Raw genomic sequence first — 72,089 nt, forward strand, 5'->3', positions numbered from 1 at the left:
TCTAAGGGATCTAGACTCCTTAGGCCCACCTCAGGGCCACTCCAGCAGCTACCAAGGAGACGGAAGTGGAGCAGGGGTCTTTATGCCTGATGGGAACTGCCCAAACGTTCCACTTTCCAGTTTAAAGAAATTTCTCCTTTCTCTCATGCTTCCCTCAAACCTTTCTCCTTTCCCCTCTCAGTTGAAGGCGCCAGACATAGCTTCTCAAACGATCTTAGGTTTTCCCAGGGTTAAAAAGAGATCTTGCCTTCAATCAAGCAGCTTTTGATTGTAGTCCTGAAAGCACATCTGAGACAAGGGAAATCAGTTCTTGACAAGGTCAGGAGAAACTATAAAACAGAAAATGTAATTTTACATCTCAGTATATTATCCTATGACATATGTTCTCTATAGAACTATATGTACATATTCTTTTGTAGACACCGTGTTAAGTATATTTATGCATGTATTGTTCTATAGATATATATAATTACAGGTACCAAGTTATGAAGATTTATATATATTTATATAAAATGTGCAATATACACTCGTTCCTTTTTAAATAGAGACTGTTCTAATCCCTCAGTATAAATGAGTACAGTTGTCCTCAGTATCTGAAGGTGATTGTTTCCTGGGACTCCCTGCAGATACCAAAATCCACGGACTATCAAGTCCCTTGTATAAAATAGTGTAGTATATATATACATTTGCTCTTACAACCTTGACAACAGGGCCCTGGGAGAGATGAAAAACAGAGCAGTGTGGGGGACTTGAGGGGCTTCGGTGACCTCAGGCTGAGCCCCAAGGCCAGGGAAGAAAACAGCCCTGTGCTCGCGTTATGTAGCTTTTAGGGTTGATCCTTCTAAGGAGCTCTGGTTTTTTTCTTTGGAGGATATTTCTCTAAAAACCCTTATGCCCCATTCGTTCTGTCTGTACACATTCTCCTGCTTCTTTGTGGCCGGGGAACCTGGTAGTCCCAACACCACGGAGGGAAACTGGCTTGTGCCTAAGGGGAAGACACTGTCTTTAGTGAGCTTCCATGTGACATCCATGCCAGGCCCAGGCCCCCGCAGAATCTGGTTGGAAGTGACAGGCTATGGCTGTGGCTATCTCCGTACTTTACCTTACATTGGATTTAACGGGTAGAGGACAAATAGTAATAAAAACAATAAAGCTAAGTCTTCCTTATCACTCTCTGTACCAGAAAATGTTCTAGTTGTATGTGATTTATTTGGTGAATGAACGAATGAAGAGAGAAAGAGAGAAAGAGAGAGAGAAAGAAAGAAAGAAAGAAAGAAAGAAAGAGGGAGGGAGGGAGGGAGGAAGGAGCCTAAGTAACACTCACGTTTTGGTGTGCAAAATGGCTTGAGAGCCCTTCACTTTCATCAGCTCCCAGGAGCCAGCAGAAGACCCGCTAAGGAGGGCTTATTGAAAGATACTCCAGCCAGCTGTCCAGGCACATACCTCCGTTAAGTCCCTTTCCACTCACCTCTCCAACAAGGCCAAAGGATGTTCCTTATGCCAATATGACAAGATCTGTTGCCAGTACTAACAGGTACCAGAACTAAAAGAAGCATGCTTATATGAGTAGCAAAAAAAGACTTTGATTTAATTTGTTTTAGCCATTAATAGATTTCAGGGTAAATAGACTGGAAAGTACATACATGTTTTGAATCTTATTTTTCCTTTTGTCTTCCATAACACTCTTGGACACATTGTTCAAATGTTCATTGGTATAATATAAATTACACCTAAGATTTTAACAGCTACTTGAAGAAATTGTAATTTATACAATATCGGGCTGCATCCATTTCATGAGAGAATTAACTCCCAGAGCAAAATTGATGACTGATTATTTTTTGCAATTCCTAGCATGTAGCCTGATGCCTTGTATACTGTACCTGTTAAGTAAACGGGAATAAGTTGTCTATATGTATTCAATTTTTTATACAAAAGTCAGGGTAAGAGTTAATGAACATGTTCTTGTCCACATAAACAATAGCAAGCAGATAATTATAATTTGGGGTAATTGACTCCTTTGGTTTAACCATTTCAGCCCTTTTAGTGACTATGATTCCTTTTAGGCTTGCCCATTGAAAGAACTCTTTCTGAAGGAAGAAACACTCTCAAAAACGTTAATGTGCCACTTTTTCTATTCTATTGAACTTAACCTATGATTTTCCATATCAAGCAAATTTGTATAAATCCGGTAAGCCCAGGGACATAAACACAGGTAAAACACCAACCCTCCTTTTGACAAATTACCTTCTATTAAAAGAGTGAAGTCAAGATAAGGAAAATATGAAAAGTGTTTTAAGAAAATGTAATTGTTCTATGAAAATTCAGAGTTGAACCATCTCACTGAGGGAGGAAAGAGAAAACTTTCCTTGAAGAAAACATTTAAATGTGAATGAAGAAACATTTAAACTGGACTTTGAAGAATAGGTAGAATTGTATTGGGTAGAAATAGAGGGAAATAAAATGTATGACAAGGTGCAAGGCACATTTGGGAAATAATGTAATTCATTTTGTTTAGAAAAGTGGGAAGTGAAGCTTGGAAGTCATTTTTAGTCATTTTTAAACATAGAAGGTCTTCAGTGCTACAATTGGTTTGTATTTGCTTTAGTAGATAATGTAAACCACTGAAGAATTTTATTCATGAAATTAATTACACATCTTTGTGTGCTCACCATTTTCCAGTCATTATACTAATGTATTGTACATGGATTATCTCATTTCAGTCTCAGAAAAACCATCTAAGGATGTGCTATTATTATTTCCATTTTTTCAGATGAGAAAATCAAGATATAGAAAGATTGAGTAATAGGTCATTTAGCTATTAGTTGGCAGAGCAGGTATTTGAACTGAGTCTGTGTTTTAAGAAGCTCTGTGCTAGATGGGAAGTAGGGAGAAATAGAAGTCCTGGTTAAAAGAAAATGATACCAGATATGTCCAAGTGGAGATGCCCTGCTGATGGTTGAAACTGAGATAGGAGTTTAAGAAAAACTAGGGCCAGAGGTCAGGGTGGATGGGGTTATTGGCTAAAGTCATAGAAGTAGATGAAACTGCCCTGGAAAAAAAGTGGCCAGAGATTAAAGATGAGGACTCAGAATGGGACCTTGGTGAATGGCTAGATTCAGGAGGCAGGAAAAGTAAGAGATACCAACAAGGGAGAGGAAGTAATCAGAAAAGTACAAGGAGAAAAAGCAAACTGCAGAAGCTCCCAAGCCAGGGAAAGAAAGATTTCCAAGACTGAACGTCAAATACCAAAAAGGATCAGTGAGAATGTGAACTGAGAAAAAGCCATTTGACTTGGTGGTGGGAGTTAGTAGTAACCATTGAGAGTGCAGTGCATGGGTTATAAGTCAAAGTTAAGCTTAGCAATAAGATTAATGGTAAAGAGAAGAGTAGCAGATTGAAATAATAGTTATCACTGTGGTCAATCTATTTTGGGGCAGACATGTTCACAGGAGAAGGAAAAAGATCTGTACCAAAGGAGACACACATGTGGAAGAGAGTAGGACTGAACTCACAAGGGAGAGATGTTAGCTTAAGCAAAAAGGGACTGTGGTGTCTCATTGGCTGTTTCAACAAAAAATTTCTACTAGAACTAAAAAAAGGTCAAGTATATAAAGATGCTCACATGGTTTAATGTTTTGTATCAAGAGCTGAGTCACCTGATTTTGTAAAGACCTCATTTCAAGATTCTTTCTCTAGAATTGCCAAAGCAATCTTGAGGAAAAAGAGTAAAACTGGAGGCATAACCCTCCCAGACTTCAGACAATACTACAAAGCTACAATAATCAAAACAACATTGTATTGGCACAAAAACAGACATATGAATCAATGGAAGAGAATAGAGAGCCCAGAAATAAACCCACACACCTACAGTCAATTAATCTTCAACAAAGGAGGTAAGAATATTCAATGGAGAAGTCTCTTCAATAAGTGGTGTTGGGAAAACTGGACAGCTGAATGTAAATCAATGAAGTTAGAACACTCCCTGACATTATACACAAAAATAAACTCAAAATGGCTTAAGTCTTTAAGACAAGACACCATAAAACTCCTAGAAGAGAACATTCTCTGACAAAAATCCTAGCAAGAAAATCCTAGTTTTCTTAGGTCAGTCTCCCAAGGCAATAGAATAGGAGCAAAAATAAACAAATGGGACCTAATCAAAGTTATAAGCTTTTGCATAGCAAAGGAAATCATAAATAAAATGAAAAGACAACCTATGGACTGGGAGAAAATATTTGCAAATGGTGCAACCAATAAGGGCTTAATTTCCAAAAAATATAAATAGCTCATACAATCCAATAACAACAACAACAAAAAAAAAACAACCCAATTAAAAAAATGGGCAGAAGATCTAAATAGACATTTCTCCAAAGACATACAAATGGCCAATAGGCACATGAAAAGATGCTCAACATTGTTAATTATTAGAGAAATGCAAATCAAAACTAGTGAGATATCAAACTCACACCGGTCAGAATGGCCATCATTTAAAAGTCTATAAATAATAAATGTTAAAGTGGGTGTGAAGGAAAGGGAACCCTCCTACACTGTTGGTGGGAATGTAAATTGGTGCAGCCTCTATGGAAAACAGTATGGAAGTTCCTTAAAAAACTAAAAATAGAGTTGCCATATGATCCAGCAATCCCACTCCTGGGCATAAATCCAGAGAAAACTGTAAATTGAAAAGATACATGCACCTCAATGTTCATTGCAGCACTATTTACAACAGCCAAGACATGGTAGCAACCTAAATATCCATCAGCAGATGAATGGATAAGGAAGAGATATATACAATGGAAAATTACTCAGTCATAAAAAAGAATGAAATAATGCCATTTGCAGCAACATGGATGGACCTAGAGATTATCATACTAAGTGAAATGTCAGAAAGAGAAAGACAAATATCACATGATATCACTTTGACGTAGAATTTAAAATAAAATACAAATGAAGTTTTTAAAAAATTTTTTATTTATTTTTGGCTGCATTGGGTCTTCATTGCTGCTCGAGAGCTTTCTCTAGCTGTGGCGAGTGGGGGCTACTCTTCGTTGTGGTGCATGGGCTTCTCATTGTGGTGGCTTCTCTTGTTGCAGAGCACTGGCTCTAGGGCACATGGGCTTCAGTAGTTGTGGCTCATGGGCTTAGTTGCTCCGTGGCAACAAAGGTCTTCCCAGACCAGGGATTGAACCCATGTGCCCTGCATTGGCAGGCACATTCTTTTTTTTTTTTTTTTTACACTCTAAATACATGCAGTTTATTGTATGTTAACGGCTATGTCGGGCTCCCCGCAGCCCTTTCTGGTGTCCGAGGCCGTCTGCTGGTGTTCAGCTGGTTCTCTGTGGGAATGACTGCGTCCTTCCGTGCGTTCCCAATGCATCTGTGGAGAGGGATGCACTCCACGTCTCTCTACTTCGCCGCCATCTTTTCCTCCTCCCTTGCCATATTCTAGTTGATATTTTTTTCAAAAACTGTCATTTCAAAATTAGATGCCTGGCTTCTCCTCTTTCTTCCTCCTCCTCCTCCCCCTCCCCCCTCCTTCCCCTCCGGCAGGCACATTCTTAACCAAAATGAACTTTTTTACAAAACAGAAACAGACTCACAGACATAGAAAACAACCTTATGCTTACCAAAGGTGGGGAGGAGGATAAATTAGGAGTCTGGGGTTAGCAGATGCAAATTACTATATATAAAATAAACAAGAACCTACTGTATAACACAGGGAACTATATTCAATATCTTATAATAACTTATAATGGAAAAGTATATGAAAAGAATATACACATATATATGTATAACTGAATCACTTTACTGTACACCAGAAACTAACACAAAATTGTAAATCAACTATACTTCAACAACAACGACAAAAAAAAAAACAAACAAAAAAAATCCTGCAAAGATTCTATCTCTACCACTTGCTAGTGGGACAATCTGACTTAATCATGGCAAGTTGCCAGTTTCTTAATCTGTGCAGTAGACATAATAGTATCTGCCCTAACTATTCCACAGGATTATTGTGAGGTTAAAATAGTCATGTATGTTAAAGCTGTGGAGGGCTCACTAATTGTTAAATGCTATTTATTTTGCTCAGCACTTGTAAGTGTTGACTGACTCAAAAAACCAGCTGTCATTGCAATGAATTATAGTGGGGGCATGAGTAGTTGAGAGAAATGAAAAAACTGGATAAAAGGCTAGTGGGCTTACTAAACATTCCACTTTTAAAAAAAAAAAAAAGAAAAAGAAAAATAGAAAAAAGTTCTGCAGGCAGCAAAGGTATATACATCAGAGATTCCCAAACAAGCAAGCAAGTCATAGTCTGGGCATTGCCTCATTATCAAAATCTCATATGGATATCCTGAGCTCACTCACATTTCCCAAATCCACATCACAGACTTGAGGGCTGGGAGAGAATGGTTCCAACATGTCTGGGCTGAGCCGTGCTACAAGCAGCACTTATCCCCTCCAGGGCCCTTGGTTTGAACTTCCTTAGCGGAGAGCTACAGCTGCAAAAGTCTGTAGGCTACTCTCAGGGATGTGCTCCTGATAAGCGTTTTCCTGAATGTCTAATAAAATATTTAGATGGAGAAGAATTATTGGCAAACAAATTAAAATGCTAAAAATAATCAGGAAATAAATGGTTATAGTATGACATGCAAATAGCCAAAACTAAATGTACAGTGCTTCATTCAAAATCTTCACTCAATGGATATGTCCAGATTTTTGCCTATGATATTTCAAATAATTTTAATCTTAGGAGAGTGAAATACATAAAAATCTAACTATGGGTGTGAGACTTTTTGCAGACAATTGAGCCTAGCAAGAAATGGCCCTTTTATACCTATCACGTATATCTATTCATTCATTTATTCATTCATTAGTTCATTCAACAATCATTCGCAGAACTTCCCTGGTGGCACAGTGGTTAAGAATCCGCCTGCCAATGCAGGGGACGCAGGTTCGAGCCCTGGTCCAGGAAGATCCCACATGCCGCAGAGCAGCTAAGCCCGTGCGCCACAACCACTGAGCCCACATGCCGCAACTACTGAAGCCTGCCCACCTAGAGCTTGTGCTCCACAGCAGGAGAAGCCACCACAATGAGAAGCCCATGTACCACAACGGAAAGTAGCCCCTGTTCACCACAACTAGAGAAAGCCCATGCAGCAATGAAGACCCAACACAGCCAATAACAAATAAATGAATAAATTTATTTTATAAAAGTCATTTTAAAACACCTACTGAGTTGAGGTAGTAACCATAAGCTGCAATTTTATTAATTTTGGTAAAGGAAATAAAAGTTATTGAGCGGTAGCTTTAGGGGGAAGATTCTTTCAGGCCTGAGGGGCAGGGTGGTGGCATAGAGATATTATTGTAGACATGACATGACATTAGACAGCCTAGCATCTCACAACATGATCTCTCTGTTAGGGAGACAAAGTTTCTGTGTCCGGAGTGTGTGTGTCATACCTGTTGACAAGAGCACCATGAAGACTGCTAGGAGGTGGACTGCAGTTCCATAGATACATGTCAGTAAGTCACTTGGGGCTAATGTGTCAATCATTTCTACCTGGAGGGTAACCAGGAGGACTGAAGTAACGAAAGGCGCAAAGTGTCTGTGAATCACCTGGCACAGGGTGATTTTCCATAAAGCCAGCATGCGGCCATATGTAGGGAAAATATATGAGGTGGGACAAATTTTTCTTTTGTGTTACTCCCAAAACAAAACAGCATTAAACATGTAAAGTTTCTGGCTAAAGGCCATTTCAAGACTTGTAGGACCAAAAAGAAAAAAAAGAGAAAAAGAAAAGAAAAAATACCTGACACTAAAATTGAACGATAAAATTTAAAAACGGAATCTACTTTGCTATACACCTAAAACTAACACAACATTGTTAATCAACTAAAATTCCAATAAAAAATAAAAAGTTTAAAAAAGGGCTGAATTTCCAAGCCTCAAAAATATGAAGCAAGATTGAAACTCCAAGATTGAATCTAATATGGAAAAATACAAACACATTTGAGTCTTTCCCCAGAGCAGCCAGCGTGGAAATAATTTGCCTATTTGGAAATAGGAGTCAGTTGACACAGCCACACTTCTGAGAGCCCTCTTAAGCTGTCATTCTCTCAGGGGAAAAAGGGCAGCATGATAATTTCCACAAAATTACATCCAAAAGGGGATTATGGGGAAAAAAGAAGCTCCTAGAGAAAAAACATTTGGATGTGTAGAGCAATACAATTTTAATGTTTTGAGTTTCTTGGAAACTATGCTAGGTACAAACATTGGTAGGATTTTGGAAGGATTTAATCACCATCTTTTTGTTTTAAATTTTTGTGTTTTCTCTTTCACTCTCAAATAGATCACTCACTAGCAAGAGCCTGGGAGTTACGTGCTCTGGTATAAATACCTAACTAGAAATTTCAAGATTCAGGACCATGTGAATCTTTGAGGCTTGTTGATTAAACAAAACTTAAGTTAAAATTCTTTGTTATTTTAGGAAGAAGTTTAACAAAAAGCTACTTTAGGTATCCAGTCTCCAATCCATGTCAGCATCCTTGAAGGTGTAACAAAACACTTAGAGCTTTTAAGTCGTGCTCTGGACTCAGACCAGAAGAAAAAGGTGTTAGTCCAGGCTCTTTCTTCTCTTTCCCCCATTCTTGTCCTCCCATCCCTGCAGAGGTGTGACCCCAGGCTGATAGGCAACCACTCTGTCCTTTAGTTTCAGTTGGAAAATCAAGGTCCTGGACTAGCTCCATGGTTTTTGAGCTTCACTGCAGGGAACTCTCATTGTTTCCTAGAAATTGAGGACTTTTCTAAAGAAAGGGGGATGGGGGCAAAGTGGGAGTGATGTAGATGGGACTCCTGGCCCACTTGCCCTTTCATTAGACCACTTCTACTATCGTCTGGTTTACATATTGGTCTTCAAAAGACATTTTGTTTAAAGGATACAGTAGTTTACAAAGTTTGAAAACTTCTAGATCATAAGATAAAGACTCTTGCCAGACTGAACAGTTTATGAGACTCTTCTAGGATGATGCTTATTTAATTTCTGGCCCCATCCCAGACAGTCACAATGCTGTTGGAGTTAATCTAGGGACCCTTGTTTCCCAGGCCCCAGTGGAGTTGGGGGCAACTTCACACTGACCAGATTCCCTACCAGTCAAGGTGTGCCCACCAACCTTTGCCTTTGAAAGCACAGCCTGCGTTCAACCTCTAATATAAAGAGCTCCTTTCAGTATATTCCTCACCTGTGGTGGAGTGTCTTTAATTGTCAGTGTTCTTTGGTCCCCACCCTCCATCTAACGCCCTTGAGAAGGAGAGGATTTCATCTTCCTGAGAGCTTCTTCCAATTCTTGTCACTGCCACGAGCTCCATGTTACTCCACTTAGATGAGGAACTTGTGGTTAAGTGAGTAGAGAGGAAATAAGCTCTTTGACATCAATTCAACAACTATTGAAGCAAGATTTTATGCGTAAGATAGTGTTGCGAGGAAAATAGAAATTGGTAACGTGGAAATAGAAATTGGTAACGTAAGAAAAGTCCTGAGAAAGCAAATCTGACATGGTGGGAAAGATGGACAGCACCGTTAGGTGCTTATGTGGAAGAACACAGGCAAGTGTTTCTCAACTTTATGTCGCATTTAAACTCTTTCAAAGAAGGAGGGTGGAGCATGAGTAAAGGAAGCTACAGATTTAGACCAGCTTGCCTCACCAAAAGTGGAACAGATACCACTGGCGGCCCCAAGACACTTTAATGTGGAACCTGAAGAATGAATATACATTTTTCATTACATAGTCATGTATTTATCTTAATATGCAGACAAAAATAATAACCCATAGAGCTATGATTTTACAGATCTACTAACCTATAATGAGGCAAAACTTTTAGAGTAAATTTAAGGAAAAATACAAAAATAATATGAGAGGTGGCACTAAGATTTGGCAAAAAATCATGATGGAGGTAGAAGGATTAATGAAGGTCAGGAAACTCGGGGCAAGACCAGGTCCAGAGTCATTCCTATCCCAGTGCTTTCCAGTAAAACTAATCTGCGCAACTTTATACAGAATTCTGTTAAAGCCATCTTAAGGTGTCCCATAAGATGTTTCTTTATTAATTTACCACATCCCATTGTAATTGGTGCACAGAAGATGCTAAATGAGATCTTTGGAATGGATGAATGCATAAATACATGAATGAATGCACACATGAAAGAATAAATAATTGCTGTCTAGTCCCAGGGAGCAGAAATGTGCTCCCATTGAGGGGAATGAGGATGACTAAAAATAAGACCTCAGGCTCACACTTGGTCTTTTGCTAGCCCCTGGCTCACCGGGTACATTCTGACACGTTTCAGAGAAAGACCCTACTTGTCCCGTGACGCCGCTGGGCAGCGTCTACACAGGTTGGGGAGTTGCCTCATACCCCACTTGTAGACAGGGATCTTCTCAGCCAAGGTTCTCAAATCTTGGGTCTGAATGAAGATCAAGGGAAACTATGGTGCTATGAAAATAGCGTACAAGGCAGCTTAGCAAAGGTAGAAGGGAGTTCCACTGAACCTGGGAGAGCCACCTCCAAATGAATGCCTGCCAATAGGTGCTGAACAGCCATAGGGCATCCAGCTCAGCAATTCTGCCCTCTGCTCGGGGAACAAGGTGTGTCTATAACCGGGAGCACTTTATCACCAGCAGGATCAAGTAGCAAAGCCTATTTTTTTAAAAAGTCCGTGGTGTACTCCGTGATCTGCGTGTGTAATAAAGTCTTTCTCAAACAGGATAGAAATTGGAGAAAACAACTGTTTACATGTTGGATGCGTCTCCCTTGCGCATGTCCTGTTTGATATTAATCATAAGATTGCAACACCAACGACCCCAAAGAATCTGCTTGAAGTCACCATTTGTGATGATTGCTCAGGCTATTCATTGCTAATCAAGAGGATGTTATGAAATGTGAGTCAGCCAGCCTCTGGCTTTCTGGAAGTGCCAGCACACTATATATAAAGAAGGAGCTTCCTAGCTGAGACGTTGGAGCCGCAGAGAGGTGAGAGGCATCAGATTCCTTAAGCTGAGAAGGAAGACAGAGGCCAGCATGCCCAGCCTGCCTCTGCTGCTGCTGCTGCTGCTCTGGGGCGCGGGGTCTCACGGCTTCCCAGCAGCGACTTCAGAAACACACGAGCAAGATGTGGAGACAGTGCAGGTAAACGCTGAATTTCACAGGCGCAAAATGCAAAAGCCTTTATTTGCATTTTCCATAGTATAACAGTGTAGCATGAGTATAATAGAGTTTATTTAAGGATGGATTTCCTTCAAAGAGAAATGTTTGTCAGAAAGGGCACGCTCCCCAAAAGTGCATCTAGCCATGCATAGACTCTTCTTTCCAGTTAGAAGTGATAGGGAACTAAAGGGATGATAGGCACATTTGTCTCTACAAATTGTAATTCTGCCTTCACAGTAACTAATGGCAGGGAGAGTTCTACTCCAAAATTACAGTTTCCAAAAATAATAAGGATAATCAGGACCACGCAATCTAAACAAGATCTTTAAAAGTAGTTTTCTGTTTCAACTGTAACTTTATACTGTCAGTATTTAGAAAAATTAGAAAGATTTCCCATCCAATGTTTCAATAATTTTATCTTTCATCAGAAATACCTGGAAAACTACTACGACCTGAAGAGTGACGGGGAGCAAGTTGAAAGGAAGAGAAGCAGTGGCTCAGCAGTTGAAAAACTAAAGCAAATGCAAAAATTCTTTGGGCTGAAAGTGACTGGGAAACCAGATGTTGAAACCCTCAATGTGATGAAGCAGCCCAGGTGTGGAGTGCCCGATGTGGCTCAGTTTGTTCTCACTCAGGGGAACCCTCGGTGGGAGGACACAAACCTGACTTACAGGTAATTAGACTGAGCACCAGAGTGGGAATGCTACTTTCCCATCAGAGCCATAAGAAATGAAATTGATGTGCCTTTTTTAAATTTCATTTGAAGGATTGAAAATTACACACCAGATCTGTCAAGAGCAGATGTGGAGCATGCCATTGAGAAAGCCTTTCAACTCTGGAGCAATGTCTCACCCTTGACCTTCACAAAGGTCTCTGAGGGTCAAGCTGACATAATGATCTCCTTCGTCAGGGGAGGTGAGCTCTTCCTGTAGCATGAAAGTATTCTCACCTTAACATCTTCTTGCCCCTGAATCTCTTCAGCTCTGGAGCTAGATTTCCTTGTTTAAGAAAACTGTTGATTTTGTGGACTTAAGAAGGAACACTATATCGCATTTGCTGCACATCTGTTGACCTCTTAGCAAAGTTAATGCTTGCTCTCCTGAGTTAACCTTAAGAAGAACCAAGAGGAACATTTCTTGAATTCTATTTCTTGCAGATCATCGTGACAATTCTCCCTTTGATGGACCTGGTGGAAACCTCGCTCATGCTTTTCAACCAGGCCCAGGCATCGGAGGGGACGCTCATTTTGATGAAGATGAAAGGTGGACCAGCAATTTCAGAAGTAAGTCAGCTCATCTTGCCTCTCTCAACCCTTTCCCCCACCCCATGTTCTTGGTTCATTGTAATAGTGGTTGATTTAACTGAAACAATGCTTTAATAGAAGGGTGTATTTTTCTGCTACCACTTAGAAAATTATGATACATTTAGAAAATGTAAGAAGAATTATTTCTGTTAGTAAGAACATCTTATTGGCTACAAGTAGGCTACTCTGAAATTTCTATTAAGAAAATGTTGAAAATTTTAATGTTTTCCTTGTGGCATCTGTGTAGAATCTTTTTTACTGGAAGAACTCACTAAAGTATAACTATGTTAGTAATATATCTGGAAATTACGGAAGGAGAGGCTGTATGTATTTTCCAAAATTTCCAGCCCTAGGCATGTATCAATCTGTAAATGGGAACAAAAATGTAATTAATAGAAGACTATTGCTTCTCTGTGAAATAATACATGCCTTCTAACCACTGATAAGATTGACTAAGCTGGGCCAGGCTCTTGGTTGGCTGAATTTGCTTTTTAATTGAAATCGTATAAGTTAGGCCTTATCTATTCGTTATTCATAAGTACATTCTTCTCACCTTCAGAAAAAAATTTTATATATTTCAAAAAGCTATCAAGAAAATACGAACATGAATCCTTGTAGAGTTGTAGATTACTTCTTAATTAACTGTCTCAAAACTGAAAACATTTCAAATAATTGCAAATGGGTTTATTGTCCGTTTTAGATTATAACTTGTATCGCGTGGCAGCTCATGAACTGGGCCATTCCCTTGGACTCTCTCATTCTATGGACATTGGGGCTTTGATGTACCCCAACTACATCTTCAGTGGTGATGTTCAGCTCTCTCAGGATGACATCGATGGGATCCAGGCCATCTATGGTAAGTACAAAGAAAAACATGATAGACAAGGGGTCACTAGAACAGCTATTGGCTATATCCTTTAAGAAGTTTTCATTGGTTATGTAGTTTTCCAAAGGCAGGTGGAACTAACTCCAGATCTCTTGTTCCTTTAGGACCTTCCCAAAATCCCACTCAGCCGATTGGCCCACAAACCCCACAAGTGTGTGATAGTAAGCTAACTTTTGATGCTATAACTACAATTCGGGGAGAAATGATGTTCTTTAAAGACAGGTAAGACATCAGTTCTTTGTTGTGTTTTGTGTTTGTAATAATAACAGAACTCACAGGTACATATGGGCCACTACTATGCTTCACACATTATTTATCTTACATTTGTTTACATACATAATTATAATTATAGATCCGTGTAAACAATTGCTGCCCTTGCACAACATAATGAACTTATAACAACTTTTTCCCCAGCACATTCTCAGAAAAATTACCATTGAAGTAGGAAATCAGTAAATCTAATTCCAATTTACAGATCAATAAAGTAAGGCAGAGAGAAGGAAAGAGATCCTTCAGGGCACAGAGTTCATTGGTGACAGAGCAGTAATTGGTCTTCTGACCCCTACTCCAGGCCTCTTTTCATTTTCGTTACTCTTTAGGATGGTAACTAGGTCAGCATTTTATTAGGAGAAATCAATACTTTTCATAACATCATCATGCTGATGAAGGTTGTGTAGACCCCTTTTAAGTACCATCCTGGAAAAGACAGCCCTTCCAAAGCCTGTGCTCATGACAGGTGTCTGTACCCCGCCCCCACCCTGCGAGGGGACAAAGAAGGGTAGAAGCCTTTATAGGAAGAATCCCCAAGAGTTCATGAGGACCCTGACCGGGGAAGGGCGGTGGATATGGGAAGGCACAATGTTTCCCTCCTCAAAGGAGGGTCTTAGAACTATCTCAGCAGTGTGTGGCCTCCAGAAGGATAGGATCCACTCACATGCAAGGAACAGGTCTGCTCTGCAAACAGTTGTGATTCCTAAAGGACCAGGCAAAAATAATAATATAGTCTTTTTCTGAATGATACAGTCCACCACACATAGAAAATAGGGTTGCTCTAAAAAGCTTGCTTCTACTCACCTCTCTTCTTGGAGTGTTGCTGGAGCTGTTTAACCACTTTGTGGTCATATCTACCCTAGAAGGCAGGGTATCAGCTCCGAATGCTTCCCATCCTATGCTTTACTATTTCTGAGTGTAAAAGAGAAGGATGGATATAAAGCATGCAGGGTGTGGCTTAATGCTGGGAGTGCTAAGACAGACTTGGTTTTAAAGGAAAGCTCTCAATATGGCAGGACATGCTTATCAAAGTAAGTATTTGAGGTATGACTCCAAAGAACAAGACCAAGTCTAGGATTTGCAAGAACTAAAGGGACGCTGAGATCATTTAAATGTCACCAAGTCATGGAGACACATAAGGCCAAGTCTATAAACATTAACAGTAGCTGACTTGCCCAAGGTCTCAAGGCCAGAGTCTTCCCTGTAGACTGGAATTGGGAAAACTCTTCTGTTGGCTCACATGACAGTCTATGCTTTGTAGTTACCCCAGTCCCTATGGACTGTAGAATGAACTTTCTGAACCACCAACAAAGGAGGACAAAGGAAGTGGCTGCTACATCTGAGTTTAAGATTAACCTTTGCCTCTTATCAGTTACATGGCCTTGAATACCTCCCTTCACCTTCCTGACATCAATTTCTAATCTGTGAGATGAAAGTAATGTTCTCTTGTAGGGTTTTTGTGAGCTGGGCGTAGGTAAAATGTGCACTAAATGTAGGATATTAGTGCTGTGTTCTAGCCAGTGGTGTGCTTGTCAAAGCTGATTGTTACATTTTGTTACATTTTGAGAATTTTGCAATGGTTGTTAAACAGCAGGTATTAAAAGTTAAATTATATAAACTTACAATTATATTTAAACCAAAGGTAATAAGAGTAATCAAAATTCATCCCTTTGTAATTATTTTGCTACATTTTACTGTTTATTTATGTTCCTGAGGTGGTTTGTGCCTAATGTATCCATATGATGGAAATAAATCTCTTGAAGTCTGCAGTGGCTGTACTATTTCCACCATGAAAATAAGCAAATGCTACAAACCTGGAGTCCTCCCCAGTCCCATCTCGGGGATTCCGATGTTAAACATTTACCAGCACACCACTAGTGCCAGCAATAGAAGGACCTGAATGACAGCCAGAGCTTGCTGTGGATTAGATCAAAACCTTTCTCCTTCTTTTCAAATCAGGTTCTACATGCGCACAAATTCCTTCTACCCAGAGGTTGAGCTCAATTTCATTTCTGTTTTCTGGCCACAACTGCCAAATGGACTTCAAGCTGCTTATGAGGTTGCCGATAGAGATGAAGTCCGGTTTTTCAAAGGTAATGTTTCCAATTACCTTTCATTTTTTATGAATTAAACTTTCTTCTGCTTTTGGACTGATATATGAGACAACTACTGCTTTATTTCCATGGACTTTGGAAAATCTAGCAAATCAATGGGAGTCCATCACTTTAGTAAGAATTGCATAATGCATTTCTGCATAAATTTAAGTGAAAAGCTTATGACTGGAGATATATATTTTATGGCCTGTTGGTGAATCTGGACTTATGAAAGTGTTTTCTATGCAAACTATTTATGTATTTTAAAACCTCTCCACATTCTTGGGGTGCTCAGGAGTAAAACTGAGAAGATGGAACAGAAACATTTGAGTTGGGTGGTTTCCTAGAGCCTATTTTAGACAAATAACTGTCCTGAGAGAGGAGGCCCCTACAGGGCAGCCAGATGGGGGCGCTGCAGCCTTGCTGTCAGAGTATGATCTTCAGACCAGCAGCATTGCCATTGTCCCAGTGTCTGTTACAAATTCAGAATCTCACTTCCCATAATATCCACAAAGTTCATCCATATTGTCAGATCCCATTCCATGCCTTCTTGAATTTTAGCAAGATTCCCAGGCAATTTGTATGTACATAAAATTGTGAGAAGTCCTGAACTACCATGAAGTGAATGGGGTAAGCTTCTCTGATTCTATCAGAATGAAACATAATCCAATGATCAGCTCCTGACTTTGAAGACACTATGCCAAACACCAGTAGTTCTCCATATATATGTCTGGCATAGCACAGACAAATATTAATACACCTGACCCAGTCACATACTCAAGGCAAATAACTGAATACAGTTCAGATGGGCAAAACCTTTGAAATGGGCTTTCTAGCCCTTATGAAATGGCATTTTAGATACACAAAGTTTCAAACTGATTTTTCCTAAAGGATAACAAGGATACTTGAGCAATAAAAGCAAGCCTGGCTACAAGATGTAGGACCAGTTTTATATGACATGGAGTTTACTAAGTATAAATATGCAGAACCTGGACAACAGCCTAAATTTAAGTGTTTAGAACTGTAGTCAGATGCAATGATTTCTACCCAGGATTGCAAGTCATTACAGATTGTGAGTCATTACAGCACTCTGGCCTTTAGGATACCCTTGGTGTGAGCTTCCACAGCCCATGGACAGCCTGAAGAAGCGAGGTTTCTATCAGTGTGGTAGCACGATGAACTCTTTAGTCATTTGAACATCTGCCTTTGGAAAGAAGCCCCCAACTCCACAAACCAGTCATTCTCAAAGCTTGCTACAGATTAAAATAATCTAGGACATTTTTTAAAATATACTGATTTAATTGGTCTGGGGTAGGATACCAGCATCAGTATTAAAAAAAAATAATAAATCTCCCTAGAGGATTCTAATGTTCAGCCAGGACACTGCTCTAGCACGTGAGACTAAGCATTTAGCTGGAAATCCACTTACCATGTACTGCTGCCCTGGGCAAGTGTTTTCATCCCTGTTTCTTGATTGGCAGGTAACAAGTACTGGGTTGTCAAGGGGCAAGATGTGTTATACGGATACCCCAAGGACATCTACAGATCCTTTGGCTTCCCGAGAACTGTGAAGAATATTGATGCTGCTGTTTCTGAGGAAGATACTGGGAAAACATACTTCTTTGTTGCTAACGAATGCTGGAGGTAGGGTACCCGTTCTTTCTACAAAGAGAGAAGTTACTAAACTGAATCATTTAAAAATGAGTCTCATAGTGCCTTGGCTAGGTTCCTTTTCTGTGAATGGCTGTAGCCTGTACAGCTTCCAAGTCTACTGACCAATAATCATCATGAAATTACTGTCCCAGAGATCCAGGGAGAATGTGGACCCAAATATGAAAAAGAGGATGTGAAAAGCAGGGTATTCATCTTCACAGAGCTGCTGCAGCGAACAGGAACTTATCTTTCACTGCATTTGACATTAATAGCACCTACTGGAGAGTTAGAATTAGATGTTGGAGTTAAGAGAGACCTTATAAATCTTCCAGTCCACCCAACATCCTACCTCACTTCATCCTACCTCCTAATTTATACATGATCTATGGAATTAAAAGTTCTTATTACATTCTTGCTGGTGAATTCCCTGTAATGGTTTTGAGAAGGCCACACCTTTAACAAATAGTTCTGACACTTTTAATTATTTTTTTCACCAGGTATGATGAATATAAACGATCCATGGATGCGGGTTATCCCAAAATGATAGCAGAAGACTTTCCTGGAATTGGCAGCAAAGTTGATGCTGTTTTCCAGAAAGATGGTAAGTGGGTATATACATATTTCCTCCATTTTGTTGCTGCAGAATAGCATCAGTATTGTTGCTTGGAACAGCAAATACAAAAAATATATATTCTCACAAATGACTTGGATTTTTGAAGAATTAAAGTCAAACCTAGAAATCATCTGTTTAAGGTAATAAGTCTTTTTTGTTTTATTTCTAGGATTTTTCTATTTCTTCCATGGAACAAGGCAATACAAATTTGATCCCAAAACTAAGAGAATTTTGACTCTCCAAAAAGCTAATAGCTGGTTCAACTGCAGAAGAAATTGACCAAGTGTTACAAAGTTAAACAGAAAAATATATTTCATGAGTTCAAGGAAGGTGTTTTCCTGAAGAGACATATATTTAAAGTTATTAAGTATAATCTTATTTATACCTCACTCTGTATGGGTTTTTTTGTGATTTGCAATGCAATGTTTTATGTACTACTATAATTTAGTTCCACAAATGAGGGCTAAGTAAGGCCAAGTTCATGTTTTATGGATTCATATGGGCCAGTTTTGCAATGAGAGAAGCTCTTTCCCTAAGTATAAGACCCTGACATTACAGTAGAGAGAACATCTTCTTTCAAGAGATATGAGTCATCACCAGAGGAAAAGCAAATTCAAGAACACATGAGCAGCCACTACTACCATCCAGATATGCACGGGGCAACTGTTGTTACAAAGTGCTTTATGTGTGAAATAAAGCCATCCTTACCTCTACTGTCTCTTAAGCATTTTATTATACTAAAGTTGTTGTATTATTATTTCTGATTATAAAGTCTCCCTTACAAAGATGGTTTCAAATTCGTAATGAGAACTAAGCAAATATGCAATATATTCAAGTGTGAAATTAGAATATATGAAAAGTTCAAATATCCTCCATTCTCATGGAATTTACATCATACAGAGAGGGAAAAATCTATTTCCCATGTCCCATATAAGGATTCCAAAATTGGTTTTAGGTAAGAGCGGGGACAGCAATGGTAGAGCTTTCCAAGGGCCTATCCTTTTCTCTTGTTCTGAGTATATGGAAGGGTTATGTTTTCCCACAGTTCAATTTTCTGCAGATGTGGAAGGGAGCGGTGGGCAGTGGCACCTAGCCAGTTGATTGTGTTCAGAAATGACCAATATCGCTTCCAGATGGACATATGGGATTTCTGTGCAAACTTCTCTAGCTCTCTTAGATTGTGGAAGCACGTCTTGAGACAATTTCCACGAGGTAGAAGAAGCCTGAATTCCTGGGACAACACACTGAACAGTTACCCCAAACTTCGGTAGACTTTGCTTAAGGAATACACTTCAATTGCACTAAGCCACTAAGATTTTAGATTTTGTTAACACTGCATAACCTCGTTTTTCCAGACAAACATTATCTAGTTTATGAGGCCTAATTTGGGAGGATATTAACAGAGGTAGATGCCCTGTAGGTAGCTTCCAAGTCCTTTGAGTTTTATGAGTAGCTCAGAGGGTGCTCAGAGTGTTTGCAGACTTTCCAAATACACAGAGAGTCTTGGGAATATTTCGAGGTATTCGTGATTCTGAGGCAGGCAGTTCTCAACTCAAGGATTTGAACAGCAGTGTGACGTTCCCTTTGGCCAAGTCTCTCTCTCTCTCCAACAAACATTTTTATATTAACGTATAACATAAATGCAGGAAAATACACATAAATGTTCATGTCCATGAGTTATCACAAAATTAACAATCCCGTGTAACTCTCACTCAGCTCAAGAAACAAAACATTACCAGTGTCAGAGAGGGGGAAATGTCTCCCTTACTGATCCTGAGCTCTTGTGGCTGAACTAACAATAAAGGTGATGCAAGACAGCTTAACAGAAGAAAGAGAAAGTTAATTTAATTCATGCACGCGGAGGTGTCATAGATATGAGACCTGAGTGGCTAAAGCAGGCAGATTTTATACTTTTTAGATAAAGAAACAATAAATTTGTGAGGAATTGAGAAGACAAAGAATTTTAATCAGTGAAGAATCTAAGGAGAGTTTGGGCTTGGGGTAGTGAACTAAAAAATAACAAGGTTTGTTTGTACAGGCTTCTCAGTCCTGCATTCCTATCTCTGGTGATAAGGATGTCCTACTACCTCCAGATGCAGGGATGCCACCTGCTTTCATTTTGACCCTCCCATAAGTACCGATACGACAGCTGTTTATGATGAGGGCTCCCCAAAAACCTTCCTTTCAAATATCGCCAATTTAAAGGATCCATCATCTGGCCATGGATAAGTAGGATCTCATATTAATTTCAAATACTGAGTCAAACCAATAAGGCTTTTTTTAAATGGCTTAACCAAAGATTCAAGAGATATCTCACAAGAGAGTATGTATCCTTCACACAATCCCATTACTGCTTAACTCTTTCTTAGCTTAGTTCTCCAGAATAAGAGCCTGAAACAGAAATGCTTTGGTGTTGTCACTGGGGCAGGAGTGCTCTCTGGAGAAGAGGAGTGCGGGAAACAGTTTAGAACGGGAAAAAGCTAAAGAATGTGGTCTCAGACAGAGCTTGCTTTGATCTGATGACCAAAAACTGAATTACAGTTAGTCCCACCTGAGGCACAGGAACTAGACTTTTGCACCCCTGTGTCAATCAGTTATCAGTTGATGTCTGGTCTGGGGAGAGGGGCATAGCTCCCAAGCAAGATGCTCTCATTTGGCAAAGTAACAGGGGATGACTGGGAGTTGTAGCAGCCAACACTTGCAGTATCCATGAGAGTGCCGAAGAGAAGCTGGGGACAGCACCAACAGCATTCTCTACACATTCTATATCTCCCAAAGTGACCACTATGCTGACCTCTAATACCTTAGATTAAATTCTCCTATTTTGTAACTAAGTTAGATCAAGTGTATATTATTGTGTCGAACATTATTGTGTCGAACATTATGTCTCTGCACGTTGTCCTGCTGGTAATAGGCTTCGGGTTGTTACCACCTGGGGGCTTTTATAAATAATGTTGCACATATGTAGGCATGTCTATTGATTATATACCTAAGAGTGCAATTGCTGAGTCATAGAGATTAACGGACACTCTTCAGATTCTTCCTTGGCCTCATCTTTCCTTTATTGCAGCCACAGCAGTGGTGACTGGCTCTGGACAGGTTCTAAACCAGCTTCTAAACTAGTAGCTGCTCTCGCTGGGCTTGTGCAATGTGTTTCTTGCTTCTTTCTCTAGGATTTTTCCATCTTTTCTGTTGATGTTCCATCCAGCTCTGCTATGGAACTCACTCAGAACTCATGCACATACAACCTAGAAGTGAGAAGAGTAATAGTTTGTGGGACAAATATTTTACCAGTGTGAGAGTAATGGATGAATAAATGCATCTCCCTTTGTTTCTTCAGAAGGATATTTCTCAGACACATTTCCAGTAGCCCCTCAGACAGTCCCGTATTGAGCAGTATATTTTTCATATCTCTGTCCAGTTGACAATCACCTGTGTATTGTCTCTCCTGCTTTCCCTGCTTTACTCTCCCTGTCTCTCAATCCAGGTCCCTGGGTTACCCTTCAACTTTTGTCTCAGGCTCTGCTTTTTAGGAATACTAGATTAAGATAATTTGTGCTGAAATAAGGTAGTGATAACCCTTGGTATGTAGTGGCATCACAGGTACTAAGATTTCGTCTGTGGTTGATTGTGAAAAGATGACGATGAATGGTGAAGTGCTGGGTTATCAGGTGCCAGTGACACTTCAACAGCATGAGAGGGAAGGTAATTTTAAGGAATGTGGAGTGGGCTGGTTAACTGCCGTGGGAATTTGATAAAGAAAGTAATAGGCTCAGAGAAGCCAAATATCAACTAGAGACACACTGTGAAAGCTAACAGATATTAACATTAATGGCAACATTTAAGAAAATCCTCATCTATTGTAGACTGCTGCAAATCAGTCCCAGATCTAACTGCAAAATTGGACACTTTCTAGCTGGAATAATGGGTAGACAAACCTGAAAATCTTGAATACCCAGTTTCCCTGAAAGCTCCACATAGGTAGAAGTAGTATCTCACTCTTGACAGAGGAGGGCAACCTACCCTTGCATAGAGAATCAACAAAGACCTACCTGACTCAGTATCTCACAAGATAATGCTTGTCCTCCTCCCAAATTTTCTCTCTCACCCCTCACTGTTTTCAGGCAAATGACTAAAGTCAGGTCTCAGTTTAGCTCAAATCCTAGCTACAGCAGGACAGCACTTACACACCAAACTTGTGGAGTGATTTGGAGATTTCCCTTCCTTCCTATTAGCCCAGATACACTGAAAAGTATTTTTTATTAAATATAGTTGATGTACAATATTACGTTAGTTTCAAATGTACTATACAGTGATTTGATGTTTGCATACATTATGAAGTGATCACCATAATAAGTCTAGCCATCTGTCCCCGTGTAAAATTATTACAATATTATAGACCATATTCCTTATGCTGTACAGTACATCCCCGTAGCTTATTTATTTCATACCTGGAGATTTATACCTCTTAATCTCCATCTATTTCACCCTTTCCTATCCTTCCTCACTCTGACAACCACTTGTTTGTACTCTGTATCTATGAGTCTGTTTTCATTTTGTTATGCTTATTTCATTTTTTTAGATTTTATGTATAATGAGATCGAATGGTATTTTTCTTTCTTTGTCTGACATTTCACTAAGTCATAATACCCTTTAGATGCATCCCTGTTATGGCAAATGGTAAGATTTCTTTTTTTTTTTATGACTGAGGAATATATTTTATTATATACATATGTATATATACCACGTCTTCTTTATCAATTCATCTATCAGTGAACACTTAGGTTGCTTCCACCACTAGCCTATTGTACATGAGGCTGCAGTAAACATTAGTGTACATATATCTTTTTCTTTTTTCTTCTTATCGAGATATAATTGACATACAATAAACTGCATATATTTAAAGTGTACAGTTTGATATTTTTTTCCCTGTTAGTAATGTATATACGGCAATCCCAATCTCCCAATTTATTCCACCCAACCCTTCCCCGCCCCCCCCCCCCCCCGCTTTCCCCACTTGGTGTCCATATATTTGTTCTCTACATCTGTGTCTCTATTTCTGCCTTGCAAACCAGTTGATCTGTACCATTTTTCTAGACTCCGCATATTTGTGTTAATATACGATATTTGTTTTCCTCTCTCTGGTTTACTTCATTCTGTATGACAGTCTCTAGGTCCATCCATGTCTCTACAAATGTCTCAATTTCGTTCCTTTTTACAGCTGAGCAATGTTCTGTTGTATATATATACCACATCTTCTTTATCCATTCATCTGTTCATGGACACTTAGATTGCTCCTATGACCTGGCTATTATAAATAGTGCTGCAATGAACATTGGGGTGCATGTGTCTTTTTGAATTACGGTTTTCTCTGCGTGTATGTCCAGTAATGGGTCATATGGTAATTCTATTTTTAGTTTTTCAAGGAACTGCCATACTGTTCTCCATAGTGGCTGCACCAATTTACATTCCCACCAACAGTGCCGGAAGTTCCTGTTTCTCCACACCCTCTCCAGCATTTACTGTTTGAAGATTTTCTCATGATGCCCATTCTAACTGGTGTGAGGTGATACCTACCTCATTGTCGTTTTGATTTGCATTTCTCTGATAATTAGTGATGTTGATCAGCTTTCATGTGCCTCTTGGCCATCTTTATGTCTTCTTTGGAGAAATGCCTATTTAGGTCTTCTGCCCATTTTTGGATTGGGTTGTTTGTTTTTTTATCATATTGAGCTGCATCAACTGTTTATATATTTTGGAGATTAATCCTTTGTTGATTTGTTTGCAAATCTTTTCTCCCACTGTGAGGGTTGTCTTTTCGTCTTGCTTATAGTTTCCTTTGCTGTGCAAAAGCTTTTACATTTCATCAGGTCCCACTTATTTATTTTTGATTTTATTTCCATTACTCTAGGAGGTGGATCAAAAAAGATCTTGCTGTGATTTATGTCAAAGAGTGTTCTTCCTATGTTTTCCTCTAGGAGTTTTATAGTGTCTGGCCTTACATTTAGCTCTTTAACCCATTTTGAGTTTATTTTTGTGTATGGTGTTAGCGAGTGTTCTAATTTCATTCTTTTACATGTAGCTGTCCAATTTTCCCAGCACCACTTATTGAAGAGGCTTTTTCTCCACTGTATATCCTTGCCTCCTTTGTCATAGATTAGTTGACCATAGTTTATCTCTGGGCTTTCTATGCTGTTCCCTTGATTTATATTTCTGTTTTTGTGCCAGTACCAAATTGTCTTGATTACTGTAGCTTTGTAGCATAGTCTGAAGTCAGGGAGATTGATTCCCTCAGCTCCGTTTTTTTCCCTCAAGATTGCTTTGGCTATTCAGGGTCTTTTGTTTCACCATACAAATTTTATAATTTTTATTCTAGTTCTGTAAAAAATGCCATTGATAATTTGATAGGGATTGCATTGAATTTGTAGATTGCTTTGGGTAGTATAGTCATTTTCACAATGTTGATTCTTCCAATCCAAGAACATGATATATCTCTCCATCTGTTCGTGTCATCTATGGTTTCTTTCATTTGTGTCCCATAGTTTTCTGAGTACCGGTCTTTTACCTTCTTAGTGAGATTTATTCCTAGGTATTTTATTCTTTTTGTTGCAGTGGTGAATGGGATTGTTTCCTTAATTTCTCTTTCTGATCTTTCATTGTTAGTGTATAGAAATGCAAGAGATTTCTGTGTGTTAATTTTGTATCCTACAACTTTACCAAATTCAGTGATTAGTTCAAGTAGTTTTTTGTGGCATCTTTAGGATTTTCTATGTACAGTATCATGTCATCTGCGAACAGCGACAGTTTTACTTCTTTTCCAATTTGGATTCCTTTTATTTCTTTTTCTTCTCTCATTATTGTGGCAAGGACTTCCAAAACTATGTTGAATAATAGTGGCGAGAGTGGACATCCTTGTCTTGTTCCTGATATTAGAAGGAATGCTTTCAGTTTTTCACCATTGAGAATGATGTTTGCTGTGGGTTTGTCATATATGGCCTTTATTATGTTGAGGTAGGTTCCCTCTATGCTTTTTAAAAAATTATTTATTTATTTATTTATTTATTTATTTATTTCATTTATTGGCTGCATTGGCTCTTCATTGCGGTGCGTGGGCTTTCTGTAGTTGCAGAGAGTGGGGGCTACTCTTCATTGTAGTAAACAGGCTTCTCATTGCAGTGGCTTCTCTTGTTGTGGAGCATGGGCTTTAGGCGCATGGGCTTCAGTAGTTGCAACACATGGGCTCAATAGTTGTAGCTCAAGGGCTCTAGAGCACAGGCTCAGTAGTTGTGGTGCATGGCCTTAGTTGCTCCATGGCATGTGGGATCTTCCCAGACCAGGGCTCAAATCATGTGCCCTGCATTGGCAGGCAGATTCTCTACATATATCTTTCTGAATTAGTGTTTTTTTCTTTCCTTAGGCAAATACCTAGAAGTGAAATTGCTGTTCTACTTCACTACCATGTACGGCAGTTCAATTTTTAATTTTTGAAGAACCTCCATACTGTTTTCCATAGTGGCTACACCAATTTACAGTCCCACCAACAGGGCATGAGGGTTGCCTTTTCTTCATATCATTGTTATTTGTTGTCTTCTGGATGATAGCCATTCTGACAAGTGTGAGGTTGTACCTAAGTATGGTTTTGATTTATATTACCCTAATGATTAATGACATTGAGCTTCTTTTCATGAGTCTGTGAGCCATCTACATATCTTCTCTGGAATAATGTCTATTCAGGTCCTCTGTGAATTTTTAAGTCAGATTGTTTGTTTGTTTGTTTGTTTTGATATTGAGTTGTATGAATTCTTTATAATTTTTGGATATTAATTCTTTATTGGATATACCATTTGCAAATATCTTCCCCCATTCAGTAGGCTGTCTTTTCATTTTATTGATAGTTTCTTCCCTGTGCAAAAGCTTTTTATTTCAATGTAGTCCCATTTGTTTATTTTTGCTATTATCTTCATTATTGAGAAGACAGAGTCAAAAAAGTATTGCTAAGATTGCTGTCAAAGAGCATACTGTCTATGTTTTCTTCTGTAAGTTTTATGGTTTCAGGTCTTACAGTTAATAATTTAATCCATTTTGAGTTTATTTCTGTATATGGTGTGAGAAAGTAGTCTAATTTGATTCTTTTGCATGCAGCTGTTCAGTTTTCCCAATGCCATTTATTGAAAGGGCTCTGTTTTTTCTTTTTGTTTTTTTTTAATATCCTTGTTGCTTATTTATTTTATACATAGTAGTTAGTATCTCTTTCTTCTTTTTATTGGCCGCATTGGGTCTTCGTTGCTGTTCATGGGCTTTCTGTATTTGCAGAGAGCAGGGGCTACTCTTCATTGAAGTGAACAGGCTTCTCATTTCAGACGCTTCTCTTGCTGTGGAGCATGGGCTTTAGGTACATGGGCTTTAGTAGTTGCAGTACGTGGGCTCAATAGTTATGGCATGTGGGCTCTAGAGCACAGACTCAGTAGTTGTGGCACACAGGTTTAGTTGTTCCTTGGTATGTGGGGTCTTCCTTGACCAGGGCTCAAAGCTGTGTCCCCTGCATTGGCAGGCAGATTCTTAACTACTGCGCCACCACGGAAGCCCATGCTCTGTTTTCTTCATTGTATACTCTTGTCTCCTTTGCTGTAGATTAATTGACCATATAAGTGTCAGTTTATTTCTGGACTTTCTATTCTGTCCCATTGATGCATGTATCTGTTTTTGTGCCAGTACCACATTGTTTTGATTACTGTAGCCTTTTAGTACAGTTTGAAATCAGGGTAATATTACACCTCCAGCTTTATTCTTCTTTCTCAAGATTACTTTACTGTTTTGGAGTCTTCTGTGGTTCCACAAAACTTTTAGAATTTTTTTGTTCCAATTCTGTGAAAAATGCCTTTAGTAGCTCGATAGCAATTGAATTGAATCTGTAGATTGCCCTGGACAGTATGGTCATGTTAACAATATTGATCCTTCCAATTCATGAGCACAGTATACTTTTCCCATTTGTTTGTGTAATTTTCAGGTTCTTTTTTTTTTTTTTTTTTTCCCACTAGTGAACAGTTAATGTTCCTACCAGACACCACATGATAGTGGAATGTTTGGGGGCCTTAATTTTTTTTTTTTTTTTACAGTTTTTATATCTTTATTTTTATTTTTTATTTTATTTTTTTGGGGGGGTACACCAGGTTCAATCATCTGTTTTTATACACATATCCCCGTATTCCCTCCCTTCCTTGACTCCCCCCACTTCGAGTCCCCCCCACCCACCCCGCCCCAATCCTCTAAGGCATCTTCCATCCTCGAGTTGGACTCCCTTTGTTATACAACAACTTCCCACTAACTATTTTACAGTTGGTAGTATATATATGTCTGTGCTACTCTCTCGCTTCGTCTCAGCTTCCCCTTCACCCCCCGCCCCCTCCCATACCTTGAGTTCTCCAGTCCATTTTCTGCATCTGCATCCTTGTTCTTGTCACTGAGCTCATCAGCACCATTTTTAGATTCCGTATATGTGAGTTAGCATACAATATTTGTCCTTCTCTTTCTGACTTACTTCACTCTGTATGATAGATTGTAGTTCTATCCACCTCATTACATATAGCTCCATCTCATCCCTTTTTATAGCTGAGTAATATTCCATTGTATATATATGCCACATCTTCTGTATCCATTCATTTGTTGATGGGCATTTAGGTTGCTTCCATGTCCTGGCTATTGTAAATAGTGCTGCAATAAACAGTATGGTACAAGTTTCTTTTGGGATTATGGTTTTCTTTGGGTATATGCCCAGGAGTGGGGTTACTGGATCATATGGTAGTTCTATTTGTAGTTTTTTAAGGACCTCCAAATTGTTTTCCACAGTGGCTGTACCAACTTACAGTCCCACCAACAGTGCAGGAGAGTTCCCTTTTCTCCACACCCTCTCCAACATTTGTGGTTTCCAGATTTTGTGATGATGGCCATTCTGACGGGTGTGAGGTGATACCTCATTGTGGCTTTGACTTGCATTTCTCTGATGATGAGTGATGTTGAGCATCTTTTCATGTGTTTGTTGGCCATCTGTATGTCTTCTTTGGAGAAATGTCTATTTAGGTCTTCTGCCCATTTGTGGATTGGGTTATTTGCTTTTTTGGTATTAAGCTTCATGAGCTGCTTGTATATTTTGGAGGTTAATCCTTTGTCCGTTGTTTCATAGGCAACTATTTTTTCCCATTCTGAGGGTTGCCTTCTAATCTTGTTTATGGTTTCTTTCACTGTGCAAAAGCTTTTAAGTTTCATGAGGTCCCATTTGTTTATTCTTGATTTTATTTCCATGATTCTAGGAGGTGGGTCAAAAAGGATGTTGCTTTGATGGATGTCATAGAGTGTTCTGCCTATGTTTTCCTCTAGGAGTTTGATAGTGTCTGGCCTTACATGTAGGTCTTTAATCCATTTGGAGTTTATTTTTGTGTATGGTGTTAGGAAGTGTTCTAATTTCATTCTTTTACATGTTGCTGTCCAATTTTCCCAGCACCACTTATTGAAGAGGCTGTCTTTTTTCCATTGTATACTCGTGCCTCCTTTGTCAAAGATAAGGTGCCCATATGTGTTTGGGCTTACTTCTGAGTTCTCTATTCTATTCCATTGATCTTCCTTTCTATTTTTGTGCCAGTACCATACTGTCTTGATCACTATGGCCTTGTAGTATAGTTTGAAGTCAGGAAGCCTGATTCCACCAACTCCATTTTTCCTTCTCAAGATTGCTTTGGCTATTCGGGGTCTTTTGTGTTTCCATACAAATCGTAAGATTTCTTGCTCTAGTTCTGTGAAAAATGCCATTGGTAATTTGATCGGGATTGCATTGAATCTGTAAATTGCTTTGGGTAGTACAGACATTTTCACGATGTTGATTCTTCCAATCCAGGAACATGGTATGTCCCTCCATCGGTTTGTGTCGTCTTTGATTTCTTTCATCAATGTCTTAAAGTTTTCGGCATACAGATCTTTTGCCTCCTTAGGCAGGTTTATTCCTAGGTATTTTATTCTTTTGGTTGCAATGGTGAATGGGAGAGTTTCCTTAATTTCTCTTTCTGCTCTTCCATTGTTAGTGTATAGGAATGCAAGAGATTTCTGTGCATTAATTTTGTATCCTGCTACTTTCCTAAACGCATCAATTAGTGCTAGCAGTTTTCTGGTAGAGTCTTTAGGGTTTTCTATATATAATATCATGTCATCTGCAAAGAGTGACAATTTTACTTCTTCTTTTCCAATTTGGATTCCTTTGATTTCTTTTTCTTCTCTGATTGCTGTGGCTAAAACTTCCAAAACTATGTTGAATAATAGTGGTGAGAGTGGACACCCTTGTGTTGTTCCTGTTCTTAGAGGGAATTCTTCCAGTTTTTCCCCATTGAGAACGATGTTGGCTTTTGGTTTTTCATATATGGCTTTTATTATGTTGAGGTAATTTCCTTCTATGCCCATTTTCTGGAGGGCTTTTATCATAAATGGATGTTGAACTTTGTCAAAAGCTTTTTCTGCATCTATTGAAATGATCAAATGGTTTTTATCCTTCAATTTGTTGATATGATGGATCACATTGATTGATTTGCGTATATTGAAGAATCCTTGCATCCCAGGGATAAAGCCCACTTGATCATGGTGTATGATTTTTTTAATGTGCTGTTGCAGTCTGTTAGCTAGTATTTTGTTGAGGATTTTTGCATCTATATTCATCAGTGATATTGGTCTGTAGTTTTCTTTATTTGTGACATCTTTGCCTGGTTTTGGTATCAGGGTGATGGTAGCCTCATAGAATGAGTTTGGGAGTGCTCCGCCTTCTGCAATATTTTGGAAGAGTTTGAGAAGGATAGGTGTTAACTCTTCTCGAAATGTTTGATAGAATTCGCCCGTGAACCCATCTGGTCCTGGGCTTTTGTGTGTTGGCAGATTTTTAATCACTGCCTCAGTTTCCGTACTTGTGATGGGTCTGTTCATGGTTTCTATTTCTTCCTGGTTCAGTTTTGGAAGATTGTATTTTTCTAAGAATGTATCCATTTCTTCCAGGTTATCCAATTGATTGGCATAGAGTTGCTTGTAGTAGTCTCTCATGATCTTTTGTATTTCTGAGGTGTCCATTGTTACTTCTCCTTTTTCATTTCTAATTCTGTTGATTTGCATCTTCTCCCTTTTTTTCTTGATGAGTCTGGCTAATGGTTTGTCAATTTTGTTAATCTTCTCAAAGAACCAGCTTTTAGTTTCATTTATTTTTCTTATGGTTTCTTTCCTTTCTTTTTCATTTATTTCTGCTCGGATCTTTATGATTTCTTTCCTTCTGCTCACTTTGGGGTTTCTTTGTTCTTCTTTCTCTAGTTGTTTGAGGTGTAAGGTTAGGTTGTTTATTCGATCATTTTCTTGTTTCTTAAGGTAGGACTGTATTGCTATAAACTTCCCTCTTAGAACTGCTTTTGCTGCATCCCATAGGTTTTGGGTTGTTGTGTTTTCATTATCATTTGTTTCTAGATATTTTTTGATTTCCTCTTTGATTTCTTTAGTGATTCCTTGGTTGTTTAGGAGTGAATTGTTTAGCCTCCATGTGTTTGTATTTTTTGCAGTTTTTTCAGATTCTTTTATCAATGTCTTATAGTTTTAAGAGTACTAGTCATTTACCTCTTTGGTTAGGTTTATTCATAAGTATTTTGTTTTGATGCAATTGTAAATGGGATTGTTTTCTTAATTTCTCTTTCTGATAGTTCATTTTTTGTGTATAGAAATGCAATAGATTTTTGTGTATTAATTTTGTGTCCTGAAACTTTACTGAATTCATTTATTAGCTGTAATAGCTTATTTAGGATATACTACATAGAGTATCATGGAATCTGCAAACAATGACTGTTTTATTTCATCCTTTCCAATTTGGATTCCTTTTATTTCTTTTTGTTGTCTGATTGCTGTAGCTAGGACTTTATTTGTGTTAAGTAAAAGTGTCAAGAGTGGTCATTCTTGTTTTGTTCCTGATCTTAAAGGAAACATACCTAACATTTCACCATTGAGGACTGTGTTGGCTGTGGATTTGTTAAATATGGTCTTTATTGTGTTGAGGTGTGTTCCTGCTATATCACTTTGTGGAGTCTTTATCATAAATAAGTTTTAAATTTTGTCAAAAGCTTTTTCTGCATCTATTGAGATGATTATATGGTTTTTATTCTTCAATTGTTAAAGTAGTGTAATACATTGACGGATTTGTGAATATTGAACCATACTTGCATCTCTGAGATAAATCCCACTTGATCATTATGTATGATTCTTTTAATGTATTATTGAATTTGGTTTGCTAATATTTTGTTGAGGGTTTTTGCATCTATGTTCTTCAGAGATATTGGCCTATAATTATCTCTTTGTGCAGTGTTTTTGTGTGGTTTTAGTATCAGGATGATGCTGGCCTTGTAGAATGAGTTTGAAAGTGTTCCTTCCTCTTTAATTTTTTGGAATAGTTTTAGAAGGATAGATATTACCTCTTCTTTAAATGTTTGGTAGAATTCACCTGTGATGCCATCTGGTCCAGGACCTTTGTTTGTTGTGAATTTTCTTTTTATTACTGATTCAATTTCATTACTGGAAATTGGTCTCTTCATATTTTCTTTTCATATTTTCTTTTTCTTCCTGATTCAGTCTTGGGAAATTGTATGTTTCTAGAAATTTGTTCATTTTTTCTAGCTCATTCATTCCATTAGTGTACAATTATTCATTGTAATCTCTTATGAATCTTTGTATTTTTGTAGTGTCAACTGTACAGTCTCCGCTTTCTGATTTTATTTATTGGGCCCTCTTTTTTTTCCTTGATGAGTCTGGCTAAAGTTTTATTAATTTTGTTTATCTTTTCAAAGACTCAGCTCTTGGTTTCTTTGACTTTTCTTTTCTTTTTTTTTTTCTTGTCTCTTTCATTTATTTCTGCTCTGCTCTTTCCTTCTACTAACTTTGGATTTCATTTGTTCTTCTTTGTCTAGTTACTTTAGATGTAAACTTTAGATTGAGATTTTTCTTGTTTCTTGATGCAGGCTTATATCATTCTAAAATTCCCTCCTAGAACTGCTTTATCTGCATCCCATACATTTTGGATCATTATGTTTCCATTTTCATTTGTCTCCAAGTGTTTCTTGATTCCTTCAGTGACCCATTTGCTGTTTAGTAGCATGTTGTTTAGGCATATGCATTTTATAGTTTTTTTTTCTTTAGATTGATTTCTAGTCTCATACCACAGCGGTTGGAAATGATGCTTTATCAATGCTATAATCTTTGTAAATTTATTCAGACTTGCTTTGTGGCTGTGTGTGATCCACCCTGGAAAATGTTCCATGTGTGCTTGAACAGAATGTGTATTCTACTGCTTTTGGAGGAAAGTTCTTTTTTTTTTTTTAAACTCTTTATTGGAATATATTTGCTTTACACTCTTGTACCTGTCTCTGAGGTACACCAAAGTGAATCACCTGCATCTACACACATATTCCCATATCCCCTCCCTCCCACAACTCCCCCCTAACCCTCGCTGTCCTTCCAAGGCATCTCCCATGAAGTTGATCTCCTTTTGTTATACGGCATCTTCCTACTAGCTATCTATTTTACAGCTGGTAGTGTAAATATGTCTACGCTACTCTCTCACCTCATCCCAACTTCCTCTTTGTCTCTCACCCCAGCCCTGTGTCCTCAAGTCCATTCTCTACTTCTGTATCTCCACTCTTGCCTGTTACTGGTTTCATCAGTACCATTTCTTACACCAGTCAGAATGGCCATCATCAAAAAATCTAGAGACAATAAATGTTGGAGAGGGTGTGGAAAAAAGGGAACTCTCCTGCACTGTTGGTGGGATTGTAAGCTGGTACAGCCACTATGGAAAACAGTTTGGAGGTTCCTTAAAAAACTAAAAATAGAACTACCATATGACCCAGTAATCCCACTACTGGGCATATACCCAGAGAAAACCATGATCCAAAAAGAAACAAGTAGCATAATGTTCATTGCAGCACTATTTACAATAGCCAGGACATGGAAACAACCTAGATGCCTATCAACAGATGAATGGATAAAGAAGATGTGGCACATATATACAATGGAATATTACTCAGCCATAAAAAGGAATGAAATTGAACTATATGTCATGAGATGGATAGACCTAAAGTCTGTCATACAGAGTGAATTAAGCCAGAAAGAGAAAAACAAATACCGTATGCTAACACATATATATGGAAAGTTCTTTATATAGCCTTTAAGTCCATGTAGTATAATATGCTGTCTCAGGCTGGTGTTTCCTTTTTGATTTTTGTCTGGATAATCTGTTCATTGTTGTAAGTGTAGTGTTAAAACCCTCCACTATTTCTCCCTTTATGTTTGTTAAAATTTCCTTTATGTATTTAGGTGCTCCTATATTGGGTGCATATATATTTACAGTTGTTCTTTAACTTGGATTGATCCCTTGATCACTATGTAATGTCATCCTCTCTTGTTACAGTCTTTATTTTAAAGTCTATTTTGTATGATATAAGTATTGCTACCCCCCCCCCCAGATTTCTTTTTGTTTCCATTTACATGGAACACCTTTTTCCATCTCCTCACATTCAGTCTGTGTGTGTTTTTAGATCTGAAATGAGTCTCTTGTAGACAGCATATATATGGGTTTTATTTTTGTATCCATTCAGCCATTCTATGTCTTTCATTTGGGGCATTTTGTCCATTTACATTTAAAGTAATAACTGATAGATATGTACTTATTGCTATTTTGTTAATTGTTTTGTAGTTTATTTTGGTTCCTTCCTTCCTCTTCCTCTTCCTCCTCCCCCCCCTTCTTCTTTTTTTCTTCCTCCTTCTTCTTCTTCTTTTTGCCTTCTTCCCTGTGATTTGATGACTATCTTTGGTGTTATATTTGGATTTCTTACTCTCTTTTGTGTGTGTATCTATTATAGGTTATTGGCTTGTGGTTACCATAAGACTCATACATAACATATATGTATATTATATATATACATATGTATATAATATATATAATTATTTTAAGTTGGTGATCTCATAAGATGAAATGCATTCTAACCACCCTACATTCTTACCCCCAACCCTATGTTTAATGTTTTTGACATCATATTTTACATATTTTTGGTGTATCCTTTAACTACTGTTCATGGATATAGATGATTTTACTACTTTTCTTTTTTAACATTCATACTAGCTTTTAAATGATTAATCTACTACTTTTAACTATATGTTTGACTTTACCAGTGAGATTTTTCCTTTTGTAATTTTTATATTTCTAGTTGTTGCCTTTCCTTTTCCACTTACAGAAGTCCTTTAATATTACTTGTAAAGCCAGCTTAGTAGTGCTCATGTGCTTATCTCTTTTAAGTTTTGCTTGGCTGTAAAACTATTTATCTCTTTTTCATATCTAAATGATAACTTTACTGAGTAGAGTATTCTTGTAAGTTTGTTTTTTTTTTTTTTTTCCTCATCACTTTAATTATATTATGCTACTCCCTTCTGGCCTGCAAGATTTCTGCTAAAAAGTCAGCTGCTGATTTTATGAGAGTTTGCTTGTGTATAACTAGGTGCTTTTCTCTTGGTGCTTTTAAATTTTTCTCTTTCTTTTTAATTTTTGCCATTTTAATTATAGTGTGTCTCAGTGTGGACCTTTTTTGGTTAACCTTATTTGGGATTCTTTGTGTTTCTTGGACTTGGGTGTCTATATTCTTCCCCTGGTTAGGGACATTTTCAGCTATTTTTTTCTTCCAATAAGTTATCTCCCCCTTTCTCTCATTTTCTTCTTCTTCTGGAACCCCTCTAAGGCAAATCTAGTATGCTTGATATTGTCCCAGAGGTCTCTTAAACTATCCTAATTTTTAAAAATTCTTTTTTCTTTTTTCTACCTAGCTTGGGTGAATTCTACTACTATGTCTTCCAAATTGCTGATTTGTTCCTCTGTATCATCTAATCTACTGTTGATTTTTTTTCTAGAGTATTTTTAATTTCAGTATTGTAATCTTCATTTTTGTTTGGTTCTTCTTAATATTTTCTAACACTGCTGAAATTCTTACTGTGTTCCTCCATCTTCTCCCAAGTTTGATGAGCCTCTTTATGATCATTACCTTGAACTCTTTATCAGGTAGATTACTTATTTCCACTTCTTTTGGTTCTTTTTCTGAGGTTTTTTCTTGTTTCATCATTTAGAACATTTTCCTCTGTCTCATTTTGCCCACTTAGCTGTGTTTATTTCTATGTATGAGGTAGGTCAGTTACATATCTGGATCTTAGAGAAGTGGCTTATGTGGGAGAAGTCTTATGAGCCTAGTAGCATGCTTTCCTCTGGTTACCAGAGCTGTATATTCTAGGAATGCCCCCCATATGGGCTGCATGTACCCTTCTGTTGTGGCAGGGTCAACCACAGTGGGCATCCTGGTAGGCTGGACTGGCCCCAAACCTGGTTGGCTATGAAGCTATGCCTCATGCAGTGGCTGTGGGTAACTAGAGGGTTGAGTAGGCTTTCTTTGCAGCTATTTGTGTGGCTGGGCATTTGGAGGCTGATGCCAGCACACTGATAGGCAGGAGTGGGTCCCCAGTGCTAATAGACAGGAAGGAGTATTCCAAAATTGCACTTGCTAGTGACAGTGTTTCACAGTAGAATCAGCTCCCCCAAATAAATGCCTATAACTTCTCTATTTCCAGTGGGATCCCAGTTGCCTCTCACCTCACCAGGAGGCTCTCCAAGGTCAGCAAGTAGGTCTGAACCAGGCTCCTTTCAAATTGAACTGGGACTTGGAGTGTGTGAAATTTTGCACATGCCCTTTAAGAGTGGAGTCTCTGTTTTCTACAGAGCTCTGATTATCCCAAACATAAACCCCACTGGTGTTCAAAGCCTGACATTCTGGAGGCTTGCCTGCTCAGTGCAGGGCTTCTGGGCTGGGGAGCCCAGTGTGAATTTTGGGCCCTTTATTCCTTGAGGAGGATCTACAATTGTGATATTCCTCCTGTTTGTGGGTTACCAACCCAGAGGTGTGGGTCCTGACTATACCCCATTTCTCCCTCTCCCACCCATCCCATTTTGCTTCCTTCCTTATGACTTTAGTTGTGGAAAATCTTCTGCTAGTCTTTCGGTCATTCTCATAGAGTTGCTCTCTAAGTACAGTTGATTTGGCCTTTCCTGGATTTTAGCTTTCTATCTGAGATGTGTCATCCCTACATTGACATTTTGGTGCTTTCAGTTGATAGTCTTTTTCATGGCAAGGACGGATGACCTAAAATATTTAGTTAGATTAGTAGGAGGGAAATAAAATGAATAAATATTCAGCAGTAAACTGTGTCCGCATTCTGAAGCAGTCAGATTGGTATTAAAATCATGGAAAAGAAGATAAACTTCTCACCTGTTTTCACTCTGTGTCTTAGCACAATTACCCAACCTAAAATGAAATCAAGAGTTTCCAGTGAAAGAAGAAGTTGCAAAATACTGTAGTTAATATCATGCCACATCCAGGATCAATTGTGTACATCTATAATCTTAGAATTGGAGGTTGTTGGATGTTGAAATTGACAGCCTACCCAATATTTGGGCCACCTGTAAGTGAGGATCTATTATAAATTTCTGTCTTCGTTACAGGATGTGATGGACTACTGACATATTTCTCTCTGTATGACATTACAACATCTGTGCAGCCAAGATCAAGAGCTGCAGGTGACAGAGCAGGTAGACATAGATCAGAAGAGGCTGGATTAGCTGGATGACCAGATAGTTGGAAAAAAAGAACGGAAGCTAAGGGTAGTAAGTTGAGGCAAGTTTGGCTTCAATTTCAAGAATGAGAAAAACAGTGTCAAAACATGAGAGGAAAAATGTTGGGGGAGAACCAAGGTTCAAGCCAAGAGGTTTTTTATAAACATATAAGTTGCAATAGAATTCTGAGTAATCTCTTACCACTTGATGACTGGCTGACCTTGAGTTTATTACTTAATTTTTTTGATCCTAATCTCTACCCTGTTAGGTTCTTCTACAGATAAGAAATAACACACATTTAGGACCTGGTATACAGTAGCAGTTCTAGACTTAGAAAGGTTTCACTTTTTTTGAGGAACAATTGTATACTTGCCTGAATATATATATACATATATATGTGTGTGTATATGTATATACACTCCAGTAATTTTAGTAATTAATGACTTAAAGACAAACATAGGACTCTTCTCATCCCAAGTCATTAATTTCTTCCAGATGTGGTGGTTTAAGTTTACACACTAACATTACTCCCATGAGACATGTGCCAATTATAATCATAGCTCTTACTATAACATTAGCTTTCATTGTATCATTATCACATAATAAGACCCATCAACAGGATATGCCAACACCAATAAAATTATGACTCAAACAGAGATGAGGCATCGCAGAGCTTGCCAAATAAGTACCTGAGAACATTGCCACATATTTTTCAGTCCAACAAGATTTGTCTAGTAAAGATATTGGAGTGAATAATGTTACCCAGCATAAAACATACATGATAACCAGGTGAATGATGTTATATCCACCCCATTTTTACAGATGGCAAGACAATGGCCCCCAGAAATTATGTATTTGTTCATAGTCCATCTGACTTTCTCTAAGTCTGGTTGTCAGCACCCCCACCCCTGATTTTCAAACTAGTGTCCATTCTACTCCATCATAGTATAGAACAAATTCCTTGGCTGCATTAAGCCACAGGTTTACGTCACTGTTCAGTAAGTACATAAGCTTCTCTCCAGCTCTGGCCTGGAGGGTCTCAGAGCCTCCAGTTTCTGTAAATCACACCTTTTCCAGTCTACTTCAAGTAGGGTGGAAGTGGCAGAGATACTCAGAGGATCATTCCTGCACACTCATTAACTTAGTCTGCTATCACTTTGAAGTCACATGATTCAGGTATGATGGTGTTAACATATCTTTAGTGAGAAAAATATAATTCTATACTACAAGAATTTTAGGGTCCTCTATATTAATAGGTTAATTTGATTAGACAGTTATATAGATTTACTATGTGAAAAGCACTATACTTGGCTGAGAAAAAAAGAGAGAGAGAGAGAAATGCTATGCATGGACAGAGGTGAAAGGGAGGATTTGAAATAAACCCTCTTTACAAGTCTCAATCCATTTCTCCTTTTGTACTTGAGGAGAAAAAGATGAAAAGATTTTTAAGAAGCAAGGAAGAAGAGGTCAGGAGGAACACCTCAGTCTAATAGGCAATTTGATTTATTTCAATTTAACAAGTTTTTATGGAGTGGTTACTATAAACATATCTTCTATTTTGAGACCCATAACGTACACTCAGAATGAGTGAATGCCAGAGGAGACTCAGTTACCCCTTCCTTCCTTCCTCTTGACCATCCATCTCCCACTTCCTTCTACAGTGCTCCTCCTCCAGGGCCAGTAAATCCATCTGAAAATCAGTAATAGCTATTTTAAACAAGGACTCAGGAAATAAAACATCTCTCCTGATATCTTCCCAGATAGCAATTTCCACATTTAGACCATAATTGTATTTGGAATTTCTTTCCATTTATCTATTTATTCCTATCCTGCTTATAATTGAGTTTTAGACACAGTCTTTTAAAAGGAAAATTACACTGGTTTTACAATGTATAAACATGTGACATTTTACCAGGCTTATCAGCTACCCCTCAGTAAACACACAAACATGAATTATCAGTCAATTCTATTTCCTCTTTATAAACATAGAAACATTTCCTGAGATTAATCATTCTTTCATTATTCAAGTTTAGAAGATTGAGGACAATTACTGGTGCGGGCTATATCATCTTTACATTGAAATTTTGTGAACATTCCTTATGTCATTCAGATTTTTAAAAAATACATGCATGGAGCGTCCTAGGTGGCACAGTGGTTGGGAATCCGCCTGCCAATGCAGGGGACACGGGTTCGATCCCTGCTCCAGGAAGATCCCACATGCCACAGAGCAACTAAGCCTGTGTGCCACAACTATTGAGCCTACGCTTTAGAGCCCATGAACCACATCTACTGAGCCCATGTGCCACAACTACTGAAGCCCACAAGCCTAGAGCCCGTGCTCTGCAACAAGAGAAGCCATTGCAATGAGGAGCCCGTGCACCACAACAAAGAGTAGCCCCTGCTCACTGCAACTAGAGAAAGCCTGCATGCAGCAACGAAGACCCAACACAGCCAATAAATAAATAAATAAATTTATTAAAAAAAAAATACATGCGTGAGCCATGCTGTTCAGATATAAGCACTGTCACCCTATAAAAGGACAGCCTTTTATCTACCCTCTGGAGGGTAGATACAGAAGCCAATAGGCAAAGAAGGTGTTTTCCTGAGGTAAGGACAGTGAGAATGGAGCATCTAGCCATCCTGTGCTGTTATGTCTGCCTGTCTGCTCAGCTTATCCACTGAATGGAGCATCAAAGAAGGAGGACTCAGATATGGATCTTGTCCAGGTAGCAGTCATTGCAGCCACGGCCCATCCCAAGTGGAGAAACAAATGTGCCTGCTTGGTCTTGCAGCAAAAAGCAGAAGGATTTGATTGGCAGTTACTCTGTTGGAATAATTTAGCATTAGACAATATGCGGGAGGTGGAAAGTCCCATCCTTTCAACAGCAAAGGAAAAAAAGGTGCAGAAATGGAATAGAATTACTCAAGATTATAAAATAAAATAGTAGCAGCAGCTTTGGAACTAAATGAAAAGAACAAATAGAAAATGTTTTAAACTTCTCTGGCTTTAGAATTTCTTTAGTTAAAATAATTAGGGAGAAGGAACATGTTCCTTTTGATCTCTAAATACGATCAAGTAATAATGTTCATGTTGTTACTTGTCAAATTTGGACAAAAGTATTTCACTTCAATCTTGAACAAGGTCTTATATTAACAATGTAAAGTTGAACATTCACCCAAACTATCCACATCATTATGTTAGAGGATGGTTTCTTTTTCTTTAAGTATACTGGACCAGAATTTTTAAATTCAAGTTCTTCATTTGGCTAGCAAACTATATTGCAATAAAATTTAAAAGTTAGTATAAAGATAAAATAATGATGAGGAGTCTTAGTCAAAAATAACATTGTGCCTCACTTACTTTTGTTTCAATAAGCTAGATAATAACTGAAATAGATTGCGAAATTGGGGTAAAAATCATAAAAATGACCTTAAAACTGTACTTATTATTCCATTAGCAATACCTAGAAAAATACTACAATCTTGAAAAAGATGTGAAACAGTTTGTTAGAAGAAAGGACAGTGGTCCTGTAGTTAAATAAATACAAGAAATGCAGAGATTCCTGGGGTTGGAGGTAAAAGGGAAGCTGGACTCTGACACTCTGGAGGTGATACTCAAGCCCAGATGTGGGATTCCTGATGTTGGTCACTTCAGCACCTTTCCTGGCTCGCCCAAATGGAGGAAAACTCACCTCACTTACAGGTAATGGGTCCAAAGAGATTTTGATATAAAATTGAAATTTTATAAATTACTATCAAAGATAAAATAATATCTTCTTCAATTTTTCTCTTAAATACTTGTGGATTATACACTGGATTTGCCAAGAGATGCCATTGATTCTGCCATTGAGAAAGCTCTAACGGTCTGGGAGGAGGTGACTCTACTTACGTTCTCCAGGATCTATGAAGGAGAGGCTGACATAGATCACTTTTCCACTTAAAGGTAATAAAATAAAATAAAATGTACTCATTGATTTTATGTTGTCTAATTGAAAAAGGGCAAAAGGAAATTCTGAATACTTCCATTTCCATCATTTTTTTTCCTCTGCTAGATCATGGAGACTTTGATCATTTTGATGGAAAAATTTTGGCTCATGCCTATCCACCAGGGCCCGGTGTTTAAGGAGATGTTCACTTCGATGATGATGAACCATGCACTGAGGACACAGTAAGTGAGTCATCAGACTCTCTGGATGATTTCAGGAATAATGTTCAACACTATCCAAGAATAATTTGATTATCTGGAATGAGCAGTAAATGGAACATCCTAAGAACTGAACTTTCTGATTATTTGATGGCAACAACCAAAAGCACTCTGTTTCAATTGTCTTTGAAGAACTTTATAAAATGTCTGCATTTCCTTCTCTGCTGTCAGCAAACACAATATTGAAGCACCATTTAATCTTATTTCCACAACTCAGGAACTTGTGGAGGTTTTAGAATGAGCATATTAACAATGCTTCTCATCATTTTTACTATAGATGATTAAGGTAGAATCAATTACATTGAAGCAGTTTTGACCCTAAAATGTGCCTGGGCATTTCTTTTCTTTCCATTTTCCTCTTTTTCTCTTAAAAGTAAAGATCAGAAAAAATGCCAGACAGTAAATTTCTATTTCATCTATTCAAATAAATACGTCACTGTCTCTAGCTTAGGAGTTTTGTTTTGTTTTGTTTTCCTAAATTGGTTCCAAACAACTTTACTAAGTTTTAATACAATGACCAAAATTAATTGAGTTTACAATGGCCTCTTGGTATCCACATAGAATTTGTTGAAGGAGCCCCCAGGAATACCAAAATCTACGTATTCTCAAATCCCTTATATAAAATGGCATTGGGCAATGAAAACAGTTGGCTCTTGGTTTCCTTGTGTTTGCTATGCACCCATTCATCCAAAAACAGACTGAAATGCTATCAATGGTAGTGGTAGATTGAATCCACGGATACTAAATCTGCGAATCTGGAGGGTCAACTGTATTTATTTTTTTCCAGTGGATTCTGAAGTTTGGAAACACACTGTTGAGACAATTGCTATTTTCAAGATTGGTTGGGATCTTTAAAGCAAATGCAAAGAGCATCTTTAATGACATGCACAAACTTGAAGTTTGTGCTGCATGAAATAGTCTAGTTTTATTTGAAAAACTATTCTTTTCAGTATAATTGCTTGGAGCCTTGGTAAAAATAATATATGCTATTAATTTCAATAAAAAAATTTTTACAAGGCAAAAAAACTGGATTCAGCTGTGTTTGTGCCGTAGATAACTTATTGAGCACATTTCTGTCTTAAACTAAAGATTATGCACAACCAATATCATGTACTCCTGAAAAGGTTTTTAGACAATTAAAAATTATGTATTTATGATGAAGAGGAAGAAGAAAAACTCAGGCTAAATCCCCATAGGAAATAACCAGAGTTTTTGTCACTTAAGACTTTGAGGAATAATGTGAATTATAACTGGTACACTTTACTAAATTGGAACAATGACCAACTTTGTATTTTTAGAGGCAATGAAGAATTATATGTATTGACAGGCTGGGAGTCTTAGTCCCTCCAAGAAACATCTTCTAGAAACAATGTTTATCACTGTCAATATAGGAAAAGTGACTTGATTTCCCTGACCAAAGAGATAACGAGGGAGGGATATGGTGAAAAAATGTCTTACATATTAACTTCAAGTCAACCTTAAAATATACATGAATTTCTATGATGCATGCAATATACAAATTCATGAACCAATCCACCAATAAGGAAAAGACACTGTGTGATCCAAGGATGGCCTGTATAGCTGGCATGTGTTCTGTAGATATGTTTATGGAATAAATAGCAGATTCTGAATAGTTATGTTTTTTCAACTAGGGACCAATTTATTCCTTGTTGTTGTTCATGAACTTGGCCATTCTCTGGGTCTTTTTCACTTGGCCAACACTGAAGCTTTGATGTATCCAGTCTACAACACATTCACAGACCTGGCTCAGTTCCACCTTTCTCAAGATGATGTGAATGGCACTCCGCCTCTGTATGGTGAGTGATGATGAAAACAATGCCTGTTCATTCTTGGTGTTCTTTAGGAAAGTTTTATGATGATGGTCTTCAGGAAAATGTAGCTTTAAATGCTAGAGAATGTTTCAGCCCGAAACACTTGGAGAATGTTTTGAAAGCATATAAATTGACAGAAGCATCACATTTCTTCTAGTGTTTGCATCCTCACATCTGTTCCCTTTAGGACCTCCACCAGCTTCTCCTGATGACCCCGTGGTGCCCACAGAACCTGTGCCTTCAGAACCTGGCACACCAGCCGCGTGTGATCTGCTTTGTCCTTTGTTGCAATCGGCACCCTGAGGGGAGAAATCCTGTTCTTTAAACACAGGTCAATCCAGAAAACCATATTTTCCTATCCTTTTAATGTACAATGCTTAGAAAGGAAAACAGAAATTTGACAGGGATTTTTAAATAAAATATTTCCACCACATTTTAAAATCATTTGGATTGGGTTCTTGTTGCATTTTGTCATTTTCTTAAAATTTTTTACAGACTACAAAGATGGCTCTTGGTCACTAGAAGGTAAGCTCAAGGAAGGAGAGGGGTCATGTGTTTCATTCATTTTTATATCTCCAGAGCCTAGATAGGCCTGACACGTCCAATGAATGTGTTGAATGAATGATTAATTGTAATATTTAAATATCATAAATCATAGGACTTCCCTAGTGGTCCAGTGGTTAAGAATCCACCTTCCAATGCAGGGAATATAGGTTTGACCCCTGGTTGGGGAACTAAGATCCTACATGATGCAGGGCATTTAAGCCCGCACACCACAACTGCTGAGCCTGCACACCATAACTAGAGAGCCTATGTGCTGCAACAAAGAGCCTGCTCACCACTGCAAGGAAAGATCCCTCATGCCACAACTAAGACCCAACACAGCCAAACAAACAAATAAATAAATAGATCCATAAACAAAATAAATCAATATCATAAATCATACAAATTCTTCAAAAACCACTAGTGGATCTTTAGAAGCAGGACTGTATCTTTACCTATGCTAATAAATGCTACTGTTTAAATTAGTTAATTTTAGAAAAAGTGATACATGTTTATAGCACAATATTAAAACATCACCAAAAGACATAGAGTTAAAAGAAAAATTTCTCTCCCATCTCTGACCTATAGAGTCCCCATTTCTCCCCATATATGCGAGCCTTGCTAACAATTTCTTTTGTCTTTTTATAAAAAATGTTCTATTCACATATAAGTATAAATAGGTATATATCTTTTCTGCTACAGTTTTCAAAAATATCAGTGGACACATGATATACACACTGTTTTACAGACTTTTAGATTGGACACTAAGCTAAATAATTACATTGTTAACACATTTCCAGCCATAGATATCAATGAAATGGGATGAAATGGATGAGGGCTGTCCAATACAGACTTCTGAGTTAGCATAGATTGAAAGGAGAGAATATGGAGAATACATTCTTTTAAAGGGTGTATCTAAAGGAGAAAGACAATTGTAATTTTTTGTTAATGTATTACAGATATTTTTGGCGCAGATTGCACTGGAATGTTGAACCTGAACTTCATTGATTTCTACATTTTGGCCTTCCCTTCCATCAGACTTGGATGCTGCATATGAAGTTAATAGCAAGGATACCATTTTTATTTTTAAAGGTAAGTACTATATAAGAATTTTTAATTTGTTGAAATAAACCCTATTGCAAAAATTTTATCAAGACACAAATTTTCTCCATTATATTCCATTTCGGATGTGGAACCTAATGTTAGTGCTTAAATAAGAACATCATAAGCTTTATTTTCAAATGTTTAGTAAGACCTATGTAAATAAATGATATCCCATATTCATGGATAGAAGAATTCAATGTAGAAAAAAATGGCTATCTATAGATACAGGGAATTTTCAATTTAAATGCCAGAATATTTTTCTTAGAACTTGACACATTAGTCCCATAATTTATATGGATGAGCAAAGGCCAAGAATGGTTGAGATACTCTTAAAGAATAAGATGAGGAGAAATGCCCTGTGTTACAAAGCTTTAATAGGTAAGACAATGTAGCATCAGTGTCAGGATAGACAAATTAACTAATAGAACTATCCAGGCCTCTTGGCTTCTTGTCAAATTTTTTAACTATTGTTTCAATTTATTCTATTGGTGATACATCTCTTGAGTTTTTACTACTTCTTGAGTCAATTTTGTTAACATATTTGTCTAAGAATTTGTCAATTTTGTCTGTTTTCAAAGCAAATGGTATAAAATTTTTAGAGTATTATTTTGTTGTCACTTTACTTATTGCTGAAGTTTTGTTCTTATTTTCATTTGTAATATTGAATGTTTGTGACTTTATCTTTTCATCAATCTCATAGGGTAAAAGGATATCTAGCAATTTGATTAGTCTTCTCAAAGAAGTAACTTTTGGCTTTGTTAATCCTCTCTATTGTATTTTGGTTTTCTATTGAATTAGTTTCTGTCCATATCATTATTACTGTCCCCATTTTTGTTTCCTTTGAATTTAGTCTGTTACTGGTTTTTGTAACTTAAGTTTGATACTTACCTTACTAATTGGTAGCCTTTCTTCTTTTCTGATACAAGTATTTATGCCTATAAATATCCCTTGCTTTGTCCCACAAGTTTTGACATGTAGTTATTTTTATTTTGTTTTGTTTTTTTTTAATTTTAATTTTTAATTTTTTTCCCTTGACTCATACGTTATTTGGGAATATTTTTAATGTCAAACAGTATGGAATTTTTAAAAAATATGAACAACAATCTCATTTTATGAGGATTAAGTGAAATGATGTGAAGATGCACTGGAAATTATAAAGGGTTATATAATGTTAAAGTATTGCTACTATCCGTTAATTTATTTAACATTTATTTATTGCTTGCAATGTGCCCAACACCATGCTCATTAGCGGAGGTCAAAACTAAAAGGGACTCATATTCTAGAGGCAGCAGCAGAGATGAAGCCATCAGCACACTGTATGATTAAGCGTGGGATTGAAGGAAGTCAGGGTCATGGGAGCCCAGAGGAAGAGCACTTGGCCCATACCCAGGGCTCAGCAAAGATCCCTGAGAGGAGATGACGTTTAGGATCAGTGCTGAAGGAGAACTTTGCTGTGTGGAAAGAGGCTGGGTATATTGAGAGTGGAAAGGTTTTTAAGGCGGAAGGAGCTGTTTATGCAAAAGTAAGAGTATAAGGTGCAAGTCATTCAGTTCCTGTGAAGAGAGATACACATGATAGATTGGCATTTTAGATTAGTTAACCTGTCAGGGATATGAGGAAAGGATTCAGGGTTGATGTGGGAGGGGCTGGTGTAACAAAGTAAAAGCAGAGAGACTGATAGGATTTCATTGTCCTAATTCACTTAGATTTGTGTGGATTCCTAAGGTATTCAGAAGCAGCACAGACTGTGCTAGGTGACTGTGAGATATCCAAGAGGAAGTGTCCAGTAAGTGATTGACTTCTTGATATGAAGCTTTAGAGAGAGTTCTATGTTAGAAATTTAGATTAAGAAATCACCAGCAGTTAGACAAAATAACTAGGACTGGTCACTATAATTTATTGGTAAGAAATATAAGACCCAAAAAGGGCAGTGAGCCAGAGTTATGTACTCATTTATTTGTTCACTCATTCATTCTTGCACTCACTCAGGAACTAAATACCAGCTACGAATTGAGCATTCAGTAGGTGGTTGAAATTAAAACCAAGACTTCCTGTTTTCCACAACAGTGCCCTAAAAGCATTCCTAAAACCAAAAGTCTCCACTCAGATTTTCTTGGGCTTCCTTTTTCAATAGGCAATAAGTTCTGGGCTGTCAGAGGAACTGAGTTGCAAGCAGGTTATCCAAGAGGCATCCACATCTTGGGTTTTCCTCCAAACATAAGGAAAATCGATGCAGCTGTTGCTGATACAGAAAAGGAGAAAACATACTTCTTTGTAGAGGACAAATACTGGAGGTAAGAAGCAATAGGAATGACTTTGTATGGAGCCTAAAAATTATCTTCTTTCTTTAAGGATATCCCCAACTCCCATGTTCGAACTTCCTCTAACTTCAAACTTTCTGGTTATGAGGAAGACAACTTACAATTATTCAACTTCCCAGATATAACAAAGGCCTCTTAGTGTGGCTGATCATGGAATCATATATCCAGACACCAAAAGACATCAGGAGAGACCAACTGAGGTCCAGTCAATGGACCACCATAGGAAGCCCAGGTGTATCAGGCTATAGAGATGAGGTCTACAGGGCAAGTGTGATAAAGAACCAAAAGTTTATTTTAGCCAAATGATTTAATTCACTTTGCATCTTATGTGTATACAGCCCTCATGCATTTGAGACAGAAAGGCACTTGGGCTCTGTGTGTCTAGGCTTAGAAAATTGACCTCAGACATATGTATGGAACCTCTGTAGAAAGCATGATGTCCTTGTATCTGGAGAAAATATTGTTTTATGTGCTAAGCTTTTAAGTCCAAGAAAGTCACATATTTTTGTAGTCATAAAAATGTCTAACACTTCCTTACATCCCTTGAGAATTTTATCCATGATTTCACACTGGAACATTAACATGACATAATTCTACTGCATGTAATGGGGTCTCTACATAATGCTGAACTGTATTTCTTTCACTTGGTACAGATTTGATCAAAATAGCCAGTCCATGGAGTAAGGTTTCCCCAGACTAATAGCTGATGATTTTCCAGGAGTTGAGCTGAAGATTGATGCTCTGTTACAGGCATTTGGTAAGAGGATGCTTATTTCATTTCCAATGGGGATACTTTGGGGAATTTTATGGTATCAAAAGAAAGGGGAGACACAAAACAACTTTTAAATAATTTAAGCTTATATCCTTTTTTACTCTAAACTCTTGAAAATTTTCACTTTCCAATTTATGTGAATTGGGCTTAAATTTTTTTCTTGAATAATTTCCAAGTCTCTGTTTCATACCTGCACATAATATCCAAAGATACTGCCTCACATCATAGCCATTGCAGGTCACTATTTTGGTTTAAAAATACAACCAAGTGCGAGCAAGCTTTATTAATGTCTGGTTGTCTTTCTCCTCTATCCCCTCCTTGTTGTCTATTCTCTCCTATCCCAAGGAGAGGTTAAGAGAGCCTTGTCTGACGTTCTGTTGCAGGCTGCAATTGTCTACATTAAACAATTCATTTGTGAATAAATCGTAGTCCTTCCATATGCTCAAAAGAGACAAAACTTGATTCCTGGTGACAAGCAGATGGGAAAGCAAAATGCGTGCCTGCTTTTAAGGAATTCTGGAGGGAGCTGCCCAGGCTTGACATCATGTTGCTCGTAAGGCTGCTGATCTTGTTACTAAGATAACTTGTCCCTAGTGTATGCAAAGCAGAAAATAGACCTCCAGTGTGTTTTATTATTGGCCTCATTCTCTTGGGTCCAATTGCCTCCCAAGCTGTGATTTAGTACCTACTGGGGAAAAATGGGGTTGGGAAGAAAGAGGGAAATAAACTAAGGTTTTAAAATAATCCTGGAATTGTATCTACTTGAAGGTAGTATAATCTAATGGATTAGATCACTGGCTTTGGAGTCAAATGAGTTGGAGTTCTCCCTCCGTTTTTCATTAGAGATGTTACTTTGGGAAACTTGCAAAATCGCTCTTATTTTTAGTTTTGTCCTCATTCATAATACTCCACACTTTTTTGGTAAGGACAGATGAAATAAAACATGTAAAACATTTAGCACAGTGCCTGGCACAGTAACCACTTTATAAATGTCATTCATTATTAGTTCACTCTAATTTTGAGTTGTGTAGGTCAGAAAATTAATTTATTTGAATAATGTCCCATATTTTCCTCTTCTATAGTCATAGGATTTTTCTGTTTCTTCAGTGGATCATCACAGTTTGAGTTTGACCCTAATGCCAGGATGGTGACACATATTTTGAAGAGTAACAGCTGGTTATATTTTTAGGTGAGATATGGGAAAGACAGATTCATTTTAAGTGAATCTAATAATTATTCACATAATTTATTATGACTCAAAATGCTTAATTCTTCCTGCATGTTCAGTTGCCAAAGAAGATGAACCTTGCAGGCATCTTCATGGTCATACCGCACTTATTTGGGCCCCTCCACTTGCTGTTGGATTACACTGAAGAGAAGTGAAAAATACGCATGTGCAATATATAAGAGAATCTACATCCATGAGTGTTTTATTTAAAGTTTAATAAAAATTTTTATTTTGGACCTGTTCCTTACTTTCTAGAATAATTCATTTTCAATACAATGACCACGCTGTAGACTGAGCATTTAACGGATGTTCTACTTGTAAGTGTAGTAGAAACACATACTCTCTGGATGGGGCATATGCTGTCATGTACTGTCTCCCATTCTCTCCACCAACAGGATCTTTATTTTCACCTCCAAATATTGTGTGTTCCTTACATACCTAAGGAAGAAAGAGTTTAATCAGTACTTGTCCTGTAGGACTGGTTCTGGACAAAACTGGGAAATAGAATTCTAGAAGGTTGGAGCTTAGGAACCTAGCAAATCGTCTAGTCCACATCATCATTTACAGGTGGGGAAACAAAACTAGTTAGGAATCCAGGCCTCTTTTTTTTAAGCCAAATATTACTTCAGTGGTGCTCCCTGACTGCCCTAGAGACCAGATTTCTCATCTCCTTCTTATTGTCTTATTAAAATATTCTCTTGTTATCATTTTGTACCCGGCAGTTCCTGAGAGATAAGAGTTTGTGTGGACATTCCAATGGTATGACAGGTTTATCAACATGAATTTTATGCATTACATCATACCAGGTACACTATAAAAACTTGTTCATTCTTTTATTGATTCACTTAAATGAAAGGCACTGTCTTGGGTGCAAGCTATAGGTTAGTGAGGAAAACACATTTAACCCAACTTCCTTCACTGTTGTCTGGTGGGATTAAGAAATCAAACAAAAAGAATACATTATGTAATTATAAATTATAAAAATGTTATTACTAAAGAAATGACAGAGTGATATGGGAGAATGATGATGGTGGGGAGGGAGCAACCTGGTAAAGTTTGGTTGTTAGAAAAGTTCTCTCTGGGACAATAACAACAACAACAAAAGCATCTAAGTTCAATTAGCCAGGTGTATGGGTAGAAGGATATACACCATTCTAGAAAGAGAAAAATGCAAAATAACATTGAGGTTCATAGGTGGAAAAATCTCAGCATATTCAAGAAAGTGAAAAAGATGGGCACCTGATTAAGTGGATGTGGAATTAGATGATACTAGGTAGGCAGGAAGAACCAAATCGTTCAGGGTCTTTCAGACGTGCTAAAGAGTTGTATTTTATTTTAAGTGCATTGTGGATTTGTTGAAGGAGTTTTTAAGCAAAGAAGCAACGCAAGCCATTATGTATTTTGAATGACTACTTTAGCTGGAGAAAACTGGAAGGAAGTGATGTTGAAAGTTGGAAAACAAGTTAAAGGACTATTACAGATGACAAAGGAAGTGACAAGGGTAGGGCATCTCACAGGAGATTGAGAAATGTGACGGGACTTGAGATATATTTTAAAATCACTCATATTTAACAATGAACTAGATAAAGAGTTCTGAGGGGGACAAAAAAGAATATCCAAAGAAATAAAAATTATATTTAAGTGGAAAAAAAAGGAGTTCTGAGGGAAAAGAAGGTATTAAGAATAACTCCTGGATTTCTGGCATGAGCAGCTTCTTGGCTTGACCATGGTTGGGGGAAGACTGGAAGAGAAGCACTTCTGTGGGAGATGGTTAAGAGTGAGAAGAAATCATCTCATGTTTTAAATTTAGAAACTCCTGAGAGATAATGAAGTAAAGGCTTCAATGGGCCATTAGAGAAAGGAGTCTGGAGTCCAAATTAGAGTAAATAAAACTGTTGAAGTTTGGGAGAATTAGTGAAGCCATGGAAATTGATGAGGCTATATGAAGAGACTGCAGATAGAAAAGACGATTACAGGACTGAACCCTATAAAATGATGTGTCCCTCAGGTTAGGCCAAGTTATGCTGTGATAAAGAACAACTCCCAAATTTCAGTGGGTTAAAACTAAGTCCATCATGATATTCCATTTCTACTCATTTAAGACCCAGGCTCATGAAACAGGCACCGCTTTGAGCTCTGTCCTTCACTGTGGCAGAGGAATTGCTAAATTTTACACTGGCTCCTAAAGCTGTGTACGGTATAACAAACATCATTCTGTCTACATTTAATTGATCAAAGGAAATTTATATTGCCTCATCTAATGCCAAAGACAGGCAAATGATATCCTGTCGTATCCACAGAAATATTCAGTGGATAGCACTAATCATAACCACAAAGGCCTTTTTCTTGCAAAAAAGGTAACATTTCTTTAAGTGTTTTACACTGGATTTTTGCATTGGAAATACATGGAAATGGCCTAAGGTGTAAAAGGAAGTAAATATTATTTATTTAGCGAAAGATTTTTCTCCTTCCCGTTTCATTTCAGCTTCCTAGTTCTCTTTTTCAGAGGTAAGCAATGCTAATAATTTCTGCTAATTTTGTGTGAATCTTTCCATCCCTTTTATGCACTTATGAGCATGCCTATGAAGTCTTTTCCTCCCAAAGGTAACATACTTTACATCCTATTCTAAACTTCACTTTTTCTCACTAATAATGTATCAATGTATCTTGGAGACTGTTCTACATCAGTAACAGAAGCTGCCTCATTCTATGAAATAGCGACATAGTAATCCAGTGTATGAGTCCATAATTTATTTAACAAATCCTTGTTAGTTAGTGTACATTTGGGTTTGCTTTCAATAGTTTGCTTTCAAAAGCAATAATGTAATTAATAGTCTTTTACACATGTGCTTTCACAGATGTGAGTATGTCTGTTGAAAAACTCTAACACTTAAAGTCTAGGCAGAGAAGGAAGAGCTGGAGAAGCAACTCGTTGATTAGTTAATATGAAGGTCATGTGACCAAAGTATCCCTTAGGATGATTTTAGTATATAGATTGCCTTAATAAAGGGAATTCATTGGCTCACCAACTAACAAGAAAAGTCTTTGGGCAGTTTTCAGTTATAGTTTACCCAGTTTCTTCAGCTGTTCTTTTGGCTCTGCACTCTGAATGACCGTTTTATCTTTTATGTTGAATTTCTCCATGGTGGCCCGATGAGTGCAGGCATCACATTTCTTCAATACGCTATCTCTACCTGCCAAATAAGATTTCTCTGCTCTCCTCTGATTGAACTATCTTTGTTCATGGGCCACACGGAGTCAATCACTGAAGAAGAGAGAGCAGGACTACCACGACTGACTCAGATCCTGGAGGATGGGGGTGTGCTTAATCCCAACTTAATCACGCTGCCGCTATTCAGTGGATGAAGAGAGAATTAACATAGAGGTAGCAACATCAACATTTTCTACCAAGAATGACTGCAAGATGAGAAAGTGGAAAGTGTGCACTGTCAATCTTGGGAAAGAAAGCACTCATGAAAATGTTTTCTGTTATGTTTCCAGGCTAGATTAATGGTTCCAATGAATGCATTTATTCTGTTGGTGGGGGTGAGGGTGAGGCAGAGTAAAGGAGAAAAGGAGCTTCCATTTATAGACCCTGTACAAGGTGCTTTAATATGTGTAATTCATTTAGTCTTCATAATAATATAGTACATTGTAATGTCTCTCAATTTCAGAACTTAGAAGGATAAACTTTCCCATGATCATCAACTGGTGAACATTCACACTAGAATTCTACTTCAGAGCTCTCTGGCTTCAAAGATCTTGCTCTTCTTGAGGTTTGGTTAACAGATTGTAAATCAACGCAGTCTAGCATGACTTTGTCTTCATTATACTCTAGTTAATGTCTTTACTTTTAAGGGCATAAAAGTTTGTTGAGATTGTGGTTCTCTGAGATTACAGTTCTCTGATATTGTTACATCCTCTCCACCAAAGTGTTTCTGATTCTACAGAATACATATATGAAAATAACTGAGAACAGTAAGCACTAAACCAAAATAGATTCTGACTCAGAATCTTGGCACTGATTCAGGATTTTCCCTCAGAACTGACAGAGAAGTATTGGGTTCATGGTATTTTTTTGGCATGTTAGCCGATATTAAGTGGAGTCCTTTGGATCCTGAAGATAGGAGAGCTGACTCTTATGGTTCTATTCCCTCAAAAGTATGTATCCTTTTCAGACTTGTTCTTTTTTCAGTGTTCACTGGTTCAGATACAGCACCAACCTTATTATATTTTCATCTTGAGACCTCAGTCTACTTTAATTTCTTATTTTGTTCACAGGCCACATTCCCTCAGTTTTCTTCAAGCAAGAAACCATTTCAGATGCAAGATCTAATGAGGAGATTCAGTCCAGTGGACAAAATACAGATCCAAAGGGGTATAAAGCCAAAGACAGTCACAATCTAGTTGAGCAAATGAAGTTTGAAGATCAGTCAATGGAGAACACTCTGAGATAAGAAATAGTGGGAAATTCACACAGAGAGGCATGCAGCAGGCACTTGGTTGGATATGACTAGGTACCTAGGTCCCAACCTCTAGTTCAAAAACAAAGCCCCAAGTCATGAGGCAAGGGGAAGGGTGGGATAGCATAAATCTGAGGAGACCAGTCATAGCAGGCCTAGTCTTAGAACAAGAATTTCTTAGAAGAAACAAAGACAGATGACAAATTACCTGAACTGAAATCAAAGACTATTGAACAGACTTGGACTCTGGTTTTAGGACAAGACCAGCACTAATGGTGAATTGAGGAGAATTCTCAAAAAGCGGTGCAGTAGATGTCTTAGTGAGTCCTACCTCTGGTTGATTTTGGTTCTGGAAATTGGAAAAGGTATGACTGGACCTTCAGGAAGGGATAAAGGGGCTCTAGCTTTGGGGAGAAGGAAGGATGTTGTGGTTACAAATAGTCTGGGACTTGTCAATAAATAGCCATAGGATGGTAGTAATGAGGCAGAAAAGAAAGTGAGTAAATACAACCTGAGTGAGCTGGGAAGTAGGTTTTCCCCAGTCGAGTCTCCAGATGATGCCTTGAGATCCTATGCAGAGAACCCAGATAAGCCATCGTTAGACTTCCATCCCACAGAAACTGACATAGTAGGTGTGTGTTGTTTTAATCCACTCCTTTTGAAGTGATTTTTAAGTCAGTAATACACATCTAATACAGTAAGTGATCTCATGTGGAGTCACAGGCACATAACAATTATTCAGATAATTCAGGTCAAAAATCCTGCTCGAGAAGGCCTGAAGGCAGAAATGTCTCACCACTTTTTGGAGTTCCAAATCTGGCAATGAAACATAGGTATGACGTGTCACAGGTGAGCTTGAAGGCAAAATTTATAGTAGGGAATATTGGCCATTAATGCCCATACTTGATATGGGGTATATTTCTCTTTCTGTATTTTACTCACCTTTTTATCCAGGCATGAAGTAGCACTATTACACAGCATTTGTAGACATTAATGAAATTATAAATGATAACAAGTCTAATGTGTTGGAGTTTCAAAAATCTTTTCTTGTTCTTGACAAGTATTAAAGTTCATATGTTTGTTTTGTTGTTGTTGTTGTTGTTGTTTTAAGTAACTCACCCAAGGTCAGTGGCAGAGCCATGATCTGAGCCCAATCCAAGGCACCTTGGTATTTGCCATTATAAGGTTCACATGTTAAATACACTTGTAAGAGTGAGAGAATAGTAGAGTCAGAGCAAAACACACACACATAGAGAAAAGAGAGCCAGAGGGACAGGGACAGAAGGAGTGACAGAGAGAAGGTAAAAGGTGACATGTTAGCAGTAAGTACAGGTGTGGGCAAGAAGGTGTGAACTATATTTGAAATGCAGGAAGATGATCCAGGTATGAGCAGACCTAAGGAAGAGAAGTCTGTGAATTGGTGAAGGGGCAAAGTGAGGAAAGAAAGGGCTAAGATGACATAATTAGGACTCATTAGAAAGCTACACTGGGCCAGGCCACCTAGGAGCAACCTAGAGATCAGGGAGGGGAGAGTAGCCTGGAAAGCAGTTTTATCCTAAACCCCAGGGTAAGACTGAAAACCTGGTGGAAGTGTCTTTATGCTTCAAAGACCACAAGCAGAGAGAGTTCAAGTTGGTCTATCTAAGAAGCAAGCCCTGACAGCTCTCTAAGTGGGGAAAGAGGTGCTTGCATGAAACAGGTTCCTGGAGGTTGGATGGCAGTTGTACCTCCTCTACTCAATTCATTGACTAATCCATTCATTTAACTGTTGAGTGATGAGGTCTACCGTACAGTGGGCACTATATTAGGGACATGGGCATAGAGCTTTACAGACATGACTCCACTCTTCCGGAGCTTATATTCTCCAGAGGGAGATGGAGAAGTGAGCAGTCTATGTGATACAATCCCAAGTGCTTTGGCCATGATGGGGAAGCACAGAGTTGTGGTATCACCTAGAAGAAGTTCCATTCCAATAGCAATACCGACAAGTCGTGGGAGGCCACCAAGAGGAGCAAAACCCTAAGTGAAAAATCAAAGAGCAAGAATTTGAGAAGCAAGGGGGAGGGAGGTGGTCAAGGTAGAGAGAAATGAGAGTATTAAAAGGTGTTTAGAACTTGCAATCTAAAGCAGTGTTTTTCAAACCACCGGTAGTGAAAGACAAGTTTCTTAAATTTCCAATAAATTAGGGACTGATACTTTTATAAAATACAATAAAAAGGAATTACTAGGAAAATGAAATGACAAAGATTTTGAAATCTAAAAATTGATTTTTAGACTCAATAGATATAAATCTCTCCATCAAACAACTGGAGGAGCCTCAAAGCACTTATTCCCCAATTTGTACTTATCTCTTTATAGAATAATAACAAGCTATTCCTGGACCAGAAAAGAGGACCCTTGACTAGCACTGGCCTAAAGATATGCATTACAGAGCGGGGAAAAAATCAGGGAGCTCTACTGCCTGAAGCACTTTCTGGGTGTAGCTGGTATTCAGATTACTGAAAGAAAGTCATGTCTAAAAATTAATTATGCACCCAACTGTATTGTAACAGTTGAATCCTTAACACTCCTCAATTGTTAACACCAAGGTTAATATTCTGATAGAGACTGTGAGATCCCAGCAATCAGAACAAGGAGAATTGGGAAAAGTTGGGAGAGGAGATGGGAAAACCTTCCCTTTCTGCCTGTTCTTCAAAGTACTTTTATTATTTGTTGCCATGAAAATTTTCTTACAATAAACCTACTCTAGTTCAATTTGATTGACTTGGTTAAAAACATAAACAGAAAATCAAACCACAAAAGTTCTCCCCCACACATTTTCTCCCTTGCTTTCCAGCTACCTCCTTGCACTTGGGATACAGCTCAGGAGCTCTCTCTCTGAGATGCTCCCTTTGTTCTCCCAGATGTGTTGCATCATGCTCAGGTGCTCACAAGATACTTTCACTCTCTACTATAACTAATGCCTCAGATCTGTCCTGTATCAGTCTGCAACTTCCTTGAATTGTTTACCACTCTAAATTGCTCAAGGGCACAATAGTTGGCATGAAGTAGGTGCTCAATAAATGATTGCCGAATGAATGAATGAATAAATGGGTTCCTAAGCCTAAGCAGGAAGTAGTGTTTGATCTTAGAGTAAAGAATGAGTGGGAGAGCCTCCTCATTCTTCCATAAAATGGAGGCATAAGCCCACACGCCAGGGGGGCTGGCTGAGGAGGACACCAGGAACAGCAAGAATAGTATTAAGATCGAAAAAAGATGGCAGAGGAGTAAGACATGGAGATCACCTTCCTCCCCACAAATACATCAAGAATACATCTACTTGTGGAAAAGCTCCTAGGGGACACCTTCTGAATGCTGGCACAGGACCTCAGACCTCCAGAAAGGCAAGAAAATTCCCATGTAACTGGGTAGCGCGAAAGAAAAAAAGAGATAAAGGAATCCCGAGGAGACGTGCCCTTCTGAGAGGGAGCTGTGAAGGGGGGAAAGCTTCCACACACTGGGAAGCCCCCTCACCAGCAGGGACAGTCATGGGGAGCTTCAGAGCCCCCAGAGGAGAAAACAACAACAGATGTGTGGAGGACAGAGCAGAAAGGCTCCCCTACCGAGAATTCAAGCTGCACTCCCCAACCAGAGGCACTGGTCGGCTCACCCGCAGCTGTGGATGGGGGCTGGACGCTGAGGCTTGGGCTTCAGAGAACAGACACCAGGGAGAGAACTGGGGCTGGCTGCAAGAAAACAGCCTGGGGGGAAAGTACACCACAGCTAGCTGGGAGCGAGTTTGGGGGAAAGCCTGGGCCTGATGGAGAGGCAGGAGACCTTTGTTTCAGGGTGCTCGAGAGGAGCTTGCTGCTCCACAAACTCACAGGCTGCAGAGTGGCACCTCTGCGAGCACCACCCACGACCCACAGCTGCTAAAGCAAAACACAGAACCTTTCGCCACTGCCACACCAGCTGCCACTGTGCCCACCACTGTCACTGCCAAAGGTCCTGTGTGTAGAGCAGGTCATTGGCCATGTCCTCCCAGCAGCAGGTGCAGCCTGCCAGCACCAGGGGTCCTGCATTTAAGACCAGCTTCTCTGGGAGAGCACACAGCACACCTCAGGCTCATGCTGACCTCTGCTGCTACAAGCATTCCCACAAATTTCAAATAGACTGCCATACCCCTCCCTCCCCCCAACCTGGATTTGCAAATGAGCCCCAATCACCCTCTTTCACCCCTTCTTGCCTAGGTGGGGAACTGACTCCTGAGAGCAGCCCACATGCAAAGAAGGGACTAAAACCGAAACTGATCCCTGAGGACTGTAGGACCAAAGAAGAGAAAGGGAAACAGCCACAGGAGGAGCAGATTTAATACCCACAATAGGCTTGATAGACTCTGCATCTGTGGGTCACCTGAATAGACAAGTGTTTCTACAATAGAGGTTGTAGACTTAGGGGGCAACTGTGGACTGTGGGGGCAAATACACGCAGGACTAATACCAGATTACAGCCTGAGCTCTCCACAGTCCTCCCCACAGCAGGTGCAGAGACCTACCTAGAAGTATTGGAGGACTTCTTGCGCAAGTGTACATATCTGCTTGTGTGATTTTGACTGTTTAGAGTTGCTTTTTACCACCTGTCTTGGGGATTTGTCTGTTCTTTCCCTTATTTTTTTTTCTTTCTCTTTTTTCTCTTCTCTCTTTCTACCTTATTTTTCTCCATGTTGTGCAGCTTCAAGGGGCTTGGTGCCCCGGCCTGGGGTCAGACCTGGACCTCTGAAGCAGCAGAGTTGAATCCAGTATATTGGACCACCAGAGAAGTCCCAACCCCATGGAATATTAATCAGCAAGTGCTCTCCCAGAGGTCTCATTCTCAACACTAAGAACCAAATCCAATCAAAGGCCAGCAAGCTTCAGTGCTGGATACCTCAAGCCAAACAACTAGCAAGGCAGGAACATAACCCCACCCATTAGCAGACAGACAGCCTACAGTCATACTAAGCCCACAGACACACCCAAACACACCAACAGACTTGGCCCTGCACATCAGAAGGATAAGATGCAGCACCACACACAAGAACACAGGCACCAGTCCCCCTACCCCAACCAAGAAGCCTACACAACCCACTGGACCAATCTCTCCACTGGGGACAGACAACAGAGTTAAAAAGAACTATGAACTTGAAGCCTAAGGAAAGAAGACCCCAAACACAGTAAGTTAAACAAAATGAGAAAACAGAGAAAGATGCAGCTGATGAAGGAACAAGGTAAAATTCCACAAAACCAGACAAATGAAGATGAGATAGCCAGTCTACCTGAAGAAGAATTCAGAATAATGATAGTAAAAATGATCCAAGATTTCAGAAATAGTATTGAGGCACAGATGGAGAGAATGAAAGAAATGTTTAACAAGGTGCTGGAAGAATGAAAGAGCAAACAAACAGTGATGAACAACACAATAACTGAACTTAAAAATACTCTAGAAGGAATGCAGAGCAGATTAACTGAGACAGAAGAACAGATAAGTTTCCTGGAAGACAGAATGGTGGAAATAACTGACACGGAGCAGAAAAAAGAAAAAAGAATGAAAAGAATTGAGGACAGTCTTAGAGACCTCTGGGACAACATTAAGCGTACCAACATTTCTAATTATAGGGGTCCCAGAAGAAGAAGAGAAAAAGAAAGGGTCTGAGAAAATATTTGAAGAGATTATAGTGAAAAACTTCCCCAACATGGGAAAGAAAATAGTAAATCAAGTCCAAGAAGTGCAGAGAGTCCCATACAGAATAAACACAAGAAGAAACACACCAAGGCACATATTAATCAAACTAATGAAAATTAAACACAAAGAAAAACTATTAAAAGCAGCAAAAGAAAAGCAACAAATAACATATAAGGGAAAACTCATAAGGATAAGAGCTGATCTTTCTGCAGAAACTCTGCAGGCCGGAAAGGAGTGGCAGGATATACTTGAAGTCTTGAAAGAGAAAAACCTACAGCCAAGAATACTCTACCTAGCAAAAAGCTCATTCAGATTCAACAGAGAAATCAAAAGCTTTACAAACAAGCAAAAGTTAAGAGAATTCAGCACCACCAAACCAGCCTTACAACAATGGCTAAAGGAACTCCTCTAGGCAGAAAACACAAGAGAAGGAAAAGACTTGCAAAAAAAAAAAACCCCAAACAACTAAGAAAATGGTAATAAGAACATACATGTCAATAATTACCTTAAATGTAAATGGATTAAATGCTCCAACCAAAAGACACAGACTGGCTGAATGGATACAAAAACAAGACCCTTATACATTGCTGTCTATAAGAAACCCACTTCAGACCTAGGGACACATACAGACTGAAAGTAAGGGGATGGAAAAAGATATTCCATACAAATGAAAGTCAAAAGAAAGCTGGAGTAGCAATACTCACATCAGACAAATTAGACTTTAAAGTAAAGATTATTACAAGAGACAAGGAAGGACATTACATAATGATCAAGGGACCCATCCAAAAAGAACAAATAACAATTATAAATATCTATGCACTCAACATAGGAACACCTCATTACATAAGGCAAATGCTAACAGCCATAAAAGCAGAAATCGACCGTAACACAATAATGGTAGGAGATTTTAACACCCCACTTACACCAATGGACAGATCATCCAAACAGAAAATAAATAAGGAAACACAAGTTTTAAATGACACATTAGACCATGTTGACTTAATTGATATTTATAGGACATTCCATCAAAAACCTAGAGAATATGCTTTCTTCTCAAGTGCATACAGAACATTCTCCAGGATAAATCACATCTTGGCTCACAAATCAAGTCTTGGTAAATTCAAGAAAATTGATATTGTATCAAGCTTTTTCTCCAACCACAATGCCAGGAGACTAGATATCAATTACAGGAAAAAAAAACTGTAAAAAATACAAACACATGGAGGCTAAACAATATCCTACTAAACAACCAAGAAATCACTGAAGAAATCAAAGAGGAAATCAAAAAATATCTAGAAATGAATGACAACAAAAACATGACGACCCAAAACTTATGGGATGTAGCAAAAGCAGTTCTAAGAGGGAAGTTGATAGCAATACAATCTTACGTCAAGAAACAAGAGAAAAGCTTGAGTAAACAACCTAACCTTGCATCTAAAACAATTAGAGAAAGAAGAGCAAAAAAACTCCAAAGTGAGCAGAAGGAAAGAAATCATAAAGATCAGAAATAAATGAAAAAGAAATGAAGGAAACAATAGCAAAGATAAATAAAACAAAAAGCTGGTTCTTTGAGAAGATAAACAAAATTGATAAACCATTCACCAGACTCATCAGGGAAAAAAGGGAGAAGACACAAATCAACAGAATTAGAAATGAAAAAGGAGAAGCAACAACCAACACCGCAGAAATACAAAAGATCATGAGAGACTACTACAAGCAAGCAACTATATGCCAATAAATTGGATAACCTGGAAGAAATGGATAAATTCTTAGAAAAGGACAATCTTCCAAGACTGAACCAGGAAGAAATAGAAAATATGAACAGAGCAATCACAAGCACTGAAATTGAGACTGTTATTAAAAATCTCCCAACAAACAAAACTCCAGGGCCAGATGGCTTCACAGACAAATTCTATCAAACATTTAGAGAAGAGCTAACATCTATCCTTCTCAAACTCTTCCAAAATATAGCAGAAGGAGGGACACTCCCAAACACATACTACGAGGCCACCATCACCCTGACACTCAAACCAGACAAAGACGTCACAAAAAAAGAAAATTACAGGCCAAAATCACTGATGAATATAGATGCAAAAATCCTCAATAAAAAACTAGCTAACAGAATCAACAGCACATTAAAAAGATCATACACCATGATCAAGTGGGGTTTATCCCTGGAATGCAAGGATTATTCAATATATGCAAATCAATCAATGTGATAGATCATATTAACAAATTGAAGGATAAGAACCATATGATAATTTCAATAGATGCAGGAAAAGCTTTTGGCAAAATTCAACATCCACCAGAAAGTGGGCAAAGAAGGAAGTTACCACAACATAATAAAAGCCATGTATGACAAACCAACAGCCAACATCATTCTAAATGGTGAAAAACTGACAGCATTCCCTCTAAGAACAGGAACGAGACAAGGGTGCCCACTCTTACTACTATTACTCAACATAGTTTTGGAAGTTTTAGTCACAGCAATCAGAGAAGAAAACATGTTCTTGGGTTGGAAGAATCAACATTGCATAAAGGACTATACTACCCAAAGCAATTTACAGATTCAATGCAATCCCTATCAAATTGCCAATGGCATTTTTCACAGAACTAGAACAAGAAATTTTACGATTTGTATGGAAATGCAAAAGACCCCAAATAGCCAAAGCAGTCTTGAGAAGAAAAGATGGACCTGGAGGAATCAGGCTCCCTGACTTCAAACTGTACTACAAGACTACAGTGATCAAGACAGTATGGTACTGGCACAACAACAGAAATATAGATCAATGGGACAGACTAGAGAGCCCAGAGATAAATCCATGCACATATGGGCACCTTATCTTTGACAAAGGAGGCAAGAATATACAATGGAAAAAGACAGCCTCTCCAACAAGTGGTGCTGGGAAAACTGACAGCTACATGTCAAAGAAAGAAATTAGAACACTTTCTAACACTGTACATAAAAATAAACTCAAAATGGATTAAAGAACTAAATGTAAGGGCAAACACTATAAAACTCTTAGAGGAAAACATAGGCAGAACACTCTATGACATACATCAAAGCAAGATCTTTTTTGACCCACCTCCTAGAATAATGGAAATAAAATCAAGAATAAGCAAATGGGACCTAATGAAACTTAAAAGTTTTTGCACAGCAAAAGAACCATAAACAAGACAAGAAGCCAACCCTCAGAATGGGAGAAAATATTTGTCAATGAAGCAACAGACTAATCTCCAAAACATACAAGCAGCTCATGCAGCTTAATACCAAAAAAGCAAATAACACAATCCACAAATGAGCAGAAGACCTAAATAGACATTTCTCCAAAGAAGACATGCAGATGGCCAACAAAATGCTCAATATCACTAATCATTAGAGAAATGAAAGTCAAGGCCACAATGAGGTATCACTTCACACCAGAGTGGCCATCATAAAAAAAAATCTAGAAACAATAAATGCTGGAGAGGGTGTGGAGAAAAGTGAACTCTCCTGCACTGTTGGGGGGAATGTAAATTGGTATAGCCACTATGGAAAACAGTATGGAGTTTCCTTAAAAAACTAAAAATAGAACTACCATATGACCCAACAATCCCACTCCTGGGCATATACCCTGAGAAAACCATAATCCAAAAAGAAACATGTACTACAATGTTCATTGCAGGATTATTTACAATAACCAGGACATGGAAGCAACCTAAATGCCCATCAACAGATGAATGGATGAAGAAGATGTGACACATATATACAATGGAATATTACTCAGCCATAAAAAGGAAGGAAAATGAGATATTCGTAGTGGGGTGGATGGACCTAGAGTCTGTCATACAGAGCAAAGTAAGTCAGAAAGAGAAAAACAAATACCATATGCTAACTCATATACATGGCATCTAAAAAAAGTGGTACGGATGAACCCAGTGACAGCGCAAGAATAAAGATGCAGATGTAGAGAATGGACTTGAAGACATGGGGTGGGGGGTGAAGGGGAAGCTGGGACGAAGTGAGAGAGTAGCATAGACGTATATACACTACTAAATGTAAAATAGATAGCTAGTGGGTAGCTGCTGCATAACACAGGGAGATCAACCCAATGATGGGTAATGACTTGGAGGAGTGAGAAAGGGAGGGTAGAAGGGAGTCGTGGGAGGGAGAGGATATGGGGATATATGTACAAATACAGCTGATTCACTTTGTTGTACAGCAAAAGCTGGTACAACAGTGTAAAGCAATTATTCCAATAAAGAGCTTAAAAAAATAATATTAAGAAAAAAATTATCTTTGTTTTTAAAACAAAACAATAACAACAAAAAAGAATGAGTGGGAGTTGTCAGGCCATCAGTTTAGAGAGGAAGGGTGTTCTAAGAGTGCAGGGAACCACATGAGCAATGACTTGGAGATATTAGGTGACGTGTCATGTTTGGGGACTCCCAAAATATTTGGTTAGAGTCAGGAAAAGAATAGGCACTTTTAATATATATTTTGGAGAGAAGATTATGAAGCACTCAACTTATAATTAAAATCATGAAGTTTTATTTAATATATATGACAATTGAGTTAAATGCCTCCACAGAGTTCATGTCTAACCTTACCTTATGTATTTCATGATTCATTTACACATTTATTAATTCAATAATGCTTCAATCACGGCATCAAATCTATTTTTGAAGCAAGCAGGATATAAATTTGAAATAACGTACTTGGTCAGCTAAGAAGCACACCAAACTACCCTCTATTACATGATACATTTCTTCAGCAACTCAGTATACAAACATTATTTCAGTAAGTGAGCAGGGGAAGGAATGACCTGGCCTCCCAAAGATTTAATCAAGGGAGATTTTCTGGTTATTTATTGCTACATGACAAAAAATTCCCAAACTCAGTGGCTTACACTGACAATCCCTCATGATCCTGTGGGTTGTCTGTTCACAGCTGTGCAGTTCTTGCTCAGGCTCTTATGTGGTTGTTGTCAGATGGTTATTGGGGCTGGAGTCATTGCAGGCTTCTTCACTCACGTGTCTGGCGCCTGGGAGGAAAGGCGGAAACAGCCTGACCCCGCTCTGTGTAGCCTCTCCATCTGGCTGACTTGGTCTTCCTAACAGCATGATAGATTTTCCTCAGCAAAGACAGATTTTCTACATGGCACCTCAGGGCTCCGAAAGCAACTGTTTTGAGACAGAAAGTGAAAGCTGCCAATCTCCTAAGGCACTATGTCATTTCTGCTTTATTCTAATGATCAAAGCAGTTATAGAATTCACCCAGATTCAAGAGGAAAGAACATAGACCTTTCAAAAGCTGAGGGAACAGAATGCCAAAAATTTGAGGCCATTTTTTTTTTTTACCTGCCACAGAGATATATAAGGATTTGTACAAACTTGATCCCTGCAAGGTCAGTTGGAAACACAGCTCTTTGATAAGAGTCTTCCCTGGAGCACGAACATAGCAATGATAGATCAGTTGACGTCCAGAATTTGAATTCTAAGTCATTATATCAGTAAAGCTTTCCCAACGAGATTAATGAGGTGGTATTAATTGTCATTAGCTAAACCAAAAGTTTGGTTATACAAGATATTTGACTTTAGGGCACAGTTTATCTCTCTTGGAAGCATGCTATTTTAGCAATTATTCTTAGAATCACATTTAACTTGTGGTGATAATGATTGTGCAGGAACACCTGACCACATGACAGTCTCTTGGGCAAGACTCCTAAATTGGTAAAGGACATGATTCAATGTGTGGTTTATAATGTAAATTCAGCTGAAAATATTTTTTCTCTTTTTGTCTCACTGCACAGAAACAGTTTCCTCAAGAGTTACATTCATTTAGGAAGTAGAAATCCACTTGAATGCTCTCACTCTATTCCTTGAATCATTTCCCAGTTGTTTGGTTTCTGAGAAATAAAACAACTTAGCATTTCTCAATTTTCCCATCTTTCACATGAGGGGGTTTAATTAGATGATTTTTTAAAAGATCTCTTGCAACTCTAAGGAGAATGAGCGCTCATTGAGCAATGCTTCAATGTGGCAAACCGTGAACTACAGATACAGCACACACATTCCATTTAACTCTCCCAAAAACCTTTTCAGGAAGATATTATTATCATGCTTCCTATCCTCCATAGAGAGATTAACTGGCCAAGTTCTTCACACCTAGTCGAGAAGAGACTTAGGATTCAAAATTCTATCTTCCTCTCACTAAAATCTTAATCCTCTTACGTCAAAGTGTTGCCTTCCATCCAACATCCTATGAGCCTATGATTATGAAATTATTCACCACTTGCAATGAAGCTACTTAGGGTATCAGTCACTGGGGGTTCTATCATATGTGTTCTATGTTTTTAGTACTGTAGTTTATACTGTCTCTTTTTATGCTAGAAAGATACCTTATGCACAACACTTCCCCTTTATATACCTTATCATAGAGAAAATCTATTAAGGAAATGGTAATGATTATAGCATTTTTTAAATATAACTCTCAAAGGATTCATCAACATAATTATGCTTTAAATAGTTTGGTGGGTGAAGCATTCTAATTTCCCTTTTACTACTGAGCATCAGAGAGGTTAAGGAACTTCTCGATATTTGCAAAGTTTATAAGTGAAGGAGCTGGAACTCAAACCCAGACCCTTTGACTCTGATCCTGTGCTTTTTCAAGCCTGCTGCTTGGAAGTTGTAAAAGAATCAACTCCATCCTCACACATGCACAGCTCTCCTCAGACCCAAAGTCATTACTTTAGGGAACAAAGCCCCAAAACCAGAAAGAACATGATTTTGAAATCTGTTCAGCTATGTCGCTGCCGTCCCACCTGGCGAGGATAATCTAAGTCTCGATTTTTCCTCACCTGCCGAAAAGATCAAATGGTGCCTTTCCTCTAGGTGTCTCGTGGGGAACAGGTTTCCCTCCTCATCATGGCAGGTATTCTCTGGATCTTGGCTTCCCACATATAGTTGCCACGAGCTGGAAAGTAGAGCAGGGTTCTCCAAACGGAAGGGATGCTCCTCCTTTTCCAAAGCTTTATTCCATGTCCCACTGTAGGGCATGGAGGATTAGATATTCAGGTGGTCTTGAGATTTCCATAGGGCAGAGACATGTTGCCTTGAAAGAGTTTTACTTTCCATCCTAGAAACCACCCTGAGTCTAGAGATAACAAAGCATCTGGCTTCCTTCTTGACAACTTTAGAAAAAAATAGAAGGCAAAGGAATACAAACTAGTATCTCAACAAATTATCCTGTTATGCTTTTAAATTCATATATCCCAAGAAAACAAAAACACATATGCATACATGTACGTCTGTATTTATGTATACACATACACACACACACACACACACACACACACACACAGTGCCCACCTATTATTCATATATGTGTATATGAAATATAGGAATAGATATGCAGATACACAAATTTGTAGCCATTAATATACATATATGCAGAAGCTGAAAGTAACTGTGATCTCAGATGTGGCTTACAGAGCCAGGGAGAATAATAACCCACCAATCTGGTTGTGCAGTTTCATGGAGAGAGCCACTTGTGGGATCTCAGCCCTGGCCTGGGAGGGGTTTTCTCTGAAAATGATTATGCCCTATTCACTCTTTGCAGACATCTTCGGCTCCACAAGAGACTGCTCTCCTTTAGAGAAGAGTGTAGCCTGGGATCTGTTCTTTCTCAGGTACCATGCTTTGCCTGAGGTGGAGGGCACTGACCTTTCTAGAGGTCCAATTTTGCCCACTGTGAACACCTGATATTTTAAGATACAATTGTGGATTTTAGTACTATGGGAATTCTCTGTCCTTTAGCTTACACTGTGATTTCTTGGTAAATTAAAAATCATAATAATTACAAATTAAATAAAAATAGATGCAAGTAAGTAAAAAATAATTTCAAAATATTAGCATGTATTTGTGCCAGACATTATCTTGAATTCCTTGCATATACACAATACCTATAGAAAATAATATCATAAAAACAGTAATGAGAAATCAGTAAACATTAGAAGTTAGTTTCCTTTTCAGTTGAACTTGGAGATAAAAATCACTCCATACGAAACACAAAGACTATATTTAACCCACTTGCTGAGATTGCATGAATCTCTAAAGATTTTACACAACGTGGGTTGTAGAACTAAAATTGCCTCTTTATGTCTCTGACCTTCTATCTCTAATCCCAAGCCATATTTATATTTAGTCAAGTTTCAGTGTTCGAAAAAGTTTGGAGATTATTCAACTTCATCTCTCCCTGATCCACAGAAGAATGTCAGACAGATCACAGAAACTACTAGACAGCAAGTAGTATTTTCCAAAATCTAGCAAACTGTATAAACATGCAACTCTTTTAAGTTTTCTTTAGTTAAATCTCCAAAGAATGCCCACTGGAAAACTCATGTGCATTTTGCCAAGATCTGTTATTATTAATAAGAAGCTAGCTAGCCAAGATAAAGTCTCCCAGAATATGGCATGTTCAGGAGAGTAGAGAGAATGGATTTATGGAAATTAGCACTGTAAAGGCTGAACAACGCATTACCATTACTGTACTTTTGAGAAAATTACCTGGAAAACATATACTTGTTTTATCAGTCAGGGTCCAAACAGGAGGCAGAAACTGTATAGTAATTTGAGTAGGGAAAGTTTAATATAAAGAATTATTAACTATAAAAGAGGGCTGAAGTCATGAAAGATTGGCCAGTAAGAAGTAAGGAACAAGCTAAAGAATACGTGAATAACAGATACAATCTATGCTGAGAGCTGAGATAGATCTCCAAATGACTTCTCTCACTCACAGACTTCAAGCCAAACCTCACAACAGAGCACGTGACTGCAGCTTACTGGATGGTATAAAAGTTGCTGAGGTGATACACCAGTAACTTTCTGGAACTTCCCAGGGACTTTCTAGAAAGCTGCCCAAGGGGGTGCCATGGGATGCTGTTTACAAAGAGGAGTCTTGGGAGGCATTCTACTGCTAACCCAGCTGAAAGAATGCCATGGAAAACTACTGGCCACTGCATCCTATCGGCCGGAGTGAAACTTGGAGAATGCACACACTGCAGGAGCTGGGCACTGAAAAGGACACACACACTGCAGAACCTGAAGAGAGAAGCACACCAGAACCAAGAAAAGAGACCTCTTCCACTTCCAGTGTCCCTGCAGAGCCCACTACTGGCACAACTGAATACGATGTTAGCCAACAAAAGAGAACTGTTTACTGGGATCATCTCCATTGCATAACAAGCTATGATGGGTAAACTTGTATCTAATGAGCAGTGAATTGATCAATGCCTCAGTCCATTTCATTGGCTACTCAGGTTCCATACATACTCTTCTACACACAATTGAACTCTCATATGACAATGAAGCAATTTTTTATTTCCACCTAATAAGATGGAGTTATCCTTCTTGAAAGTGAAGAAGTAATTACCCTATTTCCCAAAAGGAGACACTGCACAGTCCCAACAGTAATCATATCCATTGCTGGATGTCTGTATTACTCCTGTCACCGAATATCTCTTATCTAAAGACTAAGTGGTAAAGTTGACTTTCAACAACTTGTATTTAAAATAAAACTGGAAAGGAGAGATAAAAAAAAAAGGGTTAAAATATACAAATAAACACATACAGACAATAAGCAAAGAGAAAACAGGTGAAGCTGCTATAATCATCTGTCTTCCCTTAACAATTCATTCAAAAGCCAAGATGTCTGCATTGTTTCCTGATGTGTACTCAGAGCTTGGTTTCTTGTTTTGTGCTCCAAAGACCTGAGTTTCATACCTTCCTCCACTACTTGCTGGCTGTGTAATCTCAGGAAAGTACTTCAATTACTGTGAGGAGCTACAGTTTATTTATCAAATGGGATTAATAGTATCTGCCCTAATTGCTCTATAGGATTATTGCAAAGACAGACTTAAGATCATGTTTGTAAAAGCTGTAAAGCCCTACAGATGTTAAATATTTTTCCTTTCATCTAGTGCACATTTGATCAAGGGTTGAGTAATTGAAGAAAAACAATAGATCAAACCAGTATTGGCATTATAATAAGTATAGAACTGAGAAATGAATACCCTAGAAAAATAAAAATAGAATGCATATGAATCTTGTAGTTTTTGTATTGTGTAATACTCCTCTTTGTCAAAAAACAAGCAGATTTACCAAAACAGAATATAATCTCATTCATAATCTAAACATGATTCACAAAAAACAGATCTGAAGGCAGGAGATAAACATACAATCAAAGACACACAAACAAGCAAGTCATAGTCTGGTCATTGCAGCATGACTAAAATTTCAGAGGTGCCCTGAGCATCCTCACATATCTCAAACCTTTGTGCACAAGGGTGGGGCCTGACCTGTCTTAGCTGAGCCACACTACAAGCCATTTTGGTTTAAACATCTCAGGAAGAGCTACCTTTGAGAGATTTTTTGGCTTGTACAACGGCTGTGCTTTCTGTCTGTTATTGATATGCCATAAAGCCGCACATCTTACTGATTGTTTGATAAATTATACAGAAGAGAAAATATTATTGGCATGCAAATTATCAAAGCGTGCAGTCAAAGCTGACATGAAATAACCTTAGGAAGGCATATCAGTCCTTATGTACAATGTCTCACTCAAACCATTCACTCAGCATACACTCATGTTCTCTGATATTTTAAGCAATTATTCATCCTAAAGAGGATAAAATAAACAATCTAATCATATAGTAAGGTATTTTTGCAAGTAATTGAACCTGAAAAATCCATCTCTTCATCTGTTCTTTCATTCAACAGTTATGGGTCATCTCCTAAGTACCAGATGGGGAAATGGAGGCAGGGAATATAAACTTTCCTTGCAAAAGGATGTTATAAAGGAGAAAAGAGAGACAGAGAAGTAGCTTGAAGGGGAAATACGATCCCAGAATGTTTCTTTAAGGATTAAAGAGGACAAGGATAAGAAGGGGAAGAAAGAGGGGAAAAAAATTATTGAAAAGATGCTGATTAATGATGTAGCAAAAATAGAAAATTACTGCTAGATGGAATCCCAGAGCAAATGAAATAGCAACAACAAAATCTTCTAAGAGTGCTGATTCCAGGTACAGATAAGCAACCTGCTTTTTTTTTTTTATATATATAGCATGTACTCTTTATTTTTTAATTGGGGTATAGTTGTTTTACAATGTTGTGTTAGTTTCTATTGCACAGGGAAGTGGATTTCCCTGTGCTATACAGCAGGTTCTCATTTGTTATCTATTTTATACATATTGGCGTATATATGTCAATCCCAATCTCCCAGTTCATTTTCCCCCCTTGATGTCCGTATGTTACATGCACCCCAATGTTCATTGCTGCACTATTTATAGTAGCCAGGTCATGGAAGCAACCTAAATGTCTGTCAACAGACGAATGGATAAAGAAGATGTGGTACACATATACAATGGAATATTACTCAGCCATAAAAGAAAAGAAATTGGGTCATTTGTGGAGAAGTGGATGGACCTAGAGTCTGTCATACAGAGTGAAGTAAGTCAGAAAGAGCAAAACAAATATCATATATTAATGCATATATGTGGAATCTAGAAAAATGGTACAGATGAACTGGTTTGTAACTAGCTTCAGGTGAGGAGCATTTGTGACTCTGAGGAGCACAAGCATTTCTGATCCGAGGTGAATTTGAATGAGAAATCCCTGACAATGGGAGACGATAGAGGGAGGAAGGACGTCCAGAGGATTCACATTAAGATGGGAAAGCGAGGGTAACGCAATAGGAGCTACATTCCTTTGGGTCTCTCTAGTTGGGGCTGTGACACAGTTTAAGCCAGTAGGGATTTTTTCACAGCAACCCTTGGGGATTACAGGATCCCAGAAGAAAGTAGTTCAATCATGGCACTTCCCTATGGGACTGTGAGGCTTGAGTGAGAGCCCACTTTGAGAGCCCAAGGGCAATTTTTTTGGCACCTCTCCTTCCTTAAAAAAAAAAAAACAGAGCAGGACGGCAGCCCATGTGGTAAAATCAGATTTTGCTCAAGAGCGATTGCAATAGGTGGGGAGAGACTTGATATAGAACTAGGATTGATTTTGAATACAGCATGGACAATGAGGGGATTTAATAGCCAAAGAGCAGCGCAAGGGTCAGTGGATAGAAAATTATCAAGGAAGCATTAGGGTTGAGGGAGATTCTGGTAAAATTGACTTGACAGGATTCTTGCTGAAGGCAGACCAAGGCAATCAAATACCTTGAGGTACTGAGGGTAGGGGGTTCTGCTAAACTGACTTAGAAGAGTCTTGCTACAACTGGGCAGTGCAGGCCCAACAAGAAAGGAGGCCAAAGTTGAGGCCTAGAGGGCTTAGCGGGGCCTGACTAGAGTTGGTAAAGAGGGCCCTTCGTCATCTTTCATGGTCAATAGACAAATCATTTGCCTTGATTCTCAAGAATTGCAGTGTCTCCCTAGCACTGGGATTCAGCAGAAATGCTCCCGTCTGCCCAGTTTTCGCCAACAGTGACAATCAGTTTTACCAGCAATGGTGGTGGTGGCAGCAGACTGGCAGTGAGAGACAAATTCTGACCTCCGACAGGCATCTTGTTGGAGCAGCTGGATGAGGAGAGAGATGGTTCTCTCCGCTCCTGCATCATCCTGAAACTCCTCCCAATAAGACAGTAGTATTAGTAAATGTCTTAATGACTACTGCACAGGCGCACCTTTAGGGGAAAAATCATAAAATGGAAATAATAATTCTGTCCTTTAAAAAAAAATTGAAGAGGAATCTTAGATAATTAAATGAAATGTTTGTAAAGTGCTCCACTAATGAAAGCTACCCAGCAGCATTTGGGCCTTTGAATTCAGGCAAAACATGCAAGGTGGAGCAAACTTTGTACCAATGGGATACCTAAATGATATCGCATCTGATATTAAGGCGAGGAGTGACTTTCCCAGGCAAGCAGAAGGAGGATAGGAGCACTGAGACGAGGAGAATAAGTCTAAACGGTGCTCACTGGTTTTTGTTTTCTGGGTTTTTTCTTTTTTCTATTTATTTATTTATTTATTTATTTATTTATTTATTTATTTATTTTTATTGGCTACATTGGGTCTTCATTGCTGCGTGTGGACTTTCTCTAGTTGCGGCAAGTGGGGGCTGCTCTTTGTTGTGGTGCATGGGCTTCTCATTGCAGTGGCTTCTCTTGCTGTGGAGCACAGGCTATAGGCATGTGGGCTTCGGTAGTTGTGGCACA

At 38.4% G+C, this 72,089-nt stretch overlaps 1 protein-coding gene and 1 pseudogene across 1 annotated transcript; both read left to right on the forward strand.

Moving 5' to 3' along the window:
* The first annotated feature begins 10,753 nt into the window (after window positions 1-10,753).
* Window positions 10,754-18,740, forward strand: MMP1 (matrix metallopeptidase 1). Its single transcript, XM_057750907.1, has 10 exons — window positions 10,754-11,188; window positions 11,635-11,879; window positions 11,973-12,121; window positions 12,363-12,488; window positions 13,210-13,365; window positions 13,500-13,617; window positions 15,625-15,758; window positions 17,240-17,402; window positions 17,909-18,012; window positions 18,194-18,740. Exons 1-10 carry the CDS (start codon window positions 11,081-11,083, stop codon window positions 18,301-18,303), a joined length of 1,413 nt encoding a protein of 470 aa, XP_057606890.1. The 5' UTR covers window positions 10,754-11,080; the 3' UTR covers window positions 18,304-18,740.
* A 2,922-nt stretch (window positions 18,741-21,662) lies between these two features.
* Window positions 21,663-48,878, forward strand: LOC130860872 (stromelysin-2-like; annotated as a pseudogene).
* The last annotated feature ends 23,211 nt before the right edge of the window (window positions 48,879-72,089 follow it).

Source organism: Hippopotamus amphibius, chromosome 9 (assembly GCF_030028045.1).
Source record: "Hippopotamus amphibius kiboko isolate mHipAmp2 chromosome 9, mHipAmp2.hap2, whole genome shotgun sequence".
NCBI lineage: Eukaryota > Metazoa > Chordata > Mammalia > Artiodactyla > Hippopotamidae > Hippopotamus > Hippopotamus amphibius.

Excerpts from the sequence above, each read along its gene's own strand:
- MMP1 (XM_057750907.1), top strand. The coding sequence starts at position 11,081 with ATGCCCAGCCTGCCTCTGCTGCTGCTGCTGCTGCTCTGGGGCGCGGGG. Across the intron at positions 12,122-12,362 it reads GATCTCCTTCGTCAGGGGAG|ATCATCGTGACAATTCTCCC; the intron begins GTGAGCTCTTCC and ends TATTTCTTGCAG. Across the intron at positions 13,366-13,499 it reads TGGGATCCAGGCCATCTATG|GACCTTCCCAAAATCCCACT; the intron begins GTAAGTACAAAG and ends TTGTTCCTTTAG.